At 44.0% G+C, this 64,217-nt stretch overlaps 1 protein-coding gene across 1 annotated transcript; it reads left to right on the top strand.

Annotated features, from left to right (window-relative positions):
- Window positions 1-32,106: 32,106 nt before the first annotated feature.
- LOC137504792 (piggyBac transposable element-derived protein 4-like) lies at window positions 32,107-33,984 on the top strand. Its single transcript, XM_068233383.1, has one exon. The coding sequence runs from the start codon at window positions 32,107-32,109 to the stop codon at window positions 33,982-33,984; it is 1,878 nt and encodes a 625-aa protein (XP_068089484.1).
- The last annotated feature ends 30,233 nt before the right edge of the window (window positions 33,985-64,217 follow it).

The following is a 64,217-nucleotide window of genomic DNA, read 5'->3' as shown; positions in this document are numbered from 1 at the left end:
GGGTGCCATTATAGCATTAATGCTATAGTGCTCACCCCATGCTAGAGTAATTTTGGGGTTCCAGCAACCACGTCGTAGCAGCTCGGAGGAAGAATAGTATTTAACGGTGTCGGAAGTTTGAGCAACAGCAGAGCTAGCTGCCATTCAGTTCACCCTGCGCCCAACTCACTGGTGGTGGAATAATACTTATGCTTATTTGTTGGCCTTTCTGTCCAAGGTTTAGTCTTCAAAAAGTGAAATGCATGCTCAATTGAGTGAAGATCAGGTGACTGACTCCTGGGTGGCTTTGACTGTGTGTTTTTGGTCATTGTCCACCTGTATCATGAATTGATGCCCAATAAATTTGACTGCATTTAGCTGGATTAGAGCAGACAATGGCCCATATGCAATTAACTTTTTCTCCAGAGTTTTCTCCTAGGTAATATGTTAACACTTTGTCAATAAAATGCATTTTAACCTCCTGAGCGTTAAGCCGCTCAGGAGGTTTTGCTAGCCTTTAGATTGTAAGCTCGCAAGGGCAGGGCTCTCTCACCTTTTTGTGTCTTGGAATGTTATTAATTTAATAGCTTGCACTCTGTTACACATTTATACATTTAGTCAAAATGTTAAATTTGCTATTGTAATCACCAGTTCTGTATTTTGTACCAGTGTCTATATTTGACACACACGCCTTTTATTACAGTGCAGAGCAGAGCTGTGTGCGGTGGCTGAGGCATCGGCTCTACTCAGAGTGGGCAGCGGCTCCTCTGATTCACGTCAAAGAATCGTCTCTTAGAGCCGGCTCGTTCGCGAACGACCCATCACTACTGCAGTCAAATCACCTCTCATGCTCTGTCTGTTCCTCCCCCAGCTGCATGTGTCAGGCAACTCGTTTTGCTGTAATATTTCAAATAATGTTGCACTGTATGGGTACCTGGTCCTGCTGGGGATAACTAGAGGAGAGGACAGAGGACCTGTGACCAGCATGGATTCACATGGCACTCACTCCCGCAGCTGCTGCTGCTGTTGTACAGGGATGAGTGGGCAGGATCAGTCGCTGCCTCTGCTTTATAATTGGTGGGAGGGGGTGGTGCTGCATCCAAAAGAACTCTGATTGGAGGCAGTGGCGTAGCTAGGGTATGTGACACCCAGTGCGGACTATTCAGACACCCCCCACCCCCAGATTGTGAGCCCCTCTGAGGCACAGTTAAATGACAATATACTCTGTACAGTGCCGCGGAAGATGTCAGCACTATATTAATAATAAAGTCAAAAAAGTAAAGGCGGCCAGGGCCGGGCCGAGACATAGGCTGGAGAGGCTCCAGCCTCAGGGCGCAGTGTAGGAGGGGGCGCAGAATTCATTCAGCTGTCATTCCTAATTGTGTTTGAAACAGAAAGAAATAAGAAAAGGGGATACATGGCAGTGACTGCAAGCCAGATAACTAGAGATTAAGGTGTTGGGGAGGTTGTGGGCCCTGTGGCGCCTCTTAGTTTAATAGCAATCTGTGTGTGACGGCTGGGGTGGCAGGGATGGAGGGGCGCAATTTGGTGTCTCAGCCTTGGGTGCTGGAGGACCTTGTCCCGGCACTGAAGGCGGCCATACATTAGACGATGCAGCGGCCCATCAACGATCCGATTCAATAATTATCAAATCTGATGCAAATCGGTGCCACCACAAGCATGCCCGATTGATGATTCTACTAATTTCAGCCCAAAATTGGTAAAATGTATCAATCGGACATGCTGGGAAATCTCGGGCTGTCGTGGTAAGTTTTGGGGCCATGTCAGTAATGGCACAGGATATTGTGATAAGCAAGATGCAACCTTTGGTGCTGTTCCCCCTAATGCAAATGTGCCCCTGGGCAGTTATATTTTACCTGTCCGCGGTTGCCCGTTGTGGTGCCCATCCATCTTCCGCTTTCATGCCTCACTCGCAGCTGGGGTATAGCCCATGACATCACACACACGCCCCTAGTGGTATATGCCAGTAGCCATATAGGGTGGCATTGCAGAAGATGGATGGGCACTGTGGCAGGTTGCCGGGGTATAGCACATGACATCACACACACACGCCCCCTAGTGCTATATGCCAGTAGCCATATAGGGTGGCATTGCAGAAGATGGATGGGCACTGTGGCAGGCTGCCAGGGTATAGCACATGACATCACACACGCCCCTAGTGGTATATGCCAGTAGCCATATAGGGTGGCATTGCAGAAGATGGATGGGCACTGTGGCAGGTTGCCAGGGTATAGAACATGACATCACACAGGCGCCCCTAGTGCTATGCCAGTAGCCATATAGGGTGGCAATGCAGAAGATGGATGGGCACTGTGGCAGGCAACAGTGGACAGTATAAATGCACGTGCAGGGGGGGGGGGAACATTTACATTAGAGGGGCCCAGATTCCTGAGAGATTTCAAGCTGAAATTGATTGGGAATCAGTCTGCTGTGTATGGGTGGCCAAAAGATCTCTTTCTCTGATTTAGATTTGATCAGAGGGAGATCTGTCTCCACCTTAAAGGTAGCCATACATCTAGCAATGATGGGCAGATTCGACCAAGAGACAAATCTCTCTCTAATCAAATCCGATAAGAGAAAGAACTATTGACTGCCTAAACATGAAATCTCTTGGGAGCCCGCCGGATCGTCCACCTCACCGCTGTGTGTGTGTAATCTACACTGTAAATCTGCTGCAATGTGTGTTTTATACATTACCTGTCCTGTTTCGCGGTGGCCATCCATCTTTCGCCTCTCTTCAATTATCTGCATACACGTTGCCGGCGTGGTGTGTGACATCACGCGCCGGCGTGTTATGCACCAGCAGCATGTATGCGGGTAATTGAAGAGATGGCCATCGCCACACAGGACAAGTAATGCATTAATGCACATTACAGCACATTTACGCATTACATATACACACACATATTGCAGGAACAGCGTCAGGGGTTTCGTCAATCGTTCCGATATCGCTTGCCGTTACTGACGCACACCCTGTCAAGCAAGTCAGCTCTACATCTTGCAGCATGTCTGATTGACTAAGGCAACCAATTTCGGCTCAAAGTTGGTTGTATTGTTCGTCGGGCATGCACGTGGCAGATTTTCATCTGCTTTTGATTATAATCGGATGGTGGATCTGCTGCCAAGTCACCTTATGTATGGCCCTCTAAGAGTTAATGTATTGCAGCTTGCAGTAATATGACCAGCACAGCCAGGGCAGTTTCTAAGCTAAATTGCACCCAGGGCGAGGGTGTAAAAATTGCACTCCCTCGTGGACTTGCAAACCCTTACTCTTTAGGGACAGTCACACAGCCACAGGTCACAAGCAGATCTGCCTACTTACTAAGTGATCAGCCGCTCATCCAGGAGAAAGCAGAGACCAGGAAATCACATAGGTGAAGAGAGCCCGGAAAGCCGACTCCTCCATGGGCGCCACACGCTGACAGCCTGCAGTACCGCTACAGGACACCAGGTGTCATCATGCGGTGGTGACAGCCTGCAGTACCGCTACAGGACACCAGGTGTCATCACACGGTGACAGCCTGCAGTACCGCTACAGGACACCAGGTGTCATCACACGGTGGTGACGTGATGATGACTTGATGTCTGACACAGGCAGTCCAGGAGTCAAGGAAGGTGATTGTGCTGGTAATCTTCTTCTTCCATTTGGCAGCACCGCGTGTTACCACAGCTCCCTAGCGGCTATGTCCTTCTGCCTGCGCCCCCCTTCTTCTACTTGCCAGTGTGCGCCCAGGGCGGTCGCCCTCAGGGCCGGGCCGAGGCATAGGCTGGAGAGGCTCCAGCCTCAGGGTGCAGTGTAGGAGGGGGCGCACAATTCATTCAGTTGTCATTCCTAATTGTGTATGAAGCAGAGAGAAATAAGAAAAGGGGATACATAGCAGTGACTGCAAGCCAGATAACTAGATATTAAGGTGTTAGGGAGGTTGTGGGCCCTGTGGCCCTCTTAGTCTAATAGCAATCAGTGTGTGATGGCTGGGGTGGGAGGGATGGAGGAGCGCACTTTGGTGTCTCAGCCTTGGGTGCTGGAGGACCTTGTCCCTGCTCTGGTCGCCCTGCCCGCACTGCCTAAGAAACGGCCCTGAGCACAGCAAATACACAATACAGTATATCCAAATAGAATCATTGCTGTTTAAATTAAAATAAATAAGCTGTACCATTGAGAAAGAGAAGTGCCTGTGCTAAGGAAAAGTGTAGATAAAAAGGGGAGGGGGAGGAGGCAGACAGCCGCTAGAAAGTGCAGAGAGTGGAATGATAATAAAGATTAGATCACAACAGGACAGGACAGCTTATATGAACCTGGCTGGCTGCAGAAGAACACAGGAATCTGAGGAGGATCGTTTCTCTCACAAACATGCTGCTTTCTCCTCCTGCAGCTTCTGCTGGTTTCCCGGGGATTGTATGGGGGGGCTCTCAGCTGGCTGCCTCTGTTTCATTGGATCGAGAGAGGCACCAGCATAGTGAAGGGCTTGAATGATTGGAGGGCAGGAAATGAAGGGGAAATGCTACTTTCTGCTGTGGCCTGAGATCCCCGCCTGTACCCAGTTGCACACAGTGATGCGCTCTTGTAAATTGCGGCATCAAGCCATTACTGTCTGCAAGGAGGCATTATAGAGACAATAAGAACTAGAGCACCTGGCGCTCAGACAACAAACACTCTAATAGTTAAATCCAATCATAACAAGTCCTGTCAGTGCGGCAAGATCTGATGTAGCAGTTCCAACACAACTCGTGTGGGGAAGAAGGTATAATTGCTGAGACTTGGTAATGTGTCCGGTCATAAGTGAAGATGTATCACAGTACCTTTCTCAGGTGACCAATATTTTCATGCAGAAACCTCTGATCCTACCGTCCGTGTCAGCGTATATGGGTAGTTCCTATTCCGCGCGACTCTGATCCGAGATCACGCGAGACAGCTCACAGCCTCCGTCAACTTCCGCCGACAGTGAAGTCACCCTCTGCGTTCCAGTGCTATCCCAGGTGGTGTTGGCTCACTTCCTGGGTAGAGATACGCAAGAGGGAAAAAATAGTGCAGACTGCGCCTTAAGTTGGTAACGCTGCGCTATGAAATACACTTACGGACGGTTTCTTGGGTTTATTGCATGTAATAAAATATATCCCGATCCGGATTTCGGCCTCACGCCTTCATCAGGGGATACAGCAAACAATTATGGTCAAACTTATATAGACATGTGTACAAGGGTGACTCCTCCCACCTCGTTTCCATTTAATTGCCAACACTACAGGAGGTGAGAGGGGACATGCATACATTCTACTTGGTTTTAACAATATATATAAACAATCATAAATAACAGAATAAAATACAACATAAAACAAGGTAGGTATGAACAATAAAAACCTATTTTAAAATTTACTGGCTACTCGTCTTTAATAAAACAATTAAGATCTATATGAGCATTCAGGCCCCCAGGTTTTAATGTGTCTAACTGATATATCCAGCGTGTTTCTAGCTGTGATAAAGTTTTGATGGTATTTCCACCCTAGTCTAACTGCTCGTCCTTCCTGTAAGACCTTTGTTCTGTCCCTCCGTACGATAACAATAATCAGTGGAACCTACAATTTGAGGTGTCACACAGTCTAAAATCGGCAGATTTTTTAGATTTGAACCTGTTCCTAGATAATAGGATGTGGAGAACGAGGTGCTTTTTTAGGGGAACAGATCGGAACTCCTATATTAGGCATGATAGTTGCCATTATCGTCCATGGCTCAACAATGCCCCTAGGGGACAATTCTGTAGAGTCATGAGGAACTGCTCTTATGAGTCTGATTATTGGGAGCAATCACAGATCATAGAGGACCGTTTTTTGTCTAAGGGGTATGATCCGGCTATCATACGGAGGGACAGAACAAAGGTCTTACAGGAAGGACGAGCAGTTAGACTAATTAAAAAAGCTCCATTGAAGACTAATAAGTCAACAAGCCCCCTTGAGGAATTCTCCTTCATCACTACTTTCTCTAATGACCACCAGCATGTTAAACATATCTTGAACAAAAACTGGGGCATTTTGAAGCAGGATCCAGTTTTGGGGTCCAAGCTTCCAAAAAGGCCCCGGATCATCTACAGGAGACCACCAAACACGGCTAGTAAACTGGTCAAAAATTGTGTGAAACCTGATAGACCCCAGATGTTCCCCGACCTCAAAGGGTTCTATCCTTGTAAAAAGACCCATCTTTGTAAGATCTGTGAATTTGGGGGGAGGGTAGTCAAATCCTTCATTTCTAAGACCAATGGGAAGGAATTCAAAATTTCCCAGTTTCTTACATGTACAACCACACATGTAGTTTATCTGGTGGTCTGTCCGTGTGGCATGCAGTATGTTGGCCGCACAGGCAGAACTGCCAAGAAACGCTTTTCTGAACATATTTACAATATCTGTAATCCTGACGACAAATCTCATAGTATCCCTGGACACTTTACGTTATGCCATAATAGATCCCCTGGAGGCATCAGATGTTTTGCCATTGATTCTGTTAAACCCCATTGGAGGGGTGGAAATACCATCAAAACTTTATCACAGCTAGAAACGCGCTGGATATATCAGTTAGACACATTGAAACCTGGGGGCCTGAATGCTCATATAGATCTTAATTGTTTTATTAAAGACGAGTAGCCAGTAAATTTTAAAATAGGTTTTTATTGTTCATACCTACCTTGTTTTATGTTGTATTTTATTCTGTTATTTATGATTGTTTATATATATTGTTAAAACCAAGTGGAATGTATGCATGTCCCCTCTCACCTCCTGTAGTGTTGGCAATTAAATGGAAACGAGGTGGGAGGAGTCACCCTTGTACACATGTCTATATAAGTTTGACCTATAATACAAGAGAACCGGCACCATCCATTGTATATAGCTCTTTTATTCGCTTGTCAAAAGCATAACAGCAGTCAATGCGACGTTTCAGGGCAGCCGCCCCTTTGTCAAGCTATGCTGTGCAGAAGTGGTTTTTCTGCACAGCATAGCTTGACAAAGGGGCGGCTGCCCTGAAACGTCGCATTGACTGCTGTTATGCTTTTGACAAGCGAATAAAAGAGCTATATACAATGGATGGTGCCGGTTCTCTTGTATTATACATCTGATTGACCGGGGTGCAGCTGGCCATACCGTGGCACATCCGCTCTGGAAACTGAGGAGTGCTCCACAACCACTTTGCAATATATAAGTTTGACCATAATTGTTTGCTGTATCCCCTGATGAAGGCGTGAGGCCGAAATCCGGATCGGGATATATTTTATTACATGCAATAAACCCAAGAAACCGTCCGTAAGTGTATTTCATAGCGCAGCGTTACCAACTTAAAGAGGAACTCCAGTGAAAATAATTTAATAAAAAAAAAGTGCTACATTTTTACAATAATTATGTATAAATGATTTAGTCAGTGTTTGCTCATTGTAAAATCTTTCCTCTCCCAGATTCACATTCTGACATGTATTACATGGTGACATTGTTACTGTGGGCAAGTTATGTAGCTGTTTCTAGCTGCTCTGGCTGTTACAGACAGCTTTAAATAGCCATTTCCTGTCTGTGAACATTGTTACATTGTGGCAGTTTGCCCAGAGTACCGCGGTATTCAGAGCCTCTTGTGGGAGGGGTTTCAGCACAAAATTAGTCACACAGCGCCCCCTGATGGTCTGTTTGTGAAAAGCATTCTCTTTCTCATGTAAAAGGGGGTATCAGCTACTGATTGGGATAAAGTTCAATTCTTGGTTGGAGTTTCTCTTTAAGGCGCAGTCTGCACTATTTTTTCCCTCTTGCGTATCCCTACCCAGGAAGTGAGCCAACAGCATCTGGGATAGCACTGGAACGCAGAGGGTGACTTCACTGTCGACGGAAGTTGACGGAGGCTGTGAGCTGTCTCGCGTGATCTCGGATCCGAGTCGCGCGGAATAGGAACTACCCATATACGCTGAAACGGACGGTAGGATCAGAGGTTTCTGCATGAAAATATTGGTCACCTGAGAAAGGTACTGTGATACATCTTCACTTATGACCGGACACATTACCAAGTCTCAGCAATTATAGCTTCTTCCCCACACGAGTTGTGTTGGAACTGCTACATCAGATCTTGCCGCACTGACAGGACTTGTTATAATTGGATTTAACTATTAGAGTGTTTGTTGTCTGAGCGCCAGGTGCTCTAGTTCTTATTGCATCCTTCTTTTAGGGCTTGGGGACTGGCCCTGAGTACACCTGTGCTGCTCTGTATTCACATTGCGCCACTGCCCATATCTTTAAGGCATTATAGAGACAGGTTGGCAAGCCTGCCACCCCTCTTATAGTGTCAATTGGGGTGCAGATCGCACCCCCCCTAGTGACGCTTGTGATTGGAGGGAGAGCCTGACAGAGGAGGCAGCTTGAAACTTCCCCTGCCTCAGCCGCTCAGGAATACTGTGTATACTGTGTGAGGCTTTGGGGTGGACAAGATGTTAGCTGGGGCTTGAGTGCAGCCAGTAAGCCCCAGTGTAACGCCACCCCCGGCTCAGAGGGGGCCCTTTGGACACCGATGGGGCCCCAATCAGGTGCTTGAAGTGCCTGGTTGATGGTCGGGCCCTGACGGGGACACCTACCTATGCCTAGCTAACTACTGGGGCACCTACCTATACAGGAACACCTACCTATGCCTAGCTAACTACTGGGACACCTACCTATGCCTAACTACCATATGGGCGTGAAAATCGCTATCGCCTGCACTCTGGTCATGGTGCGCACCAGTCCAGCACGGCCGTCACTACACAAACAGCTGTTTGCGGTGCGTTACACAGTGAGTTTGGTGTGTCAGTGTGAAGCAGTACTCTAATTACACTCCCTGATTGATGTATACACACGCAAGATGTTTTAAAGCACTTTAGACCTGCAATTTAGCATTCAATGTGATTTCGGCTGCTTTGCGTCCAATCCTGATTTTACCTGGGGACTTTTGGTGTGTATCCCACTCCGCCATGCCCCCCTCCAGGTGTTAGACCCCTTGAAACATCTTTTCCATCACTTTTGTGGCCAGCATAATTTTTTCTGTTTTTCAAAGTTTGCCTCCCCATTGAAGTCTATTGCGGTTTGCAAAAGTTTGCGCGAACCGAAAGTTCGCGGGAGGTTCGTGAACCCGGTTTGCAAACCGAAAATCTGAGGTTCAGGCCATCTCTAGTTTTCATCTGTCTAAAAAATGTTTTTCCAAAACTGTACTGGCTTTTTTTAGATGTTCTTTAGCAACGTCCAATCTAACCTTTCTATTCTTGAGGATTATGAGTGGCTTGCACCTTGCAGTGCACCCTCTGTATTTACTGGTTGGCTGTTGTGAAGGGGTTTCTCTTCACCATGGAAGTCATTATGCAATCATCCACCACTTTTGTCTTCCATGGATGTCCAGGTATTTTTGTGTTGCTGAGTTCACCAGTGCTTGCTTGCTTTCTCAGGATGTACTGTAGCAATTTCTCAGATTTTTTTTTCTGTTTTCGCAGCTAAGGATGGCCTCTGTCACCTGCGTGGAGAGCTCTTTTGACCACATGCTGCCTGTTCACAGCAAAATCTTCCGCATGTAAGCACCACACCTCAGATCAACTCCAGGCCTTTATCTGCTTAAAGATAACCAAAGATCTCACATGATAAAGTTTTTTGTTTTTTTACTTACTCGGGGCTTCCTCCAGCCCCATAATCACGGATGAGTCCCTCGCCGTCCTCCATTTAGCAGCAATCAGCCCTGGTATCTGGCTCAGTGACGTCAACCAGACTGGAGCCGACTGAACCAGTCACCGGGGCTGATTGCTGACAAACAGTGGACAACTGGAGGGCGGCGAGGGGCGCATCCATGCTTTTGGGACTGGAGGAAACCCCGGGTAAGAAAAAAAAAACCTTTATCATGTGAGATCTCTGGTTTTCTTTAATCGATAATTACATAATGATGGACTTGCCCACACCTGCCCATCTAATAGCCTTGGATTCAATTGTCCAATTACTTTTGAGCCCCTGAAATCAAGGGATTATGTGTAAAAAAAAAAAAGCTATAGTTGCACACATTTTTATGCAGTCATTTTGTTCACCCCACTGAATTAAAGTTGAAAGTATGCAGTTCAGAAGTTGTCTCTATCCAAATATTTATGGACCTAACTGTATGTGTGTATGTACTGTATGTTTGTGTATATATATATATATATATATATATATATATATATATATATATATATGTGTATATATATATATATATATATACACCGTATTTTTCGGACTATAAGACGCACTTTTTCTCCCCCAAAAGTTGGGGGGAAAAGTCAGTGCGTCTTATAGTCCGAATACTAAAATTTGGACCGGCACCTATGTGTCCTCTGTACCCATGTGTATTCTACCTGGTGTCTGTCCCTTTGTGTCCTTGATCCCGCTGTGTATCCTGTGGCCATGTCCTTCTCCCGCTGTGTATGCTGTGTCCGTGTCTGCTGTGTTTCGCCCGTCGTGCCTTCTTTGTGTCCATATCCTTTGTCACGCTATGTATCCAGTGTCCGTGGTGCCCGCTGACCGCTGACCCGTGCCCTATGTCCCCGAGTGCAGACCCGCTTGTCCATACTTAACTGCAGCTCCGATGAAGCAGCCATCTACCAATCAAGCTGAGAGGCGCTGCCCCAAACCGCCAATCACGGCAGCTCACTGCTCCTGCTCCCTTCCTAATAGGACGCGCTGGTCTCGCGGGCGGGAGCAGGGCACCATCGTTGGGGCCAATCACTGCACTCCCTCAGTTGCAGGGATTGCAGTGATTGGCCCCAGTGATGTCGCTCTGCTCCCGCCCTCAAGACCGAGAAGATGGCTGTTTCCTCTTCATCGGAGCGGTGTGCTAAGTATGGACAAACGGGTCTGCACACAGGGACATAGGGCACGGGACAGCGGTCAGCGGGCACCACGGACACCCTCAAGACCGAGAAGATGGCTGTTTCCTCTTCATCGGAGCGGTGTGCTGCAGCTAAGTATGGACAAACGGGTCTGCACTCGGGGACATAGGGCACGGGACAGCGGGCACCACGGACACTGGATACATAGCGTGACAAGGAACAAAGGACACGGACACAAAGAAGGCAGGACATAGACGGCGGACAAAACACAGCAGACACGTGTATATAGGATACATAGCTGGATCGAGTACACAGAGGGACAGACATCAGGTAGAATGCTGCAGCTAAGTATGGAAAAGGGGTCTGAATCCGGGGACAAAGGAAGGGGGGGAAGAGAGCAGGGGACAGAGAGCGGGCAATACACCACGGACACAGGGTACACAGCAAGATCAAGCACACGGACACAAAGAGGCCAGGAGACAAACAGTGGGCAATACACAGCAGACATGGACACAGGATACAGAGCCCAGATACACAGCGGAAGAAAGGACACAGGGACAGAATACACAGCAGGATGGACGACAGGAGGAGAGAATACACAGCAATAATGTATGGGATCATATGGGACAGAGGACACTGATATGGAGGAGATGGGGACACTGGACACAGGGATATGGGACAAAGCAGGGCACAAGAGCTACTTGAAAGGTACAAGGAGGACATAATTGGGGGGAGGAAGGTCTATAAGACACCCCTGCACTATAGATGCACTAGGTTTAGGATATATTTTTTTTCCCTGGTTTTTGCCCTCTAAACCTAGGTGCGTCTTATAGTCCGGAGCGTCTTATAGTCCGAAAAATACGGTATATATATATATATATATATATATATATATATATATATATACACACTCAGTCAGGTTCATAAATATTGGGACATCAACACAATTCTAACATTTTTGGCACTATACACAACCACAGTGGATTTAAAATTAAATGAACACGATGCTTTAACTGCAGACTGTCAGCTTTCATTTGCAGGTATTTATATCCAAATCAGGTGAACGGTGTAGGAATTACAGCAGTTTGCATATGTGCCTCCCACTTGTTAAAGAACAAGCGACACCCATGCTAACCTAGAAATAAAAAAAAACACATATATAAGTAGATAAATACTACTTCTACTTACAGAGCCGGTTTAAGCAACAATGGGGCCCCAGGGCAAAATGAACCTGGGGGACCCCCCAACAGATACCCCGGCATTAAGGGACCTTTTTTGCAGCTGGTATAGTCAGGGTGTGAAGCCCCAATCGGTCGGAGCTCCACATTTTGGCAACCCCAGCCTGCATGGGGGACAAGGTGTTAAAAAGTTTCAGGAGGGGGGACCCCACATGATTTTTTTTTTTTTTTTAAATTCCCACACTCTAAACATACAAAAATATTGGGAAAATAGGAAAAAATGCCAGGGATCTTTACACAGCCATATTGCGGCTATATAGCGATCCCTGGCCAAAGCGCTGCGGCTGCGTATAGACCCCCTGGAAACCCCGTCAGGAAATGTATTGCTCTTTCTTTTTGATGCATGTAAAATTACACTACCGTTAGGTTTGCTACTAAAAGTGACATTTACCGCATTTAAAAGTATACTTTTTTCCTTCGAAACTTTAAAATCAATTTTCTTAAAAACTATAACGTCTTTTTGAAAAATTGTTTTTTCCTCTTATTCCCAATGTTCTCCTTAACATATCCTGCAAATTTAGGGTTTCTAGCGTTTAAGGTGGATTTGCTATTAACCATTAAAGTCGGCGGATTTTTAAATGTGTATTTTTTTCCTTTTGAAACTTTAAAATCAGTTTTCTCAAAAACTATAAGGTCGATTTGAAAAAATGTTTTTCCTCTTGTAGCTACTGGGGGCCCCTACAAGCTCTGGGGCCCTGGGGCAATTGCCCCCTTTGCCTCTATGGTAGCGCCGGCCTTGTCTACTTACATAACAGATGTATTGTGCTATTCACGTAATGATTCCTGTGAATTTTATAAAGGAAAAACAGAAAATCCTGTTCTAGGCAGGGTCCATCTTGCCAAGCTAATGCTGACATCATATCCTCCCTGACTCTTGTTTTCCCCTCTCCCTTCTCTTGCTCATTGTGTATTCATTAGCTGCCCTCCTCCCAGAGTCTTTAGACACTCCCACTGAGGTGTATACTAACAACTCCACTGTCTTTTTTTTTTTTATTTACACATCCAATCACTGAGTCACCTCATGTAATGAATAGCGGAGATGCCGCCGCGCGGTCTGGCGGCGGGGCGGCTGTCTCCGCGTTCAGACCGGCGGTTTCCGCACAGCGGAATGTGTCTGGTTTGCCTGGGCCTTCTAGTGCACACAGATGGAGAGCTACGCGCGCATGCTAGAAGACAGGACCTTTATGCCAGCAGTAGAGGTATCACTTGACAGGACGATCAGCTGATCCCAGCGGAACTCCTGATTGGCTGATTGGCTGAGTGGCTGGAGGCGGCGTTGCGGAGCGCTGTAGTATATATAGATCGTGCTTGTCAGTTGATAGGTTGTCTGCCGTTGCGAATACTTACGTGTGAGCACTCAGACCTCAGTCAGATCATACAGTGTGTTAGAACCAGGTGGACCTGGGAATTCACACTTAGCCAGATTCCGCTCTTGTTATTTACTGTTATTCTTTAGACTAGTTCCCGGGTGTCGAGTCCAAGGACCTCACACCTCAGACCAGGATTGTGCTTGATATCTGTTATGACCTTTGGCTCTGTCGACCTCTCTCTTGCTTTCTGATTCGGTACCTCTGCCTATCTGTCTACCAGTTGCCAACCTTGCCTGTACCCGGTTACCGAATCAGCCTTCTGTATTTGTACCTTATCTGCTCGTGTGTTGCTGACCTGGCCTGCCCGACCCTTCTGGCTGTCACTCATCCCTCGAGTGTTCAGTCTGTCTGTACTACCCGTGACACTAATCCACCAGGTGTCAAGTTAGCTGCAAGGACCTCCTGCTCCTCAGAGAGTCCTTCCTGCAGTGCAGCCAGTGGCCGCTATCCCATAGGAGTCCCCTGGCTGCAGTAAAGTCTGATTCCCAATCCATCTGGGAATCCTGGGCTGCAGTACAGTCTGATTTCCAGTTTACCAGGGAATCACTGGCTGCAAGATTATCTCTATCTCCTTCTCTTAAAGAGATAGTCCCTGCACAGCTGAGGGCCACCTGCTCCTCAGGTGGTCGCTGGCCGTAGTTTATCTGTGTCTCCCGCCCCACGGGAGATACCCTACAGTTGCACCAAACACTTACACTTCATCAGGTGTCCAGAGGTTAGTCATACTTGTATTATTGGTGATTCTGTAGATCATCCATAATCGGGTATACATCTGTATTGTTGATGATTCTGCAGATCATCAATAATCAGATTCTCTCTGTGTGCTGACACCAATCGTTACACAACGGCAGACTTAAAAACCAAAATGGACGCACTCAACAGCCGTATTGATGGACTAACCACCTCGGTGGAGAATTTCATCAGGGTGTTGGATGGCCAACAGACCCAGATTACCGCTGTGTCTGGGTCCATACAAGTCCTCCAAACGGCTGTGAATGCAGTGCGATCTCCTCCTGTTACAGACTTGCGTATGTCTGTACCCGAAAGGTTTTCTGGTCATAGATCTGACTTTCAGAACTTTAGAAATCGCGTATTGTCTTATTTTTAGTTAAGACCTAATTTATCGGGAACTGAGGCACAGAGAATTACTTTTATTAAGACCCTTTTGTCAGGGGACTCACAAACATGGGCATATAGCCTCCAGGCAGGGCATGAGGCTTTGTCATCAGTTGAGGAATTTTTTAAGGCTATGGCCATAATTTATGATGATCCGGACATTTCTTCCACTGCTGAGTGGAATCTTAAGACTTTACGTCAGGGTAAAGATCCGGTAGAAGTTTACGCAGCTGAATTCAGGAAGTGGGCTGTGTCAGCTAGGTGGGGGTCATTCGCATTGTTAGACTGTTTCTTATCAGGTTTATCAGATGCAGTTTCTGATTTGATGTTGGGACATCCTGAACCAAAATCTATTGATGAGGCAATCTCTTTAGCAGTACGGGTTGATCGCCGTTTACGCTATCAAAAACAAACCCGGGGTAAGCATACTGTAAGATATGTCTCCTACGCCTCTCCTCCACTCGTGTCACCTCCGCCAGAGCCAAAGCAAATTGGACATTCAAGATTGACACAGGTGGAAAAGAATTGCAGAACAACTCTGTTTGTACTGTGCAGAGGGTGGTCATAAGGTACAGAATTGTCCTAAAAAGTCGGGAAACGCTGCCGCCTAGGTGTAGTCAGAGGTAATACCCTAGGCGCGCAGTTATTACCTCTAAACAATAATTGTCTGCTCCTTCCCTGCACTATCACATGGGAGGGTCAGACTGAAGCTTTTCTAACTTTATAGACGACGAGTTTGCAAAGAATTTGGGGATTCCCTTACTCCCGTTAGACCAGCAGCTGTTGGTCACTGCTGTAGATGACTCTCCTCTGCAAAGTAGACAATCCCTTTCTCGGACCCCTTAGTTGATGTTCAATGTTGGGGTGCTACACAAAGAGAGTCTACAGTTTCTGGTCCTGCGTATGGCAACCTCCACCATTATTCTTGGCATGTCATGGTTACAACTTCACTCCCCTCAGATTGACTGGGCTTCAGGTCAGCTAACGAGCTGGTCTACCCATTGTCATCATCACTGTTTAGCGAAAGTAACCGTAGGAAACACCAAGATTCAGGTTAAAGGTGTGCCAACTCAGTACGCAGAGTTTGCTGACGTATTCTGTCCCAAATCGGCAGATAAACTTCCCCCTCACCGTACCTTCGACTGTCCCATCGATTTAAGATCTGGTTGTATGCCTCTAAGGGGTCACCTCTATAATTTATCTGGGCCTGAGAAACTGGCAATGCAGGAATACATCAAAGAGAACTTGGCCAAGGGTTTCATCCGTCCCTCTCGTTCACCAGCAGAGGCAGGATTCTTTTTCGTAAAAAAAAAGGATGGATGCCTTCGTCCCTGCATTGATTATCGAGGCTTGAACAAGATTACAGTGAAAAATCGTTATCTATTACCCTTGATTGATGATTTGTTCACTCAGGTTACCAACGCCAAGATTTTCTCTAAACTAGATTTAAGAGGCGCATACAACCTAGTTCGAATTAGAGATGGTGACGAATGGAAGACGGCCTTCAACACACCCGACGGGCACTACGAGTATCTGGTGATGCCCTTCAGGTTGTGTAACGCCCCGGCCGTCATCCAGGAGTTGATTAATGAGGTATTCAGGGAGGTGTTAGGGAAGTTAGTCTTAGTATATCTGGACGACATACTGATCTTCTCTTCCAATCTGTTGGAACATCGAAAACATGTCAAGTTTGTGTTAAGGAAATTAAGACAGAATTCTCTTTACGCTAAATTGGACAAAATGTCTCTTCGAGGTAACCTCCGTTGCCTTCTTGGGGTACATTATCTCTACGTCTGGCCTCTCCATGGATCCTGGAAAAGTCTCTGCTGTTTTGGAGTGGCCTCAGCCTGTGGGATTGAAGGCACTCCAAAGATTTTTGGGCTTTGCCAACTACTACAGGAGGTTTATAAAGGGGTACTCCTCAGTGGTCTCGCCTCTCACCAGTCTCACCAAGAAGGGTGCTGATACTTACCACTGGTCAGCAGAGGCACATTCTGCTTTCTCTGCACTGAAAAAACTGTTCTGTTCTGCACCCATTTTAAGACATGTGGATGTCACCTTCCCCTTTATCGTGGAGATTGATGCCTCAGAGGTTGGGGTGGGGGCTGTATTGTCCCAGCGCTCTGGTTTGCAGGGCAAACTCCACCCATGCGCCTACTTTTCTCGTAGGTTTTCACCCACAGAGAAAAACTGCGATATTGGCAACCGGGAGCTTTTAGCTATTAAATTAGCTTTTGAAGAGTGGCGACATTGGCTAGAAGAGAGATAGCAAAAACATTAGGCGTGGGCAAAACAACAAAACATACTATCACAGTTTATACAGATCATAAAAACCTGGAGTACATAGAGGGCGCCAAGAGACTTAGCCCTCGTCAGGCCCAGTGGTCTTTGTTCTTTTCAAGATTCAGATTTGTTATAAGACCATTCTACCTCAGAGGGTAGTCCTGGCAGCTACCAAGACCTGGAAGGATTGGACAGTCACTCTGAGTCCCTACCAACAGGATGTTCCAGAGGGGAAGCCCGAGGGGGTGATGTTTGTACCACTACCTTTTCATCTGCAACTCTTACATCTGTTTCATTCCCATAAGAATGCAGGTCATCCCGGGGCCACCAGAACTCAGGATTTACTGGCCAGATGTGCTTGGTGGCCTACATTAGCAACAGATTGTAAGGAGTTTGTGAGGGAATGTGCAGTGTGTGCTAGGAGTAGGCCTTCTCGCCAGGCACCTGTGGGTACTTTACAGTCCTTACCAGTGCCAAGTGAACAACGGACTCATCTGTCCATAGATTTTGTAGGAGAACTCCCCAGGTCTGAGGGCAAGACAGTCATTTGGGTGGTAGTAGATAGATTCAGTAAGATGGCTCATTTTGTTCCATTAAAAGGACTCCCCTCGGCCCAGGAGTTGGCTGATCTCTTCATCCAGCACGTTTTCCGGCTGCATGGCATTCCGGAAAATGTAGTGTCAGATCGGGGAGTCCAATTTGTATCAAAGTTTTGGAAAGCTTTTTGCCATCAGCTGGATATGGACCTTGCATTCTCATCAGGCTACCACCCACAGACCAATGGCCAGACCGAGAGAGTTAACCAGTCCCTGGAGCAATTTCTCAGAGGTTATGTCGCAGATGCTCAGTCTGATTGGGTAAAATTTTTGCCATTTGCGGAATTTGCGCACAACAACCTTAAAAGTTCCTCTTCAGGATTTTCCCCATTTCAGGTTGTAACTGTCCTCGGATCCTTGAAAGACTTTAAGAACATACCGCTGGTACAAAAATAACTTTCTTTATTGGTAACATCATCAGGATAGGGAATCAGGAATAAAGATGATCACAGTTTTAGTAATATTGGTGGCTGAACATGGTAGAATGTGATCTTAGCAGTTTCAAGTGGTAGAAAGCGATTTCAAGCATAGAAAGCGTAGAAAGCGTAGAAAGCGGTAGAACTAGGGGCAAACATACAAAACAGTATTCAGTATAGACTCTAACATATAACCACTAACATTGTCATTAGCAGCATGAATCAGTACACATAAACCAAGATAGCTCACCTATTTTGGCCTCATAGGATCTTAAGGGCAGTTTCTCTGCTCTGTCTCTCTCATAAGCTCTGAAGATTCTGTCTGTAAGATGGCTGCTGGCATGTCTGGATAGAAGATTCTAGAAGATCTCAGAGTGAGGCTGGGTTCTGATTGGACTAGAGTGTCAGGTGACTGGAGTACTCAGATTAACCCTGTAATGTCCTGTGCTTAGCTAGCTATATTATAGCTGATGCTGCAGACTGTTACTCTACACACAAATAAACTTTAACAGCAGGCTAACTTTTCTGCTTATCATACAACAGACCTATATAGGTATATATGTATTGTTCTGTACAGAAAACTAGCACCAAATTGCTATAAACCTCTCTTATTAGCAGTGACTATGAATTATGCTGTTCAGATGTTTGATTGGCTTGGGCGGGCAGCTACACTCCCACCAAATTACCTCTAATTTATGCTTTAATTGTTGAGTTGGGTTGCATAAATTAAGGGAATTTTACTTCTTCCTTCTTGCTAGGCATTTTGGAATGTCCTTTATTATTCTAGATAAGAACAACCAGTTTTTGGATAGGACGTTCTAGTATGAGTGGAGTGGTGAGACGTTCTCCTCTCTTACTTAATTTGGAATCTCCCATCTGTAATTTCACTCTTCTCACCATTCCATCTTTGTCTTTCTGAACTTCAAGAACTTTAGCAATTCTCCATCGATTTCTGGGTATGTCCTCTTCTTTGACCATCACTATGTCGTTTATTTGAACATTTCTCCTAGGAGTATGCCATTGTTGGTCCTTGGCTGTTGTGTTTAAGGCTTGAATGGCCTTCACTTCGGGATCACACATTGATAGCTCTAGGAAACCTTTCTTGGGTACTATTTTCCTTTCCCATAGGAACTTTGGGCCTGTGAACCAGTTTGAGTCCTTCATTTCTGAAACTTTAAGACCTCTTGAAGCATGATCAGCTGGGTTCTTTTCTGACTCAATGTAGTACCACTGGTCTGGATTAGTAATTTCTCTAATTCTTTGAACTCTGTTCGCCACAAAGACATGAAATCTTCGAGCTTCATTATTTATGTAGCCTAGAACCACCTGTGAGTCTGTCCAAAAGTACTCTTCATCTATCTTGAACTCTAATTCATCTCTCAGGAACTTGCTCATTGAAGCAGAAACTACAGCAGCTGCTAGTTCCAGTCTTGGTATTGTGAGAACATTGGTAGGTGCAACTCTGGTCTTGGCCATAACAAGGGAGCAATGTACCTTTTCATCTCTTATGACCCTGATGTAGGAACATTGGCCATAACCGTAAGTACTAGCATCTGAGAAGTGATGCAGTTCAATTCTGTCATACTTTCCAAAGTTGTAGGGTGCGAAGCACCTTGGTATTCTGACCCCTTCAAGATCTGGCAAATCCTTAATCCAACTCTCCCACCTTGGCCTCAGTTCTTCTGTTATAGAGTCATCCCAACCTAGCTTCTGCCTGCACAGCTCTTGGAGTATTCCTTTTCCTCTGAGGATCACTGGGGCTAAGAATCCCAATGGATCATACACAGAAGCTACCATGGAGAGAATATTACGTCTTGTTGCTGGTTTCTCTTTAATAGAGACCTTAAAGAAGAACTCATCCTTTTCAACATCCCACCTCAGGCCAAGTGCATTCTGGACTGGAAGATCATCATAGTTGAGGTCTACATTTTCCATTGCTGATGCATGTTCAGATTCGCAAATGGATTCCAACACTTCTCTTTTGTTTGAGATGAATTTGTGAAGGTGCAGATTTCCCTTTGCACACAACTCTTGGGTTTCTTTCACTAATTTGATCGCTGAGTCAGCAGATTCCAGGCTTATAAGTCCATCGTCGACATAAAAGTTTTTCTTAATGAAGTTTGCTGCAGATGGATAACTTCTTTCGTTTTGACTGGCAAGGTGTTTCATACCATAATTGGCACAACCTGGGGATGATGCTGCTCCAAACAGATGAACTTTCATGCGATATTCTACAGGCTCTGTATTAGTATTTCCATTCTCCCACCATAGGAACCTCAGGAAATCTCTATCTTCTTCTTTCACGTGAAACCTATGGAACATCTTTTCAATGTCACACATGACAGCAATAGGGTATTTCCGAAATCTACAGAGAACTCCAGACAGCATATTCGTGAGGTCTGGTCCCGTTAGCAGATAATCGTTCAATGCAACACCATCATACCTTGCTGAGCAGTCAAATACCACTCTGATCTTGTCTGGTTTCTTCGAGTGATAGACACCTTGATGTGGAATGTACCAAACTTTTCCCAGGTCTGGTTGATTGTCAGCTCTTTCTGCATCTCCGTCTTGGATGATGCCTTCCATAAACTTCAAATAGTCACATTTGAATTTTGGCTCTCTTCCCAGCTTCCTCTCCAAACGTCTTAGTCTCAATAAGGCGAGATTCCTATTTTCTGGAAGGTAAGGGCGTTTTCTGAAAGGTAAGGGCATCTCTAAATGTCCTTGTTGGTTTTGCTCAATGCCTCCTTCCAAGATGTGTAGGAATTTTATATCTTCTTGAGATATGCTCCTTTCCTTTGAGCTGGTGTCTGCAAAGTCAGACTCAAAAATCTTGATTACTGTAGCAGGACTTGGAGTTAGTGACATCTTGACAGAGATGCGATGACATAATCCGGTTATTTGTGTTGAGCTTGCAGCCTGTTGTGACCCTCCAACAATGCTCCATCCTAAATCCGTTTTGATGGCATATGGTTCATCATCCCCTCCTGCGATTATTTGTCGTGGCATCAGTGCTTTAGAACAGTCATAACCTATCAGGAGCCCAACACCATACTCCTTCAGAGGGGGTATTTTATGAGAGATGACTGATAGGTGCTTCCACTTTTTAGCTGTTTCACAGGTAGGTATGTGTTCACGATCAAGGGGTATGAAGTCTCTTGTATAGACCGAAGGTAGATCTATTCTGACATCTGAGCAAAGTCCCTTGACTTTTAGTCCTGTGACTCTTTGACTATCTTCCAATGAGTCTTTTCCCATAATTGTTGAGAGCTTAAGCTTCACTGGCTCCATGGCTACTTGCAATTTCTGACAGACCTCTTGGTCAATAAAAGTGTTACTGCTTTGTGTGTCTAGTAGTGCATAAGCAAGTACTTCCTTACTTTCTGTACCCGGAGATGAGATACACACTGGGATGATCATTGAAGTATTCTTGCTCTCACTTTCAACCATACAGCAGGATAGTGTGGATACGCTTTCTTCCTCAATTGGAGTACTGGGTGTTGAAGCTTTATCCTTCTTTGGGTGCTCCTCATGTAATGGGGTTGGGTGACGTCCTTTACAAATGCCACAGGTGGCTCTTCTCTTACAGTCCTTAGCACTGTGTCCCTTTCGTAGGCACCCAAAACAGAGTTGGTTATCCAGTATGAATCTTTTCTTTTCCTCTACAGACCTTTCCTTCATTTGTTGACATTTGTAGATGGAGTGGTTCTCTCCACAGAACATGCATTGAAGAGGTGTGTGACTATCCATCTGTACTTTCTCTCTGTTCTCCACATCAGTGACCTTAGGCTTACTCTCCTTTGTATCATTGCCTTTATCCACTGCATTGACTGCAAATGAAGTTGCCTTTGCACGCTTTACCTCTCTTGTTGGCTTTCCTTCCAAAGGTTTCAGAATGTGGAGGGATGACACTGGATTGCATGCTATGCGTGCTTCTGTATTGACAAACGAAGAGAACTCTTCAAAGCTGGGATACTCCTTGCCTTGGTCTAACTGTTTAGTTACATGACGATTCCATCTTGAGGTCACCCAGTCAGGTAGCTTAAGTAACATTTTCTGATTTTCTTCACAGTCATTCAGTACTTGCAAACCCTTTACGTGAGGAATGGCGTTGCTGCATGCTTGCAGGAAGTCACCATACTCTCTAAGCTTAACATACTCTTTAGCGCCTATCTTTGGCCAACTGTTAAGTCTCTCTCTGAAGGCTTGCTGTACTACAAAGGGATGACCATACCTTGCATTTAGTTTTTCCCATGCTTGTTTGTAGGCTTCTTCATCTTTCCTGTAGAAGCTACCTTCAAGAGCACTCTTTGCTTCTCCACTAACATACTTCTGTAGGTAGAACAACTTGTCTGCTGAATTGGGACAGCGACGTGCAATAAGTGCTTCAAAGCTTGTACTCCACTCTATGAACTTCAGTGGGTCTCCTGAGAATACAGTGGGTTCAGGAGTTGGAAGTCTTGTAAGAACCATTGTCTCATGTATAGCTTGGGCAATAGCTGCAACATTTTCTTGGTCACTATGATGACTTGTGGGGATAGAACGACAGGAATCTGTTCTCTCACTGCACACGGATTTAGATTTCTTTCTATTTTCCTCAGTGAAGACAGAAGGACAGGGATCTGTTCTCTCATGTAGTGCTGCTCTGGATCTATCACAATTCTCCTTTATTTCCTCCTCAGCATACACCCTACGTTTAGCTTCCATGACCTCAATGTCTCTTTGGTTTTTCAACCTTTTTAATTGTAGACGTTGTGCATCAATTGCAGCTTCCATCTCAATCTCAGCTCTTTTAGCGGCAAGTCGTGCAGATGCTTCTACCCTTTTGGCTGAGGTACTTGTGCACTTAGATACGTGGCTAGAATGCTTGCTAGAAGAGGTTACTCTTGAAACTGTTGATCCATATACAGACTTGGCAAAATCCCTTTTATAAAGCTGTAGTAGCCTTGTCCTCTCTGTCTCTGCATCAAAGTCGGTTTCAATTGATCGTATTCTCATAAGCTCTAATAAATCTGCTGTTATTGCAGTGCAGGTGTCGATCTTCCTCTTAATGTCCTGGGAGGGTGCTGTGTGTGACCTTAGCTCATCATATATTGTCTTCATATCTAACTCCTGCTTCTGTACAGCATCCATCATGTTGGATAATTCATCCTCTGCACACTCTAGTTTTAGCTTCATGCGAACCTCATTGGTGTGCGTCTTCCATTTTATGTACATTTGGTTGAATTTCCTTTCTCTTTGTGCAGACTCTTGTTGCATATATTCTAGCATTTTGGGGGTGAGTCTTCTCTCACGAGATGACTGTCTCAACTGGCCTATCTGTTCTGAGACTGCCTGAGACTCCCTAAGCTCAACTTCTAAATTCTCTATCTTAGACAGGTACTCTTTTAGGTCACAATTTATCCTTTCTATCTCTTCAGGATTTGTCTCTGCCTCTAAGGTTTCCCTCAACTCTAATACCTTCTGCTGTAAGGAATATCTCTCACTATTTAACTCTTCACCCTCTAACAATGGCATTGAAATACTATAAACAGACATTTTGACCTGAAATAGTTAAATAGCAGTTAAACACAAAGGAATAATAACTTTTTTCAAATACACATAAAGTCCTTATAATGCAAATGTCTCTTGATGTGCCAAATTCAGCACATAATCATCAATAAGGAATAAACAGGAAACTCTGACCTTATTATGAAGAGCAGGATACAGTGACTTGACTGCTGATTTAATATTAGTGTCTCTTTTGAAACAGAAGTTAGGATTCACTAAGGATCAGTCTTTACAGATGTAGATGCAAGGTGAGGGACTTTGACTTGCTTGTAGTTGCTTACAGGATGCAGACTGTCTGTGTCTTTACTTGCAGAGATGCAGCAGTGAGGATTGTTGCTCTGATTGTGTGTGGTTGCTCGGGTGAATTGCAGCACGTGGTTGTTTCACTCTGTGTGGTGGCGCGCTTGTCGATATGTGCACTCTCACTGTGGCAATGTTGTGACTCTGAAGGCCGCAGGAAAGGCATACATCTACTTGGGTGCAATACTTGGCTCTATTTCTGCTTCTACTGTGGTGTTTTGTGAACTCTGTGGCCACAGGGAAGGCAGGTTAGCTTTAAAGTGCTTTTTGACCTTTTGTGCGCTGTCACTTTAAGGGCTTTGCAATTACACTCTGAGGCACACTTGGTATGGCTTCTGCTCTAGCTCTGATGAGGTGCGTCTTCTCGCCTCCTCAGAGGGTAATAGTTCTACTGTAACTGTCCTCGGATCCTTGAAAGACTTTAAGAACATACCGCTGGTACAAAAATAACTTTCTTTATTGGTAACATCATCAGGATAGGGAATCAGGAATAAAGATGATCACAGTTTTAGTAATATTGGTGGCTGAACATGGTAGAATGTGATCTTAGCAGTTTCAAGTGGTAGAAAGCGATTTCAAGCATAGAAAGCGTAGAAAGCGTAGAAAGCGGTAGAACTAGGGGCAAACATACAAAACAGTATTCAGTATAGACTCTAACATATAACCACTAACATTGTCATTAGCAGCATGAATCAGTACACATAAACCAAGATAGCTCACCTATTTTGGCCTCATAGGATCTTAAGGGCAGTTTCTCTGCTCTGTCTCTCTCATAAGCTCTGAAGATTCTGTCTGTAAGATGGCTGCTGGCATGTCTGGATAGAAGATTCTAGAAGATCTCAGAGTGAGGCTGGGTTCTGATTGGACTAGAGTGTCAGGTGACTGGAGTACTCAGATTAACCCTGTAATGTCCTGTGCTTAGCTAGCTATATTATAGCTGATGCTGCAGACTGTTACTCTACACACAAATAAACTTTAACAGCAGGCTAACTTTTCTGCTTATCATACAACAGACCTATATAGGTATATATGTATTGTTCTGTACAGAAAACTAGCACCAAATTGCTATAAACCTCTCTTATTAGCAGTGACTATGAATTATGCTGTTCAGATGTTTGATTGGCTTGGGCGGGCAGCTACACAGGTAGTGTCGGGAAGATCACCCAAGTTTGCCCCGTTACCTGTGGCGTCTACACCATTCCCAGCTTTGGAGGATTGGCAGAGAGCTTTGAGGGAGATTTGGGGAATGGTTAAGAGGAACTTGGGGAAAGCTTTCCAGACCCAGAAAAAACAGACAGACAAAAGGCGGTCTGTAGAATGGAAGTTTTCTCCGGGAGACATGGTATGGGTATCCACTCGGCATTTGGCCTTGAAGCAACTGTCACCCAAACTGGGTCCTAGATTCACAGGACCATTCCCAGTGACCAGAAAGATTAATAATGTCACTTATGCGATTGATCTCCCAGCCAGCATGAGAGGTGTGAGATCATTCCATGTGACTCTGTTGAAGCCGGCAGTGCACGTGGATTCCTCTTCCCCGTGATGGTTGATGACCAACCTGAATATGAGATTGAAAAGATTCTGGACTCTCGCTTAGTGCAAAATTCTGTGCAGTATCTGGTCCACTGGAAAGGATATGATGTGGAGGAAAGAACTTGGGTGCCAGATTGTCGCATGCATGCGGAAGAATTAAAGAAAGAATTTCATAACTCACATCCTGGGAAGCAGGGTGGGAAGTGTCCCGAGTCCACTCCTCAGGGTGGGGGTACTGTAATGAATAGCAGAGATCCCGCCACACGGTCTGGCGGCGGGGCGGCTGTCTCCGCATTCAGACTGGCAGGTTCCGCACAGCAGCATGTGTCTGGTTTGCCTGGGCCTTCTAGTGCACACAGATGGAGAGCACAGGACCTTTATGCCAGCAGGAGAGGTATCAGCTGATCAGGACGATCAGCTGATCCCAGCGGAACTCCTGAGTGGCTGGGGGCGGCGCTGCGGAGCGCTGTAGTATATATAGATCTTGCTTGTCAGTTGCTGGTTGTCTGCCATTGCGAATAATTACGTGTGAGCACTCAGACCTCAGTCAGATCCTACAGTGTGTTAGAACCAGGTGGACCTGGGAATTCACACTTAGCCAGATTCCGCTCTTGTTATTTACTGTGTTATACTTTAGACCAGTTCCAGGGTGTTGAGACCAAGGACCTCACACCCAAGCATAGGATACTGTGTTATTCTTTAGACTAGTTCCCAGGTGTCGAGACCAAGGACCTCACACCTAGGATTGTGCTTGATATCTGTTAAGACCTTTGGCTCTGTCGACCTCTCTCTTGCTTTCTGATTCGGTACCTCTGCCTATCTGTCTACCAGTTGCCAACCTTGCCTGTACCCGGTTACCGAATCAGCCTTCTGTCTTTGTACCTTATCTGCTCGTGTGTTGCCGACCTGGCCTGCCCGACCCTTCTGGCTGTCACTCATCCCTCGAGTGTTCAGTCTGTCTGTACTACCCGTGACACTAATCCACCAGGTGTCAAGTTAGCTGCAAGGACCTCCTGCTCCTCAGAGAGTCCTTCCTGCAGTGCAGCCAGTGGCCTCTATCCCATAGGAGTCCCCTGGCTGCAGTACAGTCTGATTCCCAATCCATCTGGGAATCCTGGGCTGCAGTACAGACTGATTTCCAGTCTACCAGGGAATCACTGGCTGCAAGATTATCTCTATCTCCTTCTCTTAAAGAGATAGCCCCTGCACAGCCGAGGGCCACCTGCTCCTCAGGTGGTCGTTGGCCGTAGTTTATCTGTGTCTCCTGCCCTACGGGAGATAGCCTACAGTTGCACCAAACACTTACACTTCATTAGGTGTCCAGAGGTTAGTCATACTTGTATTATTGGTGATTCTGCAGATCATCCATAATCGGGTATACATCTATATTGTTGATGATTCTGCAGATCATCAATAATCAGATTCTCTCTCTGTGTGCTGATACCAATCGTTACACCTCAGCCTTGCTTGTAAACACAAGTGATCAGAGCAGCAGCTAGGCATGGAAATAAATGGAAGAGGATGAATATATTATAGATAAAAAGAACACCCAGCATTCAACTCTTTGGCACTGTGTGATAACTACAAACCATAACAGCAGAAAAAGTTTTGCAAGTTTCGAATGCAGGATTAACATCTTTATTACTTAATACACTCAGACCAGTTGCTTTTGAAATTTGATTTTGTCACGCTTGGAGGTGTATTCTCCACGGTCAGCTCGTGATGCATAAGCTGACGTGAAGGAGGTACACACACCAGCACAAGGAATCAGGATATCCCCAGTTTAGTGGAGGGGAGGACTGACTCCAACAGGAGATTGTGGCGCACAGAGCCGGTGCAGATCTGACAGCCACAAACAATGCTTTCGCTATAACGTCTCAGCGCAAAGTAGCGCTGAGCGCACAAACCAGAACTGAGGAGATCAGGACAGGTAAACAGAATGAACGCTTGCTAAACTAGCCACTACTTAGTGACAGCAAGCGTCCACAATAACACAGACTGGAATGAGGTAGCCAATGCGTTTGCAGCAATGGCGTGCCTCACAAAGACAGGACAGGATAGTCAGAAAATAGCAGGATCAAGATAGATGAACGTAACACAGATAAATATACAATAAGTATGATTTCCTAGCGTATTACAATTACAGCTATCAATGAAACTATTTGTAACGTCTGACTAACATATGTATATATCGGCAATGAACCGATATATGACATAAGCAGGAACTCTGACTAAGACTAGAGTAATACAGGGAACAGGACTCAGAAGGATTCGCTATCTCATCGTAGAGATGAACGCAATCCACAAACAGGACCAGGAACAGGATAACTAGCTCAGCGTGCTGGAACGTTGACTAACGGAATACAGGATATAAACAGTTCGTGTACGTATATATCAGCGACACTGATGTATCAACGTAACACGAATACAAGGAAAATAATAAACGTGCAAGTATGCGTATATATTGGCGATGAACCAATATATGACACAAGACAAGCAAAGTAACAACTTCTAGAAACAAGAGCAGAACTAGGAGGACTCACTGACCCCTTCGCAGGAGTCAGCGCAGTCCACACGGACTAGGAACGAGGTGGGGCACGGGCAGAGTAACAGACAGGATCTGAGACTATGGTAGCCCATGAGACATTGCAGGAAGCAGTTCTTTATACTGAGGTCATCCAATGGGAGCAGACCTGCAGATTCCCACACAAGTGAATGGTAATTAATCACAGGCTGATAGCAGGAAAAGGCAGACAATGATATGCAGCCTGCAGGAAAGGGACTGCCCCTCCACTGCAGCAGACAATGTTTGTTTACACAAGAGCATGTTAAACTGTCATTAATTTCAGAGTGACTGCAGATGGAATCAGCAACTAGTTTAAGTGCAAACCAAACTATGCAAGAAAATGCATGTAATGACATCAGAACTGCTTGGGTTACAATACCACTGCAGCCAGCAGTAAACGCTGCAGACATGATCATAACATAACCCCCCCCCCCCCCCCCCCTTAAAAGCGTATACCAGACGCTTTTCAAAACTGAAATTCCCGACAAAACAATCTGACTGATAATTCATGATGACCGGGACAGCCCGGCAAGACCAAATTCCAGAATCAGGCCCCACAAGACTGGACCCATCAGAACCAGAACCTACAGAACCATGCCCGTCAGCACTACAAGCCTCAGTGTGATACCCATCAGAACCACGACTTCCAGAAAAAAGCCCCCAGAAACTCTCTGAGCGATACCCACCGCCTTCCCGGGACTGTCCAAAAACGCCAAAGCCTTTGCAATGCCCACCGGAACTGTCCCTACCAACACAAAACCCACCGTTGAACCAGTCCAAGGTACCAGGACAAGTTTCCTCAGAGATCTCCCAGAACACTTGGAAGCTCCAAAGAGATCCCCACAGGTCAGAACGCCCCTTAGGCTCACATGGAGAACCATCAAGAACCCCTATGGAACCCAGGGCAACTCTAGAGTCAGGGTCACAAGGACAAACATCAAGATCAGGGTTTTTAGGGACCAGAACCATCTCCGGGCATGCAGGCCAACCGGCAACATCAGAACATGTCTCCACTAGGGAAGCGTGTGAGCACGCCAACACAGACACACTTGGGCACTCTGGCATACGAAGCACATCTGGGCACACCGGCACAAGAGAGACTTCTGGGCATGTCAAGGAACTGCGAACCTCAAAGTCAGTCAAGGCAGGACCGAAACCAGGACTGGGCAAAAAAAAAATCATCATGACTAGACTTCACAGTTACTGGATTCTCACTAAAAAATGCAGGATCAGACTTAGATGTCTCTGATTCCAGCAAGGTTATTAACAAATCATGTTCAGGGGCATTTACAAGACAGGACAAATCTTCTGATGTATGCACCGAACTAGACAGGGTTCCCATAACTTCTTCTGGACTAGACAGAGACTCATCAAATACACTGGATTGGAGCTCATGAAGGGCTGCAAAACAAGTCAGTAGTGCAGCAATCCCCACTGAACTAGGCAAAACTGAGTAACTCACTGGACAGAAAGGGGACACTGGAACTTCTGCCACACCGGCCAGAGAACCAGAATTTTCCAGGATACAGGGCTGGGTTTCAGAAACACTCATTAACCCGGACTGAAATTCTGAGATTTCTATTATTTTTTCCAGCGAGTCAGAATTATCCATGTTACAGGGCAAGACTTTTAAAACATTCAGAGGACAGGGCTGGAGTTCCTCGGCTGTTACAACACTGGAGAGGGACTCAACAACATTGGTTAAATCAGACTGTGTACAGGGCAAGGTATCTAACACACTTGCTGACGAGGACAATATTTCAATGGCTTCTGCTTCGCTGGGCAGAAATTCATCAAGTTTTATTAGAGCAGACTGTAATTCCAAAACAGCTGCTAGACAAGTGAATATTACTGCAACACCAACTGAGGTAAGCAGTGCCTCAGACTCCTCTGCTAGAGGGTTTGAAGTATCCAAAGTACTGGGTGAAGCATAAGACTCTGTGACCACAGCTTCACTGGACAGGATCACTGAACAGTCCATATTGCAGGGCAAAACCATGGAAGCACCTGCTGGACAGCATAATGATTCTGTGACCTGAGTTTCATTGGAGAGATCTACTGCACAATTCATGGTACAGGGCAAGTTCACTGGAACATTTTCTGAACACGGTAATAATTCTGCGATTTCGGATTCACATAGCATACGCTCTGAGTTATTCATGAAACTAGAGTGAGGTGTAGAAACAGGAAGATCAAAACACAATGTTTGCGCATCTGAATCACCATTCAATTGTGAAATTGGAAAATTCAGATGCTGGGGTTCTGAGGTTTCTGGACAGGATTGCTGGGACTCGGAAACTGATGTAGTGCATCTATTGGCATCTGCTGGATCAGACAGGAGTTGAACTTTATTAACACAGGTAATTTCTGCAGAAGTGTTTGCAGAGACAGGCAAGATTTTTCTGGTGTCTGTTTCACTGAACAAAGACTCATGAGTACTGGCTAGGCTGGACTCACAAGTCAGCAGGACCTCTGGATTCTCTGCTGAGAAATTTGTGCAGGGAAAAGTTAAGAAAGTATCAGTGGCTTTTGTTTTACTGGGAAGTAACACTGAGTTATCCATGGTACAGGGTGGAGTTACAGGAACATTCACAAGACATTGCAGGGACTCAGTAACTGGAGAAGTGGGACAGTCTCCAATTGACAGTGTGTCTTCCCTGGTATCAACTGATTGAATCGCATAAAAATCGTCCAAAATCATTTTCCACACATCGATCAATGGAGCCGCAAGGTCATACCCACACACACCAGTTTTTATTAGGTTATAGGCAGACTTAATGCATGCATTCAATACTAATTCACTTTTTGCACTGTAAAATTGACAAAATGAACTTGAATCATTCTTCCATTCATCGACCAGAGCTTCCATCTCTCCTTTCTCAAATGGAGGATTCCAAGCATACTTAACAGGCAGATCACAGTTTGCAAATGTGGTTTTGTCAGAAACATACATTGGATTATTTAACCACTTTCCCCTTTACTACAGTTTATCTACGTCAGCTGTGGCTTCCCCCAAGCCACAGCCACGTAGATGAACGTTCCTACTTAAAACTGCTGCTGGGAGTGATCAGCCACGCCCCCGTGCACGCCCCCCTGCATTTACTATTCATCACTAATTGGTCCAAGGGAAAAAGCTTTCCCTGAGCCAATTAGACCACTCACGAGAAATGAATGAACACTGCTGTAGCGAATAGCAGTGTTCATTCATTAGGATGTAAACAATGCCTTGTGCACAGGCTGTGCACGATCTAAAGTATTCCCCCACTTCCCTATGTATCTAGAATGAATGGTTGTTGGGAGCTGAAGCTCCCAAGACCATTCAGAGTGCCCCCCTTCATGATTGATCACCGCTGCAGCCAGAAGCAGTGATCAATCATAGTAAAAATAGACTGCTGCGCTGCTGCGAGCGATCGGGCGCGCCCCCGCGCGTGCACGTGCGCGCGCACGCTGCCGCTGGTGTGGGAACATTGTTCCCTGTATACAAAGTATCCCCCCTTGGTGATCGATCACTGCTACAGCCAAAAGCAGTGATCGATCAAAAGTAAACATTGCCTGGCTTCAATAGGAGTGCACAGGCGTGCACAGGCGCGCTCAGGCGCGTGCACGCGCGCTCCCGTGCGCGTGCACGTGCGCTCCCATGCTCGCCTGTCACTCTGTCTTGTCCCCATGTAATAAAGTTTGATCGATCACTGCTGCAGTGATCGATCATGCCCCTGTACCTGCTGATCTGCCCCATCCTGGCTCCTGTGTTGTGCCATAGTGTGCACAAGTGCTTCTCCTCCAGGCCTCCCCTTGAATTGGTTACTGGGAGAATCTCCTCCCAGAACCAATCAAATCATAGTAAATATGAATGATCACTGTTGTGACCAATCACAGTGAGCATTCTGTGTGATGCAGCCCCACCTACTGTCCCAAGTATGAATTGCCAATCAGATTGCCTCTTATAAGATTGATTGCTGCTGCAGCCAATGGCAGTAATCATTCTTATAAAAGTAACAAAAATATTTACAAAGTATCTTCAAGTGCTCAGTTACTTCAGAAGCCTGTCATTCTGTCTTCTGAGGTGACTGAGGTGACAGGAGAGCTGCTGCAGTGTATTTGCAAAGATTTAGGTATTCTTTTTATAAATACCAGCTTCCATACCCTATACCAATTAACCCCATAACTGCCAGAGTCAGTCATCTTTTCCTCCACAATTTTTTAAATTGACGTAGAGCTTAGCTCTACGTCCGCCCCCCCCCCCCCCCCCCGTCCCCCCAAAAAACAGAAAAAAAAAAAACTTTTTGTACTTTCCTACCTACCACTAAAAATGGCGAAGAGGCACTATACAGTAGAGGAGGCACTGGCCATTCTCCAAACCAGCAGTACTAGTGAAGAGGAAAGTGGAGAGGAATCGGGCACTGACTGGCTCCCTGACAATGAGTCGCTAACAGGCAGTGACTCCAGTTCTGAATACACAGGGCCACCGGCCATGAAAGTTGTGAGAGGGGTGCAGTCTGCGATCGCTGTTCCTGCCATCAGCAGCGACTCTGGGGATGAAGGGCCATCAAATCTAATAGAAAGGAGGACAGCAGGCAGTTTGGCTGGAACCAGTGGCGATAATGAAGATGGTCCAGGGGCAGTAAGGCAGACCACACAGCCAAGGGTACCTGAGGGAGATGATGTGCCACGTGACAATACTCACCTACTCTGGTTTCCGGCAAACATGGAAGAACCCAGTATTCCCCCATTCACTGCAGCAAGTGGGATATTAGTGGACACCTCAGATATGACGCCACTAGACTATTTTCAACTGTTTTTAACAGAATCCTTCTTGCAAGATATTGTTGACCAGACTAATATTTATGCTGAACAATTTTCAGCTGCCAACCCCACTGCTTACTACACATTTAAATGGAAACCAACAACAGTACCCGAGCTTAAAGTTTTCCTCGGACTCACTTTCAATATGGGCCTAACACACAAACCACAACTACGGCTGTACTGGTGTAAAGACTCGATTCACTCTATGCCCATCTATCAGGCAACAATGACCCGAGGTCGTTATGAACAGCTGATGAGGTTTCTGCATTTCAATAATAATGCAAACGCCGTTAAGCGCAGTGACCCATCCTTTGATCGTCTTTTCAAACTAAGACCTCTTCTGAACCACCTCAACCAAAAATTTCCTGAAGTTTATATGCCCGGCCGAGAAATTGTAGTGGATGAGTCCCTTGTGCCCTTTCACGGTAGGCTCGCCATGAAGCAGTATATTCCCAGTAAGCGGGCCAGGTACGGGGTTAAACTGTACAAATTATGTGAAAGTGGCACTGGATACACTTATTCCTTTCGGGTATATGAGGGAAAAGATAGCTCGTTGGAGCCTGCTGGGTGCCCGCCAGACATGGGTACTAGCGGAAAAATAGTTGTGGACCTGGTTAATCCCCTTTTACATAAAGGGTACCACCTGTATGTGGACAATTTTTACAGTGGTGTTCCACTTTTTAAGTTTCTTTATACAGCACAGACTATGGCCTGTGGCACTGTGAGGCTAAATCGAAAAGGTCTGCCATCACAGGTCCTAAACAAAAAATTAAAAAGGGGGGAATCCTGCAGTCTCCGAAGCAATGAGCTTCTCTCTTTAAAATACAAGGACAAAAGGGATGTCCTGATGCTATCGACCATCCACACGGAGGCTACCATGACATGTCAAAGTCGAAGACAGCAAATCCAAAAGCCAGTGGCCATCGCAGAATACAGTCAATACATGGGTGCTGTTGACTTTTCAGACCAAATGATGGCACCATATTTGATCCTAAGAAAGACCAGGGCCTGGTACAAAAAAGTAGGAATTTACCTCCTGCAAATGGCCATGTATAATTCCTATGTTATCTTCAAAAAATCAGGCCATGGGGACTCCTATCTCAAGTTCCAAGAACAAATAATAACTTCACTGATTTTCGAATCTGGATATAAAGCCAAAACCACAGACCAAGATTGTGAGGACGTTGCACGACTTCGTGACAAGCATTTTCCAGCGCCAATCCCCCCTACTCCATCCAAACCGTATCCTCAAAGAAGATGTAAAATTTGTAGCAAACATCACATGAGAAGAGATTCCAGATATTATTGTCCACAATGTGCATCCAAACCTGCCCTGTGCCTTAAAGACTGCTTTGAAGTCTACCACACACTCCATAAGTATTAGATTACTTCATTTTTCATCTTTCAAATGAACTGTGCAAACTTGATACTTTTGACAATCTGGCTCCTGACCCCTGGCCTGGCTGACAACGATTCTCTGGCTCCTGACCCCTGGCCTGGCTTACAACGATTCTCTGGCTCCTGACCCCTGGCCTGGCTGACAACGATTCTCTGGCTCCTGACCCCTGGCCTGGCTTACAACGATTCTCTGGCTCCTGACCCCTGGCCTGGCTGACAACGATTCTCTGGCTCCTGACCCCTGGCCTGGCTGACAACGATTCTCTGGCTCCTGACCCCTGGCCTGGTTGACGACGATTCTCTGGCTCCTGACCCCTGGCCTGGCTGACTAAGACTCTCCGGCTTTTGATTTGTGGACTGGCTGACGAAGATTCTCTGGCTTTTGACCCCTGGCTTGGCTGACGAAGATTCTCTGGCTTTTGACCCCTGGCCTGGCTGACATAGATTCTCTGGCTTTTGACCCCTGGCCTGGCCGACGATGATTCTCTGGCTTTTGACCCCTGGCCTGGCTGACGATGATTCTCTGGCTTTTGACCCCTGGCCTGGCCGACGATGATTCTCTGGCTTTTGACCCCTGATATGGCTGCTGAACACACTCTGACCCCTGGCATGGCTGCCAAACATCAGCTGACCTCTGTAATGGCTGCTAACCAACCTCTACCTTCCAGGATTCTACAGTTTCTACAATGGTGAGTACCACTGTGTTTGTGTTTTTGTTTAGAGACTTTGCTGTACTCGCATGTAGTATGAGAGCTTGCCTGTACAATCTGTCAATTAGCCATTGGTGCTAATTGAGGTTTACAGTCTGCTGTGTACCAAAAAAAACGATCAGATTATATATATGATATATCATTTTAACCGTAACAAGCAAGAGAATATAATTTGAGGTGCTTTAGGGCTGAGGCCTATGTCATGCGAATTATTTTTAGTGACAAATTATAAAAAATTGTACAAAAATACCATTTTCAAAGTTATGGTGCAATTTCAGCAAAACCACGTAAGTCCAAATGTTACAAAATATATATATCTGAGTAGGCCGGGGTCTCTAGTTTTCAGAATGGTGACATTTTTGGCTTTTCTTGATTGCTCAGACGCTTCATGGGCTTTGCTAAGAAACAATGACTGTATTACTTTTGGTTCAAAAAATAGCCTTGAAAAATCCATTGGTGCTACATGTGGTTAACAGTGTGCTGTATGCCCAAAAAGCTATCTGATTATGTGTATAGGGTGTCATTTTAACCGTGACAAGTGAGAGAATAGAATTTGTGGGGTTTGGGAGTTGAGGCGTCTGTCATATGATTTTTTGGGGGAGCCAAAATGAAAAAAACTGTAAAAAAAACACATTTTCAAAGTTTTGATGCAATTTCAGCAAAACCGTATAAGTCCAAATGTTACAATATATATATATCTGAGTAGGCCGGGGTCTCTAGTTTTCAGAATGGTGACATTTATGGCTTTTCTTGATTGCTCAGACGCTTCATGGGCTTTGCTAAGAAACAATGACTGTATTACTTTTGGTTCAAAAAATAGCCTTGAAAAATCCATTGGTGCTACATGTGGTTAACAGTGTGCTGTATGCCCAAAAAGCTATCTGATTATGTGTATAGGGTGTCATTTTAACCGTGACAAGTGAGAGAATAGAATTTGTGGGGTTTGGGAGTTGAGGCGTCTGTCATATGATTTTTTGGGGGAGCCAAAATGAAAAAAACTGTAAAAAAAACACATTTTCAAAGTTTTGATGCAATTTCAGCAAAACCGTATAAGTCCAAATGTTACAATATATATATATCTGAGTAGGCCGGGGTCTCTAGTTTTCAGAATGGTGACATTTATGGCTTTTCTTGATTGCTCAGACGCTTCATGGGCTTTGCTAAGAAACAATGACTGTATTACTTTTGGTTCAAAAAATAGCCTTGAAAAATCCATTGGTGCTACATGTGGTTAACAGTGTGCCGTGTGCCCAAAAAGCTATCTGATTATGTGTATAGGGTGTCATTTTAACCGTGACAAGTGAGAGAATAGAATTTGTGGGGTTTGGAAGTTTAGTCCTCTGTCATATTATTTTTTTTTAGCAGCAAACTGAATGAAAAGTAATAAAAGTGTTATTTTCTTATACTCTGCACCAAAATGAAACACTTGTAAAAAAAACCCAAAAAGACAAAATTAAAAACAGAATACATAAAAAGTTACCTTAGAGACTCAGCTTGTTAAATATGTATGTCATGTGGGTGTGTTACTGTGATATTTGCAAATAAGAGCTTGTAATTACTGAAAGAGTGCAATGAGAAAACCAAAAACACAAAATTGAAAAAATACACCTTTATTTCCAAGTAAAATAATGTCAGCATACATTATACTAGGGACATAATTTAAATGTCGTGATAACCAGGAAACATAGGCAGATAAAATGTGTGGGTTTTATGCACAGCACCAGTGTTTATTTTAAAACTATAGGGGATGGAATTGGAGAAAAAGTGCGTTTTTTCATTTTTTCCCTTGTTTTTCCCTTTAAAATGCATAGAAAATGAAGTAATTACTGAAAACAAATCTAACCTCAAAAAAGCCTAATTGGTGGTGAAAAAAACAAGATATATATCACTTAGGTGTCATAAGCAGGGATAAAGTTATTGCTGATTGAATGGGGACACCGCAAAAGCGTCAAAACTGCTCTGGTCAATAAGGGGAAAACAAGGTCTGGATGCGAAGTGGTTAACAGGCGATTGGCAGATTTCTTATTCCTAAGGATTTCCAATACCTGTAGCAAGTGTTGGACTGTAGTGTATGCAAATTTTTCTTGCTGCACGAATAGATTGATTTGTTCAATACTCTGTAATATATCCTCATAATCATACTCAGATAATTCTTTTAAACAAAAATCTTTATTTTCCCTAGCCAGTGATGAAAGTTCATTAGTAGTTTCATAAGTCCATTTAACTCCCCTGAAAGACAATTGCATTTCATTATCTGTTAATGGCAGAATCTCATTGCAGGTCTGATGCGCAGTCGCTAAACATAACGATTCTGCAGATTGGACACGTTTCTTAGAACGTTTGCGTTTTGCCTTTGACCTTGCTGTTTTTGGTGATTTATTCAAAGCTGCAGGAAAATTATCAGTAACACTTTCTGCTTGCTGCTCATTCTTGCAAGCAATTGAAGGAGCAGCTGATTGGCCTGCTGCCAGGAGTTCATTAAGAGGAAAAGGCAATGGATCTATGCGCAACCAATTGTGAATTACAAAAGCTATAAATTGCAAAGGACTTTGTCTAAACTGAGTGTGATCTAAGACATCGATTGCCCAATCAAAAAGTTTGCCCTTAAAAAGAGCACAAACGATCCAATCAGACCAGGTAGAAATTGCAGAAGCCCGAAAGTCGGGATTGGCCAGAACTTTAACCAATTCTGATATAAATTTGTCTGTAACTTCAGGACCAAGCTTTTCAAATTTTTTAAAGGAGCAGGACCCCTGACAAACAGTGTCATAATTTCTGGAAATTCCCCCCACAATAGGGATTGGTAATGGGGCTACCATAATGTCACGCTTGGAGGTGTATTCTCCACGGTCAGCTCGTGATGCATAAGCTGACGTGAAGGAGGTACACACACCAGCACAAGGAATCAGGATATCCCCAGTTTAGTGGAGGGGAGGACTGACTCCAACAGGAGATTGTGGCGCACAGAGCTGGTGCAGATCTGACAGCCACAAACAATGCTTTCGCTATAACGTCTCAGCGCAAAGTAGCGCTGAGCGCACAAACCAGAACTGAGGAGATCAGGACAGGTAAACAGAATGAACGCTTGCTAAACTAGCCACTACTTAGTGACAGCAAGCGTCCACAATAACACAGACTGGAATGAGGTAGCCAATGTGTTTGCAGCAATGGCATGCCTCACAAAGACAGGACAGGATAGTCAGAAAATAGCAGGATCAAGATAGATGAACGTAACACAGATAAATATACAATAAGTATGATTTCCTAGCGTATTACAATTACAGCTATCAATGAAACTATTTGTAACGTCTGACTAACATATGTATATATCGGCAATGAACCGATATATGACATAAGCAGGAACTCTGACTAAGACTAGAGTAATACAGGGAACAGGACTCAGAAGGATTCGCTATCTCATCGCAGAGATGAACGCAATCCACAAACAGGACCAGGAACAGGATAACTAGCTCAGCGTGCTGGAACGCTGACTAACGGAATACAGGATATAAACAGTTCGTGTACGTATATATCAGCGACACTGATGTATCAACGTAACACGAATACAAGGAAAATAATAAATGTGCAAGTATGCGTATATATTGGCGATGAACCAATATATGACACAAGACAAGCAAAGTAACAACTTCTAGAAACAAGAGCAGAACTAGGAGGACTCGCTGACCCCTTCGCAGGAGTCAGCGCAGTCCACACGGACTAGGAACGAGGTGGGGCACGGGCAGAGTAACAGACAGGATCTGAGACTATGGTAGCCCATGAGACATTGCAGGAAGCAGTTCTTTATACTGAGGTCATCCAATGGGAGCAGACCTGCAGATTCCCACACAAGTGAATGGTAATTAATCACAGGCTGATAGCAGGAAAAGGCAGACAATGATATGCAGCCTGCAGGAAAGGGACTGCCCTTCCACTGCAGCAGACAATGTTTGTTTACACAAGAGCATGTTAAACTGTCATTAATTTCAGAGTGACTGCAGATGGAATCAGCAACTAGTTTAAGTGCAAACCAAACTATGCAAGAAAATGCATGTAATGACATCAGAACTGCTTGGGTTACAATACCACTGCAGCCAGCAGTAAACGCTGCAGACATGATCATAACAGATTTTTATGGTGACAATACCGCTTTAAGGGAGCAAAAGTAATGGGACAATTGGCTTCTCAGCTGTTCCATGGCCAGGTGTGTGTTATTCCCTCATTATCACAATTACAGGCAGATAAAAGGTCCAGGGTTCTTTTCAAGTGTGCTATTTATTTGGAATCTGTTACTGTTAGCTCTCAAGATGAGATCCAAAGAACTGTCACTATCAGTGAAACTAGCCATCATTAAGGTCCGTACACACGCCGGACTGCAGGCAACGACGGGTCCGTCGTCACCTCCCGTTGGGTGGGCGTTCCAGCGACAGTCCGGCGTGTGTACAGTCTGTCTGCAGACTGATACGGCTGTTTCTGAGCGATCCGCCCAGCGGATCGTTCAGAAACAGCTGTATCAGTCCGCCGACAGACTGTACACACGCCGGACTCTCTGCTGAAAACCCGCCCAGCGGGAGGTGACGACAGGCCCGTTGTTGCCTGCAGTCCGGCGTGTGTACGGACCTTTAGGCTGAAAAAAACTAAATAAACCCATCAGAGAGATAGCAAAAACATTAGGCGTGGGCAAAACAACTGTTTGGAACATTCCTAAAAAGAAGGATCACTGGTTAGCTCAGCAAGACAATAAACCACTGTGGAGATGACCGAAGAATTATTTCTCTGGTGAAGAAAACACCATTCACAACAGTTGGCCAAATCAAGAACACTCTCCAGGAGGTAGGTGTACTTGGCAAAGTCAACAATCAAGAGAAGACTTCATCTGAGTGAATACAGAGAGTTCACCACAAGATGTAAACCATTGGTGAGCTTCAAAAACAGGAAGGCCAGATTAGAGTTTGCTAAACGACATCTAAAAAAAGGCTTAACAGTCCTGGAACAACATCCTATGGACTGAGACCAAGTTCAACTTGTACCAGAGTGATGTGAAGAGAAGTGTATGGAGAAGGAAAGGGACTGCTCATGATCCTAAGCATAACACCTCATCACTGAAGCATGGTGCTGGTAGTGTCATGGCGGGGGCATGTTTGGCTGCCAATGGAACTGGTTCTCTTGTATTTATTGATGATGTGACTGCTGACAAAAGCAGCAGGATGAATTCAGAAGTGTTTCAGGCAATATTATCTGCTCATAGTCAGCCAAATGCTTCAGAACTCATTGGACGGCGCTTCACAGTGCAGATGGACAGTGACCCAAAGCATACTGAAAAAACAACCAAAGAGTATTTAAAGGGAAAGAAGTGGAATGTTATGCAATGGCCAAGTCAATCACCTGACCTGAATCCGATTGAGCATGCATTTCACTTGCTGAAGATAAAACTGAAGGAAAAATGCCCCAATAACAAGCAGGAACTGAAGACAGTTGCAGTAGAGGCCTGGCAGAGCATCACCAGGGATGAAACCCTGCATCTGGTGAGGTCTCTGCGTTCCAGACTTCGAACTGTAATTGACTGAAAAGGATTTGCAACAAAGTATTTAAAAGTGAAAGTTTGATTTATGATTATTATTCTGCCCCATTGCCTTTGCTCCCTTAACATGTGGGAGGCACACGTGCAAACTGTTGTAACTGCTACACTGTTCACCTGATTTGGATGAATACCCTCAAATTAAGGCTGACAGTCTTCAGTTAAAGCACATCATGTTCTTTCCTTTCCAGTTGATTGTGGTTGTGTATAGAGCCAAAAATGTTAGAACTGTGTCAATGTCCCAATATACACACACAGACAATCCCCTACTTACAGACAACTCAGGTTATGTTTCATACATACAAAAATTGTCTTCATATATTGTATGTACAGTATTGTATAAACTGTCGTATTTGAAAACAGATTCAAAACACATTGAAAAAAATGTTTAAACTGTATCTTCAAATCCCGAGTTGCCTGAAAGTAAGTCATTTATCTACGCTTTATAATGTATAACACATGACCCAACTTACAAATGAATTCAATTTACAAACAACCTCCAGCAACAGAACTTGTTTGTAAAAATCATGGGGCATCCTTGCAAAATGCTGTATAACCCGGTTAAGAATGTGCACAATATAAGGTACATAGATGAAGATGCTCGACTAGGAGATTGGTCCCATTGTCATTCACAACAGTGAGCTAGCATGGAGTCAGCCACTTAGTTTGCCTGCATGCGGACTGCTGACTCAGTTGACAGCCAGTATTTTGTGACTGGCTCCTCTGCTTTGGCTTCCTAGTGGACTTTTCCCTCTTTGGCCTGCTTTACTGTTGCTGTGCCTCTCATAACAATAAATCACCAGAGCTGCTATCATGATCTAATGGTGGCAGCCAAGGTCTATTCCTGAAATCTACTTCCTCAGATGTAGAACCCAGCCCCAGAACAACATAAGCAGCAATGGCTGTACTTAGTGTCTCTACACTGCCTGCATGCCTTTAGGCTAGGTTTACACTGAATCAGTTGCGATCAACTGTAACACAAATGATGCCCTGTGCCAGGAAAGACATTTTCTATGTTGCCCTAGGGGTCAATGTATAGCTATGCATAATAACTGAAGTTTTTTTCACGACGCACTGCTGCATGCATTTTTTTGTCTATTGTGGACCCAATACATGCAAAAGTACACGAAAATGCCTAACAACTGATAAAAATAACAGAACAACTGTTCAGCTAAAATGTATTCGTTTTTGCGGGGTAGCGCTGGGTCTCTTCCACCACCCAGTAAGCATGCACTGATGCACCCTCCTTTCAGTACTCATCCTATGCACTTGGGTCTTTTCTAAGCTGCTGTTTATCATTGATCACTTCAACATCATTCCACTTAGTGCGGTCCGGACACACTTGCCTTATTGATAGCTTGTGTTTGCGTCTTTTCTATGAGGTCTGCTGGGTTCTCACTGTGGCTTGTTTTCTTCTTTGCTCGCTCCATTTTGGTTCTGCACTTTATCACTATCTTTGTTTATTTCAGGTACTCACAGGTTTATATTATACAGTACTACATACAATACTTTATTGATGATTCATATTTCACCATTGTCATACTGATTGTGTAATTTTTTGAAAACTAGGCTATAAAATTTGAGGCAATATATACCATTTGTGTACCTTTGATGTGATTTTGTAATTGTCACATACCCCACTATACTGTGTTTAACTGTTTTTACCTCTTTTTGTATGACTAAAGACTGATATAATCTATTCCAGTGAGTGGTGCAGTATTCATGGGCTCATTCTTTTCTTGTTTAGTTCTATGATCCTTTCTGCTCACCCATTTATATAGCTTATTCACAGCATTAGTGTTGTTAGATGGTGCTTGCCCTTCCCCCTTGGTACGGGGCATTTGCACTCCTATATAACATATCACAATTGTACTGCTGTGTGTTTTTCCTGCGATTTTTGCGATTGATTTCAAGCGCAATGTGATCATGCCACACACCCAACGGATCACGATCAGATTGCAGCAGTATTTTGATAGTGGACAATATAACAAAACGCGATTGCAGCATGATTGGGACTGCAGTCATGTTTGTTAGTGAAAAAGGGCAACAAATGACTCTGCTTCCTGTGGATATATGAGCCTTCCTGAAGTATATTCTCTAAGGAAATGTGGCACAGTCCTTTTCTACAGTCATTTATTCACCAGGGCAAGTAGGAGTGTTTAGAGAGGTAGATGTTTAGAGAAGTGTTGTAGAGACACTAGTCATTGTTATTGCTCTCACCTGAAATTGTGGACCCTAGGCCCTTGCTGATGGTCAGTATTTCCCAAATCTTCAGGATCATCTAGTTAAAAGTGAACTGAAAATTTCTAGCAACTGACAGACAGACCCACAATGGGATTAAGAGGTGCCAGATGTGTTCCTATGTTGAAATGATGGATGACGGTTATGATGGTGCTAATTGAAAATGTATAAAATATTGGGTTGCATGAGTTGTACACCTGAGAGGATTTGTACACTGATCTGCACATCTTCAGTGCCCCTGTGGCCTCAAGTACCGTACATTAGAAAAACCATATGACCTTTGAAAGTGCGACTTATTGAGCATAAATGAGATATAAAAAAAAAATTACTTTATTGGTCCCCTTGCAGTGCATCATAAATGCCATAGAAATAAAATGAATATGAAAAAATTTAAATGACATCTTTTGATGATGTAGTAATCACAAGATACTTGTGCAAAAAAAGACTGCATGTGGATATATAAGATGGACAAAGTATGACCAACGGCTTTGAATAGTGAACTGGAGCTGTCACCAATTTTACATTTTTATGGGATCTGTATATGAAATAAGTTTTTTTTTTTTTTTTTTTTTTTTTTTTATATACTGGGCCAGTCTTTTTTTTTATTAAGATATCCACATCCATTTGAGTAGATGAGACATTAGGATATGTTGTATGACTAAACACCCATTACAACAAGCCTGAGAGGGTTACAAGTGAGTACCAAAAAGCTTTCAATTAAAATAAATATTGGTGATAATGCGCTGTTTAGCTATCCTTAGGGCTGGGGCCCATTAGCAGTGCTTTCTGTGCGCTTGCTGTTGCGGGCAATTTGCAAAGCGCTATGACAGTGGAGTCTTATGAGGGCCATTTCACTACAGTGCTTGCGATTTGTTGAAATCGCAAAAGCGCCACCTATAGCACTTCCAGAATGATCCAGTTTGAAGGAATAGAAAAGTAAAAGGTGAAGCGCTCAACAACACCCACACTATGACACAAAACTTCTTGCAAGGACAGAAATTAAATCCCAGCAAAACGATAGGTACTGTTAGCACAGCACTAATCTAGTAGATATCACAATATTAATTAAGCATCATTCCATAAAGCATACAGTGGGGCATACTGTACAGTGGAAAAGTCCGCCTATGAAAAAAAGGATTAATCAATAATTCTCTAAACCACTGGCTTCCATCTAGATACACAATCCACTTGAATTGGATCCAGGAAAAGTTCCACAGCACAAATAAAGTTCACAGTACTTGACTTTGAAATCCCCCTAATTGCAACGATCCATATAGGTAGGCTGAAGTACTCTTACCATCAACAGTAGCTGATTATATTACAGATCAGCAGACAAGGCATGCATGTATGTGTAGTTCCTTGACCTGGACTCCCCTTCTTCCTAAGTGAAGCTCAAACAAAAGGACAACATAGCGTAATCCTATTTCAACATCGAATCAAAACCACCACCAGTGCTCACAGCGTGTCTCCTTTAGTTCTAACACCACAGTGAACAATGGGAGGAATGCACGCTCACCTATTACACTGGCTGATCCTGTGCTGACCAGCTATGCACGCTTTCTAATTGGAAGGTTCTTCAAACTGTATCCAGACCTTTAAAACTCAGAAGACAGTGCTCCCATAGCATAATTCCATTTAATAGGTAAAAAGATTACAATATATTGCACTCACATGTGTTAAAAAGATCTATGCGCATATAAAACATTAGGACGTCCTCACCGCCGCCTCCTTCATTGAGCGTCTCCACACACCACAGCTGAGACCCCGCCCTACCGGTTTCGTCATACGACCCTATTAAACGGAATTATGCTATGGGATCACTGTCTTCTGAGTTTTAAAGGTCTGGACACAGTTTGAAGAACCTTCCAATTAGAAAGCGTGCATAGCTGGTCAGCACAGGATCAGCCAGTGTAATAGGTGAGCGTGCATTCCTCCCATTGTTCACTGTGGTGTTACAACTAAAGGAGACACGCTGTGAGCACTGGTGGTGGTTTTGATCCGATGTTGAAATAGGATTACGCTATGTTGTCCTTTTGTTTGAGCTTCACTTAGGAAGAAGGGGAGTCCAGGTCAAGGAACTACACAAACATGCATGCCTTGTCTGCTGATCTGTAATATAATCAGCTACTGTTGATGGTAAGAGTACTTCAGCCTACCTATATGGATCGTTGCAATTAGGGGGATTTCAAAGTCAAGTACTGTGAACTTTATTTGTGCTGTGGAACTTTTCCTGGATCCAATTCAAGTGGATTGTGTATCTAGATGGAAGCCAGTGGTTTAGAGAATTATTGATTAATCCTTTTTTTTTCATAGGCGGACTTTTCCACTGTATGCCCCACTGTATGCTTTATGGAATGATGCTTAATTAATATTGTGATATCTACTAGATTAGTGCTGTGCTAACAGTACCTATCGTTTTGCTGGGATTTAATTTCTGTCCTTGCAAGAAGTTTTGTGTCATAGTGTGGGTGTTGTTGAGCGCTTCACCTTTTACTTTTCTATTGTTTAGGGTGGTTGACACCCCCCAAGGTGTAGCGATCCAGCACTTCACACACAATATAGCACTGAGCTGGCGTTGGGGGTTGCAGTAATCCGCGCTGTAGTTGTATTAGTGAGGAGAGATAGCTTAGAGGAGCGCACAGGCCACTCATTTAAATCAGTTTGAAGGAATGCAGGGAAAATAGCATTTCTTCAAATTGCAACTAAATTGGCTTTTGAGAATGGAAAAAAATTTAACAATTCGCAAACGCAACTTTGAAAGCAAGAGCTGCTGCGTACAGCAGGACAGCCCCTTGGGTGGAATGAAAACATCTTTACAATGCACCAATTTGCATTAAATGTGTTGATAGGCTGAGCTACAAATGGAGAAGCTGTGAATTCCCTGTTGTGCTGCCTGATCCCAGTTAGTATACTGCCAGGGATTTAACATGGGCTCTGGAGCATATGCTAGAATGAAAAGGTGGAGAACTTGTGTTGGTGATGTGCACTGGGTGTAAGCCGGGGTAGAGGAAGGCGAGTAAGCTATAGTAACTGACTTCTGCACTTGTGTAGATCACTCCCCTTTGCTCAATGTGGTGGCCCTGCCAAAGTCCCAAATGTGTCTACATATATTATGCTATATATTACTATATATTACAGTGCCTAAATAATGCTTGTTATTTCATGATTTTATTTTTTCATTACAGAGGATTACTTGTGTTTGTTTGTTTTTTTACACACAAGTGATAGCTGGCATCTACATTTTTGGAAAATTATGAGATTCTTTACTTTTTTTTTCCCCCTCCACTTGCTTTGTTGTTAGACCTTTTTTCAAGACGGTAAAGAAGACTTTGCATTGTCAGGATAAGAGGCAGCCTATTCATTTTGCTCTGTTGGAACATTTGGTTCTTGAAGTTTCTAGGCCTTGCTCATCCGAATGAATGGTTTATCTGTTTCAGGTGGCTTTTTGTTTTAGCTTTTTCATGGTGCTTTACAAGTCTTGGATCTGGGTTTTAGATGTCAGGCAATTCGTTCTGGCTTACTTGCTATAATATTGGGTAAAATGAGGAATCAGGTTTTAGTTTTATTAGGAGATTCAAAATGATCCATGTGGGAGCAGTATATGGTTTAAAGCAACAACCAGCGCCCTTTAACCATAATTGGTCATTCTGGGATTGTGAGAATTACTTCTTTAACTCATGCCAAAGAGATTCCACTTTCTGTTTACCACTGTAATTCTTTGCTAGTGCTTTGTTTCATGTTTTCAATTTGTGGTAGTATAGAAAAACTTTACATATTTTCTCTATTGGAATAGTAATTGAAGCAACGAGTTTTGATTTGTCAAAGGCTATTATTAGAAATTTTGGTAATCTGGTTGTTTCAGACTATACTATGCATTTTTATTATTGTGGGAATATTTTATATGCCACAAGGATATTGTGTGGCTTGCAGGCACATTCACTGGACTGCAAAGGGCCATGGTTCAGACTTGAGGTGCATCCGTATGCACAATAACTGTCACCCATGGGGTTCAGGACCAAATTCCTAGTGCAGCAGTTCTGGAGATGAGTGCTATACAGACACATTGCTTGGCTGCGGCTAAGCAATGTGCACTGTTACTATGGAGCATGGAGGAGGGACGACAGTACAGTGCACAATGCAGCAGCTTCTGTTGGTTGGGGTGAGGAGGGGAACAATGTACTTGTTTGATTCTGATTAAAATCTTTAAATGACTTCTTGGGGTAGTTGTATACATGCTAGATTCTCAGCTGGGATGGTTCCCTGAAGCGTGCCTACAAGCCTTTATGTACTGATGATTACCTTGTGATTTAGCAAAATAAAAGGGGTACGAAGTTGTAAGGGCTGATTGTCAAATCATCCCTTGCTGGCCCTTAACATTGTTTTTTCAGCTGTAATTATTTGGGTGCCTTTAAAACAGGGGTGTCCACACTTTTTTGGCTCGCGAGCTACTTTAAAATTTGCCAAGTCCAGGAGATCTACCAACATTTAAAGTGTTACAGACCCCCCCCCCCCCCGGGTGAACAGCCCCCAGGTACAAGTGCCTCCAGTATAGGTAGCAAAGTATAGGTCCCTTCAGCAAAGGTAGCTGGGTACAGGTCCCTTCACTGGGTACAGATGTCTCTAGCATAGGTAGGTAGGGATAGGTGCCTCTAGCATAGGTAGGTGGGGATAGGTGCCCTCTAGCATAGGTAGGTAGGGATAGGTCCCTTTAGCATAGGTAGGTAGGGATGGGTGCCATTAGAATAGGTAGGTGGGGATGGGTGCCATTAGCATAGGTAGGTGGGGATGGGTGCCATTAGAATAGGTAGGTGGGGATGGGTGCCATTAGAATAGGTAGGTGGGGATGGGTGCCATTAGCATAGGTAGGTGGGGATGGGTGCCATTAGCATAGGTAGGTGGGGATGGGTGCCATTAGCATAGGTAGGTGGGGATGGGTGCCATTAGCATAGGTAGGTGGGGATGGGTCCCATTAGCATAGGTAGGTGGGGATGGATGCCATTAGAATAGGTAGGTGGGGATGGGTGCCATTAGCATAGGTAGGTGGGGATGGGTGCCATTAGCATAGGTAGGTGGGGATGGGTCCCTTTAGCATAGGTAGGTGGGGATGGGTGCCTCTAGCATAGGTAGGTGGGGATGGGTGCCTCTAGCATAGGTAGGTGGGGATGGGTCCCTGTAGCATAGGTGGGTGGGGATGGGTCCCTGTAGCATAGGTGGGTGGGGATGGGTCCCTGTAGCATAGGTGGGTGGGGATGGGTCCCTGTAGCATAGGTGGGTGGGGATGGGTAGGGATAGGTGCTCAATCACTTACCTCCCTCCAGCGGCGATGTCTGGTCTCCCCTCTCGCACCCTGAGCGCTCCGGCGGGCAGCATGATTGAATCAGGAAGGCAGGCGTGCGTGCGTGCGTGCCCGGCACCGCCCCCAGCCATGACGTCGCGTCATGGCCTCTTCAGCCGTGCCTCCTCTCTTCTTCCTTGCTTCCTATTGGCCAGCGGCTGGCAGCAGAATTCGATGGGACAGCTGCCGGCCGCAAAATGTGATGGGACGCGGCCAAGAGGCCGCGATCTACCAAATAGGCGGTCGCGATCTACCGGTAGATCGCAATCGACCTATTGGGCACCCCCGCTTTAAAACAACTGAACTGAAATCACAGCTCTGCTTTGGGAGCTGTGGGGGATGTGGGGCTAGGTGTACCATAGTGCACACTTGGTGGACTTGTCCAAGGGGTATCTAAATTATAACAGCAAGGAGATGACAGAATCTGGGCACCAGCTCTCAAAGTCCAAAATGTCACCTTTATTTCATCCTCAAAATCAAGACAGCGATTGCCTAGATCAGTGTTTCTCAAATCTATCTTGTGACTCCCCAACGGTGCATGTTTTGCAGGCAATCTCACATGGTAATTGGTGTCTCAGCTACATGGAATCCACCTAGCTGAGAAACTAATTACCCCACCCGTGCATGGTAGGTGAGGTTGCCTGTAAAACATGCACTGTTGGGGAGTCACAAGGACAGGTTTGAGAAACACTGGCATAAATGTATGGCCTGACAGCCTGTTTCGCAGAAAGATCTGCTTCGTCGGAGGCAAAATATAGAACATCAAAATTATGAGATCAAATTACCCATTTTATATCCAACATTCTAGATAAGGTTTATATTAAAGTTTCAAAAATACTGTTACTGGGACACAGGCTAAAAAAAACTAAGCATAATATGCATAAATTAAGTCCTCTACCAAGATATATTGCTGTGGCTTTCTCATCTGGGTTTTTTTTTTTTTTTTTGTAAAAAAAATAAAATTGAAAAATAGTTTACAGAGCTATTCATTTTTGCTTTTAGTGGACAGGTTTGCCCACCGCTACTACACTGAGCTACAGTGGTTTCCCTCAGGTTTATATTAAGTGGCTACAGTGCATTTATTACCCACTGGCCCTGATAGTTTCAATCTAGTGTTTCAATTCATGGTAAACATCTGGTTGAGTGGGCCAGGCTTGAGAGAAGCTTGGTTAGTAAATATGTGGCTACCATATGTCCATATTAATTTAATAATAGCCTTATCAATACTTATGATTGCCACAATCATGACAGAACAAAATTCGAAGGTTTCAGGTATCATGACATCACTGATAATAAAATATATGGGACTTAGCATTGCTCAGAGGTATTGCAAAACCCAAGACTCTACAGACGTATGGCCTCTCCATTTTGGCTTCATTTCTATTAAATAAATGACTGGTAGAATTTTTTGATCCAATGATTTTATTTTATTGTCCTGATATGTAATACTTTTACAGTTGAAAAAGGGTACTCCTTTTTTTTTTCTTTTTTTTTTTTCTCTCATGGCTGTAAGTCATTATATATTTTAGAGGAGAATAAATTACACTATTTGGTAGGGAATATTTTACAGGAATTATTAATTTTTTTTGCATTCTTAAGAGAAAAAAAGGAAAGTACACCTTTTCAACTATAATAGTTTACAAATATTATAGATTTATGGCAAGTACAAAAGCATACTTTACCTGTGCACAAAACCTGCCCTGCAATAGCAAATATCTGTTCAAGCTTCCTTCACCAGTCTTCTTCCATACTTTTGAGAGACCCGGAGGAAGTGAACACAGGCTCATGCTAGTAAACACTCTGTGCTCGTTAAATGCTGCAACTTTACTGAATATTCACTTAGATGAAGCTATAATGAAGTCCCAGCTGATGTGAAAATACTGTAGTGTAGTCAGAAATGGAGAATACAGAAGTACTATTTTAGCTAGGAGTTCATGGTTTGAGCATGACCATCTTTAATCAATGTTTTTAAACACATGTTTGTAATATCCATGCATATAACTACATTGTGCTGGGCTCCCTAAGCAGAGATCTGTCGGCTGCCCCTACCCCAAGTCACAAAATTGATTAGCCCTGGGGGGGGGGAGGAGGGTTGCTCCTCTGTTAAGATGCAGAGTGGCAGCAGGGCATTATTCGTTACATGCTTCTGGCCGTGGGACAGATCCTCTGCACCCCTTTTCATTGCACAAGCAATGTATGGCTTATCACCATGCGACTCCCACCCCTGCATGTCATGTGACATAAGCAGTTACATAGTGCTAGGCTGAACGGCTCTTGTACACTGAAGAAGAGTGCGGAGGATCTGTCCCATGGCCAGAAGCAGACAGAGTATAATGCTTTGCTACCGCTGCTGCTCTGTATCATAAGTGCAGGAGTGGGTCCCGTTCTTCTTGTTCAAATATAGAAACTCAAAGTGTAGTGCTTTAATCAGTTATTTGGTGTTTACACACTTTTACAAAGGAGAACAGGCAGCTAGGGGAATAGTGATGGTAAGAAGCATGGCATTATAATGTTCCAACCTCCCAGCAAGGTACCCAATTGCCAGGACTGTATCCATAGTTAAATACGGCATTGCCTCAATGTCTTGCGAAAGAGTAGAGGACCATGACATCCTGCTTGGCAACCTCTTAAAGGCTAGTGGGAAAAGTCACTGTCATCTTTGTTTTGCGCAAACAATGGGAGAATCCACTATGGTGTACAAATGCAGAGTAGGCAATATTCTACACATATCACTTAATGCCATTATGTAAATAACTACAAGGCAGTTGGAGACTAGACCAGGAGGGAACATCACACATTGGCCTCAATTCTGGTAGCTATGTGCGGTAAATATTTTTTTGGGCGGTCAAATAGCCCATACAGTATCTTGGGGGGCAATTCTGAAAGATTTTTCCGCATTTCCGAATATGCGGTAAAATGTATGGTACAGTACATGTAAAATGTGCAGTATTTCAGCAATTAGAAAAATAATAATAGTTTTCCATAAGTTAGGCTACTCTTTGGAAGGTGTTTTTTTTCTTTTTTGGGGGGGGGGGGGGGGGGGGGTGTAATTGATTATGTAGCAACCCATGGAAAGCCTGAATAGGAATTTCACAAATACAGGAATTCTAATAAAACCTGGAAAATGCACACCGATTGACGAGAATTCCAATTTTCGGTAAAATGCCGCACATTTTATGACCGAATTTACCTTATGCGGTAAATTATGACCACAATCTACCAATATAGCAAAATTATAGGGGATGCCTATGCCTATAAATATACTTTCCATAGGTTGCCAAATTATCAAATACACCCTGCCCCCCCCCCCCCCCCCCCAGAAAAAAACACCTTCCAAAGACTATCCTAAGTTGTGGAAGACAATTAACCCTTTCCCAGCAAAGCACATATCGGCTGGGAAGGGTTTTAACTGCCAACAATGTACGTTGTTGGCAAATTGTCCCCCCAGGAAGCAACCGAGAGGGGGGCTGGCATCATTCCTCCCTCCCACCACATGGGCCTCCCTGTGTGGCTGAAGCAGTGTTCGGGGTTGTAATTACTCACCCAATCACTCGCTCCATGCCAGATGTCACCCGCCACAGCTGCCTCCTCTCTTTCCCCTCTATTTTGGGCAGCCGGAGAGCTGCCTGCAGCTGGCGGGGAAACACCACATGAAGCAAGCAATCGGGTGATTAATGACAACCCGACCGCTGCTCCAGCATTACAAGGGTCCACAGGAGGGGAGCCCATGTGGAGGGGAGGGAGGATGATATCGGCCCCTCTCCCCCAGTGGCACCCGTACCTGCTACCTATACTGGGGGCTCCTATAGCTACTACCTATGCTCGTGCAACTATACATACTACCTTTACTGGGGGTACCTAAACCTACTACCTATACTTGGTCACCTAGACCTGCTACCTATACTGGGTCACCTATTCCTGTTACCTATACTGGGGCACCTGTTCTTGGCTATTCATTCTGGCTACACCTATATCTGGCTACCTGTACTCTATACCTGGCTACCTATACTAGCTGCACCTATACATGGCTACCTATACTGGCTGCACTTATGTCTCACTACTTGTACTGGGGGCAACTATTCCTGACTACCTATACTGGCTGCACCTGTATTTGGCTACCTGTACTGGCGCATCTATTCCAGAACAGGAAAAGTGGGGTACCAGTACATATCTGGCATTGTTGGATTCAGCAGAATCAGGGCTTTTACATACCTTAACATTTTTGTCAATAAGTGTAATTCATCTTTGAAAGCAAAAACAACAGAAAAATATTTTATTTTTTATTTCACTTTTTTTTTTTACATATTTCACTCAAATATTGTGTTATCTCCTGAAAAAGTGCAAAATTTTGTTTCATTGTTCAAGCCCAATTTGTTACGGGAAAACAACATGTAATATGTCCTATTTCATGTAGGTTTTCTTGTCAAAAATCCCAAGTAAACCTAATGAGTGCAAATTAGGACAAATTGGCTGGCAGAGAAAGGGTTAAAGACTTATTATTATTTACCGCATCCTAAACGCTGAAATGCAACAAGTTTTACTGCACTTTCCGCTTTTTCCTTAGGTTTTACTGCACGTTCGTAAATGCGGAAAAATCTTTCAGAATTACCAAAAGAAATGGAAAATACTGCATGAGCTATTTTACGGACAAAAGATTTACTGCACTTAGCTAGCAGAATTGAGGCCATTGCTGCTTATATATACTGTAGGCCTCTGTCTAGGTACTGGGTTTTTTCATAAGTCTTTCAGATAAAATGGATTTCTAGGTAATGGATATTCAGGTATGTGTAATACAAATATGTGATAATATCTTCATGTCAAGGTGACACAGTAGGAAAGTAGCTTTTTTGCACCTAACAATCAATAAATATCCAAAATAATTTGCTTGTAGTTTAGGTATTAAACTAGGCAGAGAATAAATACATCAATAGAACAGTACTGTACATATCTTTAAAAGGAAAACTCACATAAAGGTTTTTATTTGGTAAAATACTTTTCATTAATTCCACACTTAAAGTGAACCTGAACCAAGTAAAATTATTTGAGATAAACACACAATGTACCTGCAAATGAATATTTCACATGCTTACCTCACTCTCCGTTCCTCTCAGAAGATCACCATTTTCTTCTTACAACGATTCCTTCTAGTTCTGACAAAATTTTGTTAGAATTGAAATACTGGTATATCATTTGCTGTCATATATCAGTTGCTGTCAGTTATAATTGAAAGGAAAACTGATGAGCAAGGTAATGACCATGTTTCCCTATGGCGCACGTGGGCGATATTACAGTTTAACAGTGAGGTGACCAGGAAGCTGTTATGGGGTAATGACCATTTTCAAAATGGAGGACTGAGAATTCCACTGATCACAGTGGACAAACAGGATGCATTAGAGGAGAAAGCGATTGAGGAGTAGACTACACGGGAGGTAAGTATGACATCTGTATGTTTTTGACTTTTAATTTTCATTCAGGTTTGGCTTAATCTTCCTCTAATACTTTTTGCCTAGACCTTGAACAAGCATTTGCAGATAAGGTCTTTCTGACAATATTTGTGTTTGAGACAAGAAGAGACAGAGCGCACTCAGGGGAACAGTACAGCAGTAGATTGGGTGAATTCAGAATAATCTCACCTCTAGAAGTTGCTGGCGAACCTGTACAGGAGTAGCCAGCGTGTAGGCTTTTATCCCTCTAGCCAGGGATCAGGCACAAAGGCAGCTGGATTCCTCTTTCACTTGGATGGTTGTTGGCAGGCAACGAGCGGCTCTGAGGTTGTACACCCTGTCTGTGTGCGAGTCCGCTATATGCGGTTGCACAAACAGATTGTGGTGGAATTTAAAGCATCAGCTCCAGGAGTGAGGGATCTAAAAGCAGAGTCTTGCACAGGCAGTTCACAGGCAGTTGGAGTGGTAGTCTAATTGTAATGCAGCAATGCGTGTAGGAAAGAAGAAACGGCGGCTGCCGTATAGTGTTGATTAACCACCCTGGCGTTCTATTAAGATCGCCAGGGCGGCTGCGGGAGGGTTTTTTTTAAATAAAAAAAAAACTATTTCATGCAGCCAACTGAAAGTTGGCTGCATGAAAGCCCACTAGAGGGCGCTCCGGAGGCGTTCTTCCGATCGCCTCCGGCGCCCAGAATAAACAAGGAAGGCCGCAATGAGCGGCCTTCCTTGTTTTGCTTACATCGTCGCCATAGCGACGAGCGGAGTGACGTCATGGACGTCAGCCGACGTCCTGACGTCAGCCGCCTCCGATCCAGCCCTTAGCGCTGGCCGGAACTTTTTGTTCCGGCTACGCTGGGCTCAGGCGGCTGGGGGGACCCTCTTTCGCCGCTGCTCGCAGCGGATCGCCGCAGAGCGGCGGCGATCAGGCAGCACACGCGGCTGGCAAAGTGCCGGCTGCGTGTGCTGCTCTTTATTTGATGGAAATCGGCCCAGCAGGGCCTGAGCGGCAGCCTCTGGCGGTGATGGACGAGCTGAGCTCGTCCATACCGCCCAGCTGGTTAAGATTTATTAAAATATATTGCAACGCGTTTCAGGAGACCAGGTTCTCCTTTCATCAGGCAAAGAGTTACAATGGTGTTTGCAAGACCGTTAAATACATAATTTCCTGTTCAATTAGAAAAAGTTTTTTTTTTTAAAAGGACTAATCAGGGTTGAGGTTAGAAGGGACCAATCAGGATTGAGAGCCAATCAGGGTTGAGGTTAAAAAGCATGGGCTAGGTTTTGGAGAGCCATGTCATCAATATGCAAATGACTGGCTCCCATGAGTCTAAATGTGCAGCATATCAATATTTGAGCTGTAGCTTTGACAGAGGAAGTGAAAGTTTAAAATAAATTTTTGTTGGCAGATAAAATACTTGAAGATTGTGGGTTTAAAATTGGATCTTGTGTAAAACTTTATATTAAATATTTATGGGGGTCGCCCTAATATACAAGCATATTATAGAGCCTATGTTCTCAACATGCGGTACGCGTACCCCAGGGGGTACTTCTGATGGGTCCAGGGGTACTCGGGCTTGATATACTTAACCAAGAATAACAAATTTAGAGATTTAGAAAATTATAATTCTTATTTAAACAACACCAAATTAGTATTTTAGCTAATTAAAAGCAATAATAAATGCTTGCACATTGTTTACAACCAATTATCATGTACTACGATTAAATATATATTTGTCAAGGGGTACTTGTGATAATGTTTACTATGCTAGGGGGTACTCGATGAGTACAGGGTTTTAAAAGGGGTACACACTTATAAAATGTTGAGAAACACTGTTATAGAGGATGGGTGCATAAGAGCTTCTAACCATTTGGCAGTGCTGTTCAAACAGCAACAGTCAAAATGCCAGAACAAGCAAGGCTTAGACAACAAAACACAATCAATACTAGGAGACTGGAAAACCATATACAAAATATACATCCATGTCTTAAAGGGAACCTTAACCGGCGGGGAAAAAAAATCACTTACCTGGGGGCTTTCCCAAGCCTCCTGCAGCCGTCCGGTGCCCGCGCCGGTCCTTCGGTGCCCTCCGGTCTCCCTTCGCCGCTAAGTTTCGTTTTCGGACAACTGCCAGTCGTCCTCGGGCCTCTTCCGCATTCCTCGTCGTAAACTGCAGTAAAGCGCGTCCGCATGACGCCAAACGTGTCATGTGCATGACGCCAAACGCGTCATGCGGACGCGCTTTACTGCACTTTACGACTAGGAATGCGGAAGTGGCCCGAGGACGACTGGCAGTCGTCCGAAAACGAAACTTAGCGGCGGAGGGAGACCGGAGGGCACCGAAGGACCGGCGCGGGCACAGGACGGCTGCAGGAGGCTTGGGAAAGCCCCCAGGTAAGTGAATTTATTTTTCCTCGCCAGTTAAGGTTCCCTTTAAAACAGGACTTGGTTTACATTACAAAAGCAAAATCAGAGGGCGTCGGAAATCTTGGAAATGACTCTCTTTAAGTCTGAAGAAATGTGGGACTTGATTACTAAAATAACCCAAGGATAATAAATAGTCTATGCAAATATCTGTGTCTACAAGATAAAAAAGCGTGAAGAATTACAAAATATCACTAAACAACCTTTTGATAAATATTGTAGATAATAATTAATAAAAATGTAAATAATTGTATACACACACACACACATACACACACACACACACATACACACACACATACACACATACGCGGATTAGGAAGCGGCCGCTGCCTAAGCAGGTAATAGCAGCGGCGGCCGCGGCGGGAGCACTACCTACCTATGCTGGGCACTATACTGGCTAAACTGGGCACTATACTGGCTAAACTGGGCACTAAACTAGCTAAACTGGGCACTATACTGGCTAAACTGGGCACTATACTAGCCATACTGGGGCACTATACTAGCTAAACTGGGCACTATACTAGCTAAACTGGGCACTATACTGGCTAAACTGGGCACTATACTAGCTAAACTGGGCACTATCCTGGCTAAACTGGGCACTATACTGGCACTATACTGGCTACACTGGGCACTATACTGGCTAAACTGGGCACTTTACTAGCCATACTGGGGCACTATACCAGCTAAACTGGGCACTATACTGGCTAAATTGGGCACTATACTGGCTAAACTGGGCACTATACTAGCTAAACTGGGCACTATACTGGCTAAACTGGGCACTATACTGGCTAAACTGGGCACTATACTAGCCATACTGGGGCACTATACTAGCTAAACTGGGCACTATACTGGCTAAACTGGGCACTATACTGGCTAAACTGGGCACTATACTAACTAAACTGGGCACTATACTTGCTAAACTGGGCACTTTACTAGCCATACTGGGGCACTATACTAACTAAACTGGGCACTATACTGGCTAAACTGGGCACTATACTGGCTAAACTGGGCACTATACTGGCTAGACTGGGCACTATACTAGCTAAACTGGGCACTATACTAGCTAAACTGGGCACTATACTGGCTAAACTGGGCACTATACTGGCTAAACTGGGCACTATACTAACTAAACTGGGCACTATACTGGCTAAACTGGGCACTTTACTAGCCATACTGGGGCACTATACTAGCTAAACTGGGCACTATACTAGCTAAACTGAGGCACTACCTACCCATACTGGGCGCTATACTGGCTATACTGGGCACTATACTGGCTATACTGGGCACTTTACTAGCTATACTGGGCACTATACTAGCTATACTGGACACTACCTACCTATACTGGGCACTATACTAGCTATACTGGGACACACTGGGGGGCTGCACCAATCCAGCATTTCCTACCCCTGGCTTATATGGGGGTCAATCATTTTTCCCTGTTTTTTTTCAGGGAAAAGTTGGGGGGTCGGCTTATATGCGGGTCGGCTTATATGCGAGTATATACGGTAATTATTTTCAGTTATGCACTCAATACTTGGTTGGGAATCCTTTTGCAGAAATGACTGCTTCAATGCGGCGTGGCATGGAGTCAATCAGCCTGTTGCACTGCTCAGGTGTTATGGAGGCCCAGGATGCTTCGATAACAGCCTTAAGCTCATCCAGAGTGTTGGGTCTTGCGTCTCTCAACTCTCTCTTCACAATATCCCACAGATTTTCTATGGGGTTCAGGTCAGGAGAGTTGGCAGGCCAATTGAGCACAGTAATACGATGGTCAGTAAACCATTTAGCAGTGGTTTTGGCACTGTGAGCAGGTGCCAGGTCGTGCTGAAAAATGAAATGTTCATCTCCATAAAGCTTTTCAGCAGATGGAAGCATGAACCCACTTTTGAACCAGAAACAGCTGCAGAAGCGCCTTACCTGGGCTACAGAGAAGCAGCACTGGACTGTTGCTCAGTGGTCCAAAGTACTTTTTTTCGGATGAAAGCAACTTTTACATGTCATTTGGAAATTAAGGTGCCAGAGTCTGGAGGAAGACTGGGAAGAGGGAAATGCCAAAATGCCTGAAGTCCAGTGTCAAGTACATACAGTCAGTGATGGTCTGGGGTGCCATGTCAGCTGCTGGTGTTGGTTCACTGTGTTTTATCAAGGGCAGGGTCAATGCAGCTAGCTATCAGGAGATTTTGTAGTACTTCATGCTTCCATCTGCTGAAAAGCTTTATGGAGATGAAGATTTCATTTTTCAGCACGACCTGGCACTTGCTCACAGTGCCAAAACCACTGCTAAATTGTTTACTGACCCTGGTATTACTGTGCTCAATTGGCCTGCCAACTCTCCTGACCTGAACCCCATAGAGAATCTGTGGGATATTGTCAAGAGAGAGTTGAGAGACGCAAGACCCAACACTCTGGATGAGCTTAAGGCTGCCATAGAAGCATCCTGGGCCTCCATAACACCTGAGCAGTGCAACAGGCTGATTGACTCCATGCCACGCCACATTGAAGCAGTCATTTCTGCAAAAAGATTCCCGACCAAGTATTGAGTGCATAACTGAACATAATTATTTGAAGGTTGACTTTTTTTGTTTTAAAAACACTTTTCTTTTATTGGTCGAATGAAATATGCTAATTTTTTGAGATAGGAAATTTGGGTTTTCATGAGCTGAATGCCAAAATCATCAATATTAAAACAATAAAAGGCTTGAACTACTTCAGTTGTGTGTATTTGAATCTAAAATATATGAAAGTCTAATGTTTATCAGTACATTACAGAAAATAATGAACTTTATCACAATATCTATGCTAATTTTTTGATAAGATCCTGTATATGTGTGTGTGTATACACACACACACGCACGCACGCACGCACGCACGCACGCACGCACGCACACACACACATACACACACACACACACATACACACACATACACACACACACACACACACACACACACACACACACACACACACACACACACACACACACACACACACACACACACACACACACACACACATACACATACACATACACATACACATACACACACATACATACATATATACGCACATACACACATTTATACATATTCACACACACATACACACATATACATACATACACATACATACATACACACACATATCCAAGAAAGGGAACAAAACGTTCAATCATTCATATTCTCCAAAGCAATATTAAGTCCATTAGGGGTTAAAGTGTCCAACTGTAGTATCCAGAAGGTTTCTCGATTGCACAGAGTTCTAAATCGTTTATATTTGCTGTTATTATCTATAATCTGTTCAATAATGGTCAATTTCAGCAAGTCAAAGTTCTTATTGTGGGTTTCATTGAAATGTTTAGAGACGCTGTGCTTGTCACAACCTTTTTTGATGTTCTCTCTATGTTTATTTAGTCTGTTATGGAAGGGCTGTTTGGTGCGTCCCACGTATTGCAGTTTGCATGGGCACTCTAAAAGGTATATCACGAAAGAAGTCTTGCACGTTAAAAATTGGTGAATAGGCCAAGTTCGATTGTTTGTGGTAGATGTGAAACTCTTTTTTCCATTTTGTATGCTTTTACAACATAGACAACGTTTTCCATTACATCTATAACAGCCAAAAATATGCGTTATATTCCTTTGTTGTTGTTAGTTTTTATCTATTGTTTTGAGTTGACTTGGAGCTATCAAATTACATATAGTCTTGCTTCTTCTAAAGGTTATAGCTGTTTTTTTGGGGAGGATTGTTTTTAAGAGGGGATCACTTAGAAGAATGTCCCAGTGTTTTTCGAAAATCGTTCGACACTCTCTGTGCTGTCCAGAGAAATTTATAACAATGTTAATTTTTCTTTTTTCTGAGTTAGAGCTTGGCTGATCTTTGTTAGTAGACAGTCTTTTTGACTCAGTTGTGAGGCTTTTTTTAGAGCATCATTAACGATTTGTGATGGATACTTTTTGTTCAGGAAATGTTTCTGTAAAATTTTTGATTGGTCGATAAAATCTGATGTATTTGTGCAATTACTTCTTAATCATTTGAATTGGCCAAAAGGTGCATTTTGCATCCAAGGCTTATAGAGTTCACTATTATAGTTCAGGTAGCCATTACAGTCTGTTTTTTTTAAAAAAGTTTTAGTTAAAATTCTTTTAGATATGTTATCAGTAAAAATTGTCAAATCTAAGAAGTCGATTGTTGTAGGATGAATGTCCGCTGTGAACGTTAGGCCAAAGGGATTGGCGTTAAGATAGTCAATGTAAACATTTAAATTCTCTCGAGGTCCCTCACATATACAGATAATATCAATAAAACGTTGATAGAGGACCAGGTTTGCACGATAGGGGTTGGCCAGATTCCAGATGAGGGACTCCTCCAACCACCCCATATAAAGATTGGCAAAGCTTGGTACAAACCTGGTCCCCATGGCTGTGCCCCTCGTTTGGAGGTATATATCCCCCAAAAAGATAAAATAGTTGGAAGTTAAAATAAAATGAATGGCTTGGATAATAAATTCTTTTTGTGTCTCAGGCATTAGGGGATCTCTATCTAGGTAATAAGCAATACCCTGTAGGCCTTGTTCCTGAGGAATGTTGCTGTACAGAGAACAGACGTCCAGGGTGATCCAGATATAATTATCTTTCCATTGTACCTCTTCTAATGTATTAATTGTTTGGGTCGTATCTTTTAAATAAGCAGGTAGTTTGTACAAACTTTTGTAAATGGATGTCCACATAGTGAGAAAGATTGCTAGTTATTGATTGGATGCCAGAAATTATTGGTCGGCCGGGTGGGTTTATCAGATCCTTGTGTACTTTAGGCAGGTGGTAAAAGAAGGGTGTTTGAGGTGTGCGGACAGTCAGAAAATTGTATTCATCTTTTGTCAAAGTTTTGTTTTTGTATGCTTCAGTTATCAGACTGTTGTATTTGGTTAAGAACAGATCTGTGGGATCGTCTCTTAGTTTTTTATAGTAGTAGTTGTATCCTCAAGAATTCTTTTTGCTTCTTTGATATATGTGCATCTGTCCTGAATAACTACACCTCCTCCTTTGTCTGCTTCACGGATTACTATTTAGTTGTTGGAGTTCAAATTTTTCAAGGCAATACGTTCGTGTTTATTGAGGTTGAATTTTGTTAGGGGTTTTTCTCTGAGAGAGTGTCTTTTGTCATTAGGGCATTGAAGCTCTCTACAAATGGTCCTCTGAATTGGGTGGGGTTAAATGTAGACTTCCCTTTTAGGGCTGGTTCAGACGGACGTTTGGAGGCGTTGCGTTTGCTGGCGTTGCGTTCAGCAGCGTTCGTGTGCGTTTGGATGCGGTCGCGTTTTTTCTTCCCCTAGGGGGACATTAGCCGTCGCGGTTAACCTCCCCTGGAAGCTACATGTAGCTTCCAGGGGCTCCTTGAACGCCAGGGAAAATCGGGACCCAAACGCCGCGTTTGTGTAAACGCGCTTGAAAGCTTGGTACAAACGCTCCCATTCACTTGAATGGGAGCGTTTAACACCAAGCCCCGAACGCTGGCTGTAAACGCTCTGCAAGCGTCCGTCTGAACCAGCCCTTAAATCAGTAGAAATGGGGAGTGTGCAAATGCTGTTAGCTAGTGTGGAAGTATCTGACTCAGCATTAGGTAAAGTGTCATTTGGTATCAAGGCAATTGGTATCGAAGTGTTTTCTCCAGCTTTTTTAAGATCCTTAGTTAAAAAGAACCGTTGTAAAGAGAGTTTTCTTATATAAGGTTGTGACAAGCACAGCGTCTCTAAACATTTCAATGAAACCCACAAAAAGAACTTTGACTTGCTGAAATTGACCATTATTGAACAGATTATAGATAACAGCAAATATAAACGATTTAGGACTCTGTGCAATCGAGAAACCTTCTGGATACTACAGTTGGACACTTTAACCCCTAATGGACTTAATATTGCTTTGGAGAATATGAATGATTGAACGTTTTGTCCCCTTTCTTGCATGTGTGTGTGTATGTATGTATGTATGTATGTATGTATGTATGTACGTGTGTGTATATGTATAAATGTGTGTATGTAAGTATATATCTATGTGTATGTATGTGTGTGTGTGTGTGTGTATATACATGTGTGTGTGTGTGTGTGTGTGTGTGTGTGTGTGTGTGTGTGTGTGTGTGTGTGTGTGTGTGTGTTTGTGCATACAATTATTTCCATTTTTATTAACTATTATCTACAATATTTATCAATAGGTTGTTTAGTGATATTTTGTAATTCTTCACGTTTTTTATCTTGTAGACACAGATATTTGCATAGACTATTTATCATCCATGGGTTATTTTAGTAATCAAGTCCCACATTTCTTCAGACTTAGAGAGTCATTTGCAAGATTTCTGACGCCCTCTGATTTTGCTTTTGTAATGTAAACCAAGTCCTGTTTTAAGACATGGATGTATATTTTTTATATGGTTTTCCAGTCTCCTAGTATTTATTGTGTTTTGTTGTCTAAGCCTTGCTTGTTCTGGCATTTTGACTGTTGCTGTTTGTACAGCACTGCCAAAAGGTTAGAAGCTCTTATGCACCTATCCTCTATAATATGCTTGTATATTAGGGCGACCCCCATACATATTTAATATAAAATTTTACACAAGATCCAATTTTAAACCCACAATCTTCAAGTATTTTATCTGCCAACAGAAATTTATTTTAAACTTTCACTTCCTCTGTCAAAGCTACAGCTCAAATATTGATATGCTGCACAAAAACTTTTTCTAATTGAACAGGAAATTATGTATTTAACTGTCTTGCAAACACCATTGTAACTCTTTGCCTGATGAAAGGAGGACCTGGTCTCCTGAAACGCGTTGCAATATATTTTAATAAATCTTAATCAACACTATACGGCAGCCGCCGTTTCTTCTTTCCTACACGCATTGCTGCATTACAATTAGACTACCACTCCAACTGCCTGTGAACTGCCTGTGCAAGACTCATGGAGCAGCATGAAGCTTTGCTTTTAGATCCCTCACTCCTGGAGCTGATGCTTTGAAATCCACTACAATCTGTTTGTGCAACCGCATATAGCGGACTCGCACACAGACAGGGTGTACAACCTCAGAGCCGCTCGCTGCCTGCCAACAACCATCCGAGTGAAGGAGGAATCCAGCTGCCTTTGTGCCTGATCCCTGGCTAAAGGGATAAAAGCCTACACGCTGGCTACTCCTGTACAGGTTCGCCAGCAACTTCTAGAGGTGAGATTATTCTGAATTCACCCAGTCTACTGCTGTACTGTTCCGCTGAGTGCGCTCTGTCTCTTCTTGTCTCAAACACAGATACTTTTTCCACCGAGGTGGATACCAAGAGCTGCACCTTTATCCTTCCCCTCTTCCACCCTGCCACACTGATCGCTCCTTCTGTTTGCCGGAAATAAACCGCCTGCTTCTTTTCCAAATTTCTGACAATATTGTCAGAATTGACAAGATTAGCTTCATGCTTGTTTCTGGTGTACTTCAGACTCTACTTCAGCCAAATCGATCAGCAGGGCTGCCAGGTAACAGGTATTGTTTAAAAGGAAACAAATATGGCAGCCTCCATATTACTCTCACCTCGGGTTCACTTTAAAGTACCCCTAACCTGGTCCCCTCTGCCCCAATACTTTTAAATATCCCGTTCTGCTCAGTCGTAATCTTCTCATATGCGTTTTCGCGATCACATACGTGTTTACACAATTGCAATACAAAAATGCATAGAAAAGGGATGTTTTTTGGTGTGTCTTATAAGGCAAAAAAGACGATAATTGAGGTTGGAGATCTTTCCGACCTCAATTACCAAAGCCTGCAAACAGCACAGTCCCCTGCCCACTGACTGACTATTATTTAGTCAGTGTTTGTCCATTGTAAAATCTTTCCTTACCCTCATTTCGATTCTGAAATGTATCACTGTTGGTGACATTTTTAGTTCTGCCTTGTGATCTGTACGGAACGTCTGTTACTGAGAGTTCTACACGGACAAATATATGACATCGTTGATGTTATCCAAGCTCTGCCTGGCAACTGCTGATGTGTGGACCTGTGCCTCGCCCATTGGCCTGCAGCGAGCTCCTCCCCTGTGTGATTTGTGATTGGCTGTGTGGGCCCTTTTAGTTGTGTGCATGTACAATGTGAGGCCACGCCCCCCCCCCGAGGAAGTCGGAAGCAGGCAAAAGTGTCGGGAGCGCCTCTCACCCGTATGGGACGCCATGCCGCCCCAACCCCGGACTCCACATCAGCCATGGACCTGCAAAAGGACTGTAACACCCTAGTCATGCAAGCTGCCCAACTCCTTGCCAGGACGGCCACTGCTTGGGTCCATATTTGCTGCTGAGTTCTACCTCCTGCACCGCCTGGGATTTCAAGTATGTGTACACACTTGTTAACTTACCGGGATTACCTTGCCTGATGTATCCAGCACCTGGATTATGCGACTGTCTCCACTGAGTCAAAGGATGCATCTGCTTGCAGTGTGGTGAGATTCATGCAATAAGGTTGCTAAGTCCAATGA

This window comes from Hyperolius riggenbachi, chromosome 4 (genome assembly GCF_040937935.1).
Source record: "Hyperolius riggenbachi isolate aHypRig1 chromosome 4, aHypRig1.pri, whole genome shotgun sequence".
NCBI lineage: Eukaryota > Metazoa > Chordata > Amphibia > Anura > Hyperoliidae > Hyperolius > Hyperolius riggenbachi.
Note: the sequence above shows the minus strand (reverse complement) of the source record. Positions and strands in the feature narration are given on the sequence as shown.

Coding starts and splice junctions, on each gene's coding strand:
- LOC137504792 (XM_068233383.1), top strand. CDS start 32,107: ATGGCGAAGAGGCACTATACAGTAGAGGAGGCACTGGCCATTCTCCAA.